The sequence below is a fragment of the Oncorhynchus mykiss genome, chromosome 7 (assembly GCF_013265735.2).
Source record: "Oncorhynchus mykiss isolate Arlee chromosome 7, USDA_OmykA_1.1, whole genome shotgun sequence".
Lineage (NCBI taxonomy): Eukaryota > Metazoa > Chordata > Actinopteri > Salmoniformes > Salmonidae > Oncorhynchus > Oncorhynchus mykiss.
The window spans coordinates 64,637,133-64,696,143 of NC_048571.1; the positions used below are offsets into that span (position 1 = coordinate 64,637,133).

Here is a 59,011-nt window from a genome sequence, read left to right on the forward strand (position 1 = left end):
CCCATTCTCTTTTTTACAATCATCTCATAATTCAAATGTTTCCATGGGACATATTTAACACAATCATTTTGTCTTGGATCACTGTGTTCTACGTTGCGACCAAACCATATACAACTAAATAATAACTAACCAACTACAGTACTTCAGATGGTAGCATTTTTCATTCCATTGGAAGTAACTGGGAGAGCCATAGGTAGCCAGCTACATGTTAACACCATGGTAACACACGTCATCTATCTGCAGGGAAGCCTTTATGGACTCCCTCTGTGTCAGTCAAACATGGGTCTTAGCAACACCATACACCTTAACTATGGCAATGCTGACCAGGATGGAGTGGCATAGAGGTGAAATCTCTACTTAATATGTTTGCTTTATGGACTCAATTTACGTCACTTCATTCAAAGAGGTTGTTGCAGCTATCTATTTGTTGTATTTATTTATTTATTTTTGAGGGCAAATCATAATCAATGAACTGTTTGTTATTGTTGATGTCGTTGACATTGTTGTTATAGACGTTTTTATTCTGATACCGATTTATTTTTGTACTATAGTCTTATTTAATTAAAGTTATTTTTTTTCCATGAGAGGTCTGTGTTTGGTGTTCTGTTTTCTGGGGTATTCTCATGTTATTACTCTGATTTGGTAAATAGTATTTCAAGTGATGTGTATATACCATTTCCACTTAAATGAAGCTTAATAAAGCTTAAACTTAAAATAGATTACGGTTTATGGCTTTATTTATCAAGATTGTAAAAGCAAAATTATGATTGTTCATTTATGGCTCTAAACAAATGCAAGAACCCAACAAATAAAAATCTGAGCTCGCTTGCCAATCTTAATTTATTAATTCAAGGCTCTTGATTGAACACCTCTTTCTAAAAGCTCGCAATATCCATGAAACATCAGAGCATGCTATGATTTTGAAACAAACAAGACTCTCTTGCTGTTTCAGTACTCTGCAAATGCAATACTCTGGATTAGAGTTAGGGTTATGCCGAATTCGGGTTGAGGCAAGAGTTCGGGTTAAACCAGGTTGTGGACATGAAGCTAGGATTGTGTTAAGGCTAGGGTTTGTGTTGAACCGGGTGTAGACATGAAGCTAGGGTTGTGTTAAGGCTAGGGTTTGTGTTGAACCGGGTGTAGACATGAAGCTAGGGTTGTGTTAAGGCTAGGGTTTGTGTTGAACCGGGTGTAGACATGAAGCTAGGGTTGTGTTAAGGCTAGGGTTTGTGTTGAACCGGGTGTAGACATGAAGCTAGGGTTGTGTTAAGGCTAGGGTTTGTGTTGAACCGGGTGTAGACATGAAGCTAGGGTTGTGTTAAGGCTAGGGTTTGTGTTGAACCGGGTGTAGACATGAAGCTAGGGTTGTGTTAAGGCTAGGGTTTGTGTTGAACCGGGTGTAGACATGAAGCTAGGGTTGTGTTAAGGCTAGGGTTTGTGTTGAACCGGGTGTAGAAATGAAGCTAGGGTTTCTTTCAGAGGGAGGATATATTACTGGAAATTTTACCAGTAAACTACCATAATTTGTATTTTTTATTGTATTTTATCAGATTACATCTAGTGGTCTTTTTGGGTACTTCAGATCACAGGTGTCTAATGTGTGGCCTTATTCCATGTAAAATATATTAAATAATCAAATAAGATGATTTTACATTATCCTAATTACAAACCATCAACTTGGTGAATACCAGTGGCGTTTTAATGAGAGTTTCAGAATTAAATGTCCTTGATATACTTTTTACACAGTTATTTATTAGGACTGTCAATATCTTTATAAATGTTTTAGCTCCAAACTAGTGGCAATTGTAAAAAAAAATCAAATTAAAAAAAGTTAATCGTTGGAATAGTTGCAGAGTTAATAGAAAAGAATGCCATTGTTGATTAGATGCTTTTTTTCATTAATTAAGCTATTTTCTCTTGAACCATATGGTCTATCCACCAGACACTCATGGACAATATGGACACATAAATTATTCAAGTATAAATTACCAAAAGGCCCGGAGTGGATACAAACGACTAATAGTTTCGCCGCCCTGGAGCCTGATCTTCCTGCACCTTTGTCGCTGCTTGTACATGTGTCTGCGGTCGCTGTGCCTACTCATACTCCTTCCCTATGATTTTGAAGTCTACGTCGGCAACCTTCCATTCCTGCTCTGGATTGAGCGGAGCTTCTCCATCTGTTGGAAACCTGCACCATCCTGTGAAGAGTGGGAGTGGGCGGATTTCCTCGTCCTTCTCTCCTGCCGTGATTTTGGGCAGCTCCATGGTAAGAAATGTGACTTCCTGGTACAAAAACAATGTCATATCCCGGAGCTGGAGTAAATTACATTACTATGCTGCTCCCGAATGTACTGCGCCAGGACATGGACATTGATTCCATCGTAGTCTGTGAGTTTTAATGACATTATGAAGGGCAGCTCTGAACAGTTGAAACTGGATTTCAAAGAGCTGATTGACTCTGCTAGACACTAATAAAATACCTGTCATATCTGGCCCTGTGTCCTCTCTGAATCATGGCATTGAATGCTTTAGCAGAATTCTTTCTCTTCACAACTGGCTACATGATTATTGCAGCTAAATGGGTGTAACATTTGTTGACAATTTCTATACCTTTTGGAAACAAAACACGTTTTATAAGGAAGATGGGATCCACTCAAATCACTTGGGTTCCGGGGCCCTTTCACAGCATTAAGGCTGTGTTGAGACAATGACTTATCAATGACCCCAGCTCAGTTAATCCCTACCATTGTGTCGCTGAGTCATCATAATGCTTTAGCAAATGTACATTATACCAAGAGCATTGGTAGACACAATGTAAGTAACCTAATGTATGTCCCTCTAACTGCCCTTAATGCCTCTGCTGATCCTACAGCTATTGTATGCAACAATCATGTGCCTATGAACCAGATTTATGCTGTTAGCACTGAGGCGGTGTGCCCTAGTAGGAAGTCAACTGTGTGCAGCTCACCCTGCACTGTGGGAAGCTGCTATAGACCACCAAGTGCTAACAGTCAGTATCTGGATAACGTGTGAAATGCTTGATAATGTATGTGATATCAACAGAGGTATGTTTTCTGGGTGATTGAAATATTGACTGCCCACTCAAGAAAAATCTTCAAACTGTAACCGGTGCCTGCAACCTGGTTCAGGTTATCAGTCAACCTACCAGGGTAGTTAAAACAGCACAGGAGTGAAATATTCAACATGTATTGATAATACCTTTACTAATGCTACAGAAATGTGCTTGAAAGCAGTATCCAGATCCATTGGATGTAGCGATCACAATATAGTAGCTATATCTAGGAAAACCAAAGTTCCAAAAGCTGGGCCTAATATAGTCTATAAGAGGTCATCCAAGTATATTCAATTTTGAATTCCGTAAAGTGAGTGTGAGGTGAAAAAAGTATTATTGTCTATCAACAATGACAAGCCACCGGGGTCTGACAACTTGGATGGAAAATTACTGAGGATAATAGCAAACGATAATTCCACTTCTATTTGCCATGTCTTCAATTGAAGCCTACTGGAAAGTATGTGCCCTCAGGCCTGGAGGGAAGCAAAAGTCATTCCACTACCTAAGAATAGTAAAGCCCCTTTAACTGGCTCAAATAACCAACCAATCAGCCTGTAGTAAAGTTTTGGAAAAAATTGTATTTGACCAGATAAAATGCTATTTTACAGTAAGCAAGTTGACAACAGTTTTTCAGCACGCTTATAGGGAAATACAATCAACAAGCACAGCACTTATACAAATGACTGATGATTAGCTGAGAGAAATTGATGATAAAAAGATTGTGGGGGCTGTTTTGTTAGATTTCAGTGTGGCTTTTGACATTATCGATCAGTCTGCTGCTGGAAAAACGAACAGTACCAGTCAAAGGTTTGGACACACCTACTCATTCAAGTTTTTTTTAGTTTTTTTTTACTATTTTCTACATTTTAGAATTATAGTGAAGACATAAACTATGAAATAACACATATGGAATCATGTAATAACCAAAAAAGTGTTTAACAAATGTATTTAGAATTCAAGGCACACTTAACCAGCATGGCTACCACAGCATTCTGCAGCGATACGCCATCCCATCTGGTTTGCGCTTAGTGGGACTATTGTTTGTTTTTCAACAGGGCAATGACCCAAAACACACCTACAGGCTGTGTGAGGGCTATTTGACCAAGAAGGAGTGATGGAGTTCTGCATCAGATAACCTGGCCTCCACAATCACTTGACCTCAACCCAATTGAGATGGTTTGAAATTAGTTGGACCGGAGAGTGAAGGAAAAGCAGCCTATAAGTGCTCAGCATATATGGTAACTCCTTCAAGACTGTTGGAAAAGTATTCCAGGTGAAACTGGTTAAGAGAATACCAAGAGTGTGCAAAGCTGTCAGCAAGGCAAAGGGTGGCTACTTTGAAGAATCTCAAATATAAAATATTTTGATTTGTTAACTTTTTTGGTTACTACATGATTCCATATGTGTTATTTCATAGTTTTGATGTCTTCACTATTATTCTACAATGTAGAAAATAATACAAATAAAGAACAACCCTGGAATGAATAGGTGTATCCAAACTTTTGGCTGGTACTGTATGTGTTATGACTGTACACCCCCTGCTATATTGTGGATAAAGAGTTACCTGTCTAACAGAACACAGAGGGTGTTCTTTAATAGAAGCCTCTCCAACATAATCCAGATAGAATCAGGAATTCCCCAGGGCAGCTGTCTAGGCCTCTTAATTTTTTCAATTTTTACTAACGACATGCCACTGGCTTTGAGTCAATTAAATCCTGTAATAAATCAGGTGGAAATTGAGCAAATTCAGGTGACTAAACTGCTTGGAATAACCCTGGATTGTAAACTGTCATGGTCAAAACATATTGATACAACAGTAGCTAAGATGGGGAGAAGTTTGTCCATAATAAAGTGCTGCTCTACCTTCTTAACAGCACTATCAACAAGGCAGGTCCTACAGGCTCTAGTTTTGTCACACCTGGACTACTGTTCAGTCATGTGGTCAGGTGCCTCAAAGAGGGACTTAGGAAAATTGCCATTGGCTCAGAACAGGGCAGGGCGGAGAGCAAACATTAATAATGTAAATATCTCCTGGCTCAAAGTGGAGGAGAGTTTGACTTCATCTCTACTTGTATTTGTGAGAGGCATTGACATGTTGAAAGCACCAAGCTGTCTGTTTAAATGACTAGCACACAGCTCAGACACCCATGCATACCCCACAAGACATGCCACCAGAGGTCTCTTCACAGTCCCCAAGTCCAGAACAGACTATGGGATGTGCACAGTACTACATAGACCCTTGGAACTCTATTCCACATCAGGTAACTGATGCAAGCAGTAGAATCAGATTTAAAAAACAGATACAAATACACTTTGTGGAACTGTGAAGCAACACAAACATAGGCACAGACACATGCATACACACACATGATAACATACGCACTATACACACACTGCCTTGACAGCAGCTAATGGGGATCCATAATAAATACAAATACAAATTGCCACCTTAGGCCTAGACAGCACAGCCATTGGTTAGGCAGCACAATAAAATAAAAAAAATTATGAGCAGAGCAGGCCGGGGCTCAGGGTTGGAAAATCCATTGCAGTGTGTAATGCAGCCTAGTTGTATTTATACCATCCCAGCAGCTGTTAGAAATATAACTTTGCTCTGTGCTTCTCCGAGCACGCTCTTTTTAGCCTATAGCCTATAGGCTATGGCTCATTTGATTGAGACCACACTAAGTACCCTATAGGCACACTTGATACTGCACACCTAGCGGAGAATCAGAGATGAGGGACATCAATTTATAGCCTAATAAGCCGTGTTTGACTTGGGCAGGAACTCTCACCGGAGCGGAGTACCGGCACCTCAAATATTCTACTGCTTGAGCTCCTGTTCCTCTTATAGAATATTAGCTCATAAGTTTTGTGGAGCTCCTGCACCTAAATATAAACAGTACCAGCACCCAAATTGAGTATTGGTACCTATTTCAGTTCAAGTCAAGCACTGTTAATAAGCAACTTATTCTAAAACACTAAGAAATATTGATAAACTGGAAAAACCACAGAACGTTGCCTGTAGTTATGGCATTGAAGGAGTACTGTTACAAGAGCATGAATGGAAAATGCTGCCTGTAGCCTTCTGCTCACGTACCCTCTCTTCTGCTGAGAGAAGACATGTCCAGATAGAGAGGTACTGCTTAGCATCAGTTTGAGCTTGTGAGAAGTTCTCACGTTCCCTGTGTGGCCTGGAGTCTTTCAAACTGCTAATAGACCACAACCGTTGGTGGCGTTGTTTAACTACAAAAACCTGGATGAGGTCCCTCTGAGCTGCCAGCGGTTGCTTATCAGAATGATGAGGTTCAGCCCCAAGCTAAATATACCCCAGGCAAAATGCTGCTCATTGCTGACACAATCTCAAGAAACCCGTCGGTCCGCCTAGAGAGCTCAGACCTGGAAGAAGAGGTCGCAGCCTTTGAAGCTTCACCAGATTGCGCAAGCAAACAGTGAAGATGAGGAAATACAGGCAGCACTGAAGTACACAAGGCACGGATGGCCGAAGCACATCAAAACAGTTCCTGAGACAATCAAGACCTACTTTAGCGAGCAAGGGTTCCCAAGTGAATCAGATGGGCTACTGCTGCACGGAGATAGAATCGTGATTCCAAAGGTCCTGAGAAGCGAGATTCTCAGCAAGATCCACGAGGGTCACCAGGGCTTCACAAAGTACAGAGAACATGCTCAACTTTGTGTGGTGGCCAGGAATCAGCATGGACATAAAGGACAAAGTGAGCCAGTGCAAGCAGTGTCAGGCTACCAAGCCAACCCAAAGAACCGTTGATGACGACCGAGTTGCCAGACAGACCTTGGAAACGCATTGCAGCCAGCCTATGTGAGGTTGACAGACAGCAGTACCTGGTTGTTGTCGATTACTTCTCAAGATTCATAGAAGTGGTACACATGCCAGATACATCAAGCAAAAGAGTGATCAGGAAGCTGAAGAGCATGTTCCTGCATTTAGGAATAACTGAGGTCTTGGCGTCCGATAACACAAGGCAGTTCACATCTTCCGAATTCCCGTTCTTCAAGGAAGAGTATGTTTTTGACCACGTGACCTCCAGCCCTCACTTCACACAAGCTTATGGAGAAGCTGAGAGAGCTGTCCAGACTGCTAAGAAAATCTTAAAGCGAGAAGATCCCATTCTCGCTCTTCTTACCTACATAGCGACACCGATTGCGGCTACAGGCTGTAGCCCAGCACAGCTACTCATGGGTTGTCAGTTACGGACAACGCGTCCAAACCTAGCGAAGAACCTATAGCCTAGGTGGCCAGACATGAAGACGGTTGCCAAGCAAGACACTGAGGCAAAAGCATCCTACAGGACCTACTAAAACAGGCGTCACGGAGCCAGACCCCTGCCACCGTTACAGCTGGGTGACTCTGTGCTCGTGAAGCTCGACCAAGACAAAGGCTGGATGACCACAGCAACAGTGAAAGGTCAAGCTGAACAGGCCAGATCATACATTGTGGATACTGAGCGTGGCGAGTTCAGGAGAAACCGGAGACACCTCCAAGCTGCTCCTGAGGACAGACACCACACAATGCAAACCCCAAAAGGTGAGTCTGATGTTATAGTGGAATGTCTGCCATCTGCTACCCCAGAGCCAGAGTTGGAAGCAAACCACACTGGTGATCCTCCAACCACACTAAAAAACCATAGGTCTACAGAGTCACCAAAAGTTACCGGGACGACCTGTGAAGAGACCCGTCAGATACCAGTCAAAAAGAAAACTAACAAGGAAAGAAAAGGAACACTGACAGTGAAATGGACAATTGAAGGTTGAATGTTGAGACTTTTAATTAGGGTTAAGTTTAGGCGTTAGGTTAAGGTTAGAGGAAGTGTTAGCTAAAAGGGTTAAGGTTAGGGGAAGGGTTAGCTAACATGCTAAGTAGTTGCAATGTAACTAAAACGTAGTAAGTAGTTGAAAAGTTGCTAATTAGTTCAATGTTAAAGTTGTCAGTGATGACATTCGAACTCGCAACCTTTGACTTTGCATTTTTTGTTATGCTTGAGCTGAAAAAGTAGTCTGAGGCTTCTTATGGAGGGTGCAATGCAAAATCGGTGGAGGCATGCAGAGGCCAAATCAAGCTCCTTACTGCATCACCTCTCAAATTTTGTAACAATGCGGAGGGCTCAGTATAGCTCCGCATTGACATGCTTGGTTGACGGTAGTTGGGGGTGGGAGGTCCAGTATAAGAGACAATTTATGTTTGATCCGAAAATGTGGTCGGCGATGCTGTATGGATGGTGTGATGCGTTCGAGGAGCCTACGGAGGCACGCAGAGGCCAAATTGAGCTCCATACAGTATCCCAGTGCTTCTCTCAAATGTTGTAACAATGTGGAGGGCAATTGGTGGTGCCAAAATGGCGGCTTGAACAGACGCTTTTTTACCGAGCTCCGTACCGAACTTCAGAAAGATTGTGAAAAAAACAAAACAAGTTTACAATCATTACTATTTTTATTTGTTCAAGATATAAGACCTTTCCTGTGACTGGAATAATAATAATTGGATCGTTTATTTCGGCATGTCCATGCAAAGTCGTGACAAAAAAAAGAAAGGAAGAAGTTAGCCGTTCTATTGCTAATCAACAAGAGAGAAACGTGCTTATAGACAACTGCCATAACTACACTTGCCCTATGGATAATATCATGCTTTCGAATGCTGTTGAAGATGACGAATTCCCCTCTTTACCGATTACTCCGTGCAAACCTCCATCCTCCAAAAAACCTAACATGAACTCTGACATCGTGGCTACCCTCTCCTTACTCATCAACTCCAGGTGTGACGCCATTGAGAAAATGGTTGGCGCGAACACCATGGTTATCGAAGGCTTGAAAAAGACTGGAGTTTGCATGTGATGAAACGAGGCTTCATCAATGGTTCAGAAATCCATATTCCTCCCTAAAATCTCACTAGAAGGAACAGGTTGATGGTTTCGGCCATGCTATTCTCATTTTCCTTATGTTGTTTACCTAACAAGCATCAGGTGACTATTTTTCAGGAATACTCAGGTATTTCAATTTATTAGTTTGTTCTTGTATGACCAGAAGACCTATTTTGTTTACAAACTTACGAAGAAGATTGAAAGATTTATTTATTTTTGATGTATACCGTAACTAAGAAACTGTTTTAAAGGGCATATAGGTCTGCTCTGACTTTACACAGTTATTGTTCTATTTAGTTATTAATACTTATTTCCAAAAAAGGTCTTAAGAATGTTTATATGTAAAACATTTTTTATTCAATTATTTTATGATCAGTTTTCATATGCACTTAAAATAGTAGGTACCCTTTTATTTAAATTATTATTTGTTATTTTATTTCTTAGAATAGTTCCTGATTACACTAAAGAGGGTTTTTAGTCTCTCTTTCTACAAGAACCCTTGGTTTGGTCTTGAACATAATTTTCAGTTGAGTTGAATTTCAAAGCCGGATAACATCTAGCTCAAAGGTTATGGAATAAGCTATTTTCACTTTAAATTGACATAAATGGTGCAGATCTCGGTTCCTTATCGTTTACGTTCACTGCTCCTACGTCTTTGACTCCTCCTACTACAGTTTATACTTTTATATAATCTTTGTTGTTTTGTCTTTGTCTATAGTATCTCTTAATGCTAGGGGGTTACGAAACAATGTGAAGCGCAAGGCCTTATTTGTATTTGCTAAACAATTTCGAACAGATTTTTGCTTTTTTCAAGAGTCTCACTCAATTTCAGCTGATGCCAACTTCTGGAGGTCAAAGTGGGGCAACAATATTTGGCTTTCCCATGGATCTGAACGCTCCGCTGGTGTCACTACAATGAAAAATACCTTTGGTGGTAATATTCTACACTCGGAATGTGACCCATTTGGTCACTTTATTTGTCTTGTGATCAGTTACAATGACATTACGCTCATTACTTTAAACTTCTACGGGTATAACACCAAACATGAGAATGATGAGTTGCTTCAATGTATAGAGAAACATATACTTCATTGGTTAAATAAATCTCCCAAATCGTTATTATTGATAGGAGGGGACTTTAACATTACTATAGATAATTCAACTGATAGATGGCCCCCAGGTAGGCCAACCAATCAGAATGTGGGTTTAATACTTTTTATGGAAAAGTTTGATCTTACTGATATATGGAGAGAGAGGTTTCCGGCCAACAGATCATTCACTTGGAGTAACAAAACAGGTTCCAGACAATCCAGAATAGATTTTTGGCTTATATCCAAATGTATTGATAGTGAGTGTGTTACTACAAATATTTGTACTGCTCCCCTCACAGACTATAGGGCTATTTACATTGATATCAAAATATTTACCCCTGATACTAACCTTGGTAGAGCATTCTACTGGAAGCTAAATAGCACATTATTAAATAATGATATAGTTCAATTTGAGGTTAAAAATCTGCTCTCACACTTTTGGGAAAGGGCTTGTGAAGAAAAAATCTTATTGCAAGAACTGGGAGCTCTTTAAATTTGAGGTGTCCAAATACCTTAGAAAATATGGTAGTAATCTCGCTAAGACCAGAAGAGCTGAGGAGGAAAAGGTGATCATTAAGATATCTTCCCTTTCTCAGAGGTCCCCAGCCGACCTCTCGGGGGAGGAGAAAATGGAACTAATTGAGTTACAAAATAAACTGGATAAGATATATATATTAAAAGCAGAAGGAGCCTTTATTAGATCTAGGAAAAAATGTATTGAGGAGGGAGAACAGAATTCATCCTATTTCTTTAAACTTGAGAAATTTCACTCTAAATATAACACTATCCACAACATTGATGGTGTTATTACAGATGACCAAAAATGAATCGCTAAATACTGTAGCAATTTTTACAGAAAATTGTATAGCTCTACATACTGTCAGGAATCCACAAATATGTTTTTTAACTCACTGAATAAGGTTCACTCTATCAGTGATGTGGAATCTAAACAGTGTGATGAACCCATCAAAGTTGAAGAGATTATAGAGACTATCAAACATCTAAAGAACAATAAATCACCAGGTGTTGATGGAATTACATCAGAATTTTACAAATTATTTTCTGAACAAGTAGATCCCTTCCTATTTGAAGTCTTTTTAGAGAGTATTAAAAACAATGTTCTCCCTCCTACAATGAGTCAGAAGTGCTGCTCATCGATAACTGGCGTCCAATTTGTCTTCTTAATAATGACTATAAGATATTAGCCTTACTACTTGCAAAAATAATTAAAGAGGTCCTGGATGCAATCATTGATGAAACACAGTCTGGCTTCATGAGGTACAGACATATTTCTAACAATGTCAGACTAGTATTAGACTAACTTGACTACTCAGACCTAATAACTGAGGATAGCTTCATATTATTTTTAGATTTTTATAAAGCATTTGACACAGTAGAGCATCAGTTTCTCTTCCACTCCCTTGAGAGACTTGGCTTTGGGGATTTTTTCTGTAAGGCTATTAAGACTCTCTATGCAAATTATAAACGCTCTATCAAATTGAAATATGGCACCTCACCTAGATTTGAGTTAAAGAGAGGAATTAGGTAAGGTTGTCCTATCTCTCCGTACCTGTTTTTATTAAATCACCCAACTTCTTGCAAATTCTTTAAACAATAGTCCCGTACAAGGTATTTCCACAGCTGGTAAAGAAATTATTATAAGCCAGCTGGCTGATGATACTACACTTTTTCTGAAAGACGCTAACCAAATTCCTATATCGATCAATGTGATACAATCCTTTTCCAAAGCGTCTGGTCTATATCTTAACATTAATAAATGTGAACTCATAGCTGTCAAAGATTGTGTGACACCTTCATATTATGGTATTCCAGTAAAATAAGAACTTACATATTTAGGCATAACCATTACAAAGGATCAGAAGTCTAGAGGCTTACTAAATTTTAACCCTCTTATTAAAAAAACCCAGAAGAAGCTAAATCAATGGCTACAGAGGGACTTATGTTTAAAAGGTAGAGTCCTAACAACCAAGGCCGAAGGTATCTCTAGACTAACACATGGCACTCTATCTTTATATCTTGACAGTAAAATAAGCAATAGATAGACCAGATGCTTTTCAACTTTCTTTGGAGAAACTGTACCCATTACATTAGGAAAACTGTTGTAATTCTGGACTTTACTACTTTAAAAAATACTTTTAAGATCAATTGGATAAAACAATTCCTAAGACCCTCTTCTATCTGGAATTTTATTCCTCATCATGTCTTCTCTACTTTTGGTGGCCTTAACTTCATGTTGTTTTGCAATTATTATATTGACAAAGTTCCAGTGAAACTTTCTGCTTTTCATCGGCAGGTTTTCTTGCCATGGTCCTTAATTTATAAACACAATTTTTATCCACACAGATATTATATATGGAATAATCAGGATATATTGTATAAAAATATTTCTTTGTTTTTAGAATATTGGTTCCGAAATAATATCCTATTGGTGAGCCAACTGGTAAATGCAAAGGGTATTTTACTCAGTTATAAGGAATTCTTATCACTTTACAAGGTCCCTGTAACACCTAAAGATTTTGCAATTGTTTTAGATGCCATTTCCTCAGGTGTTGCTATTTTATTCAGGAACGTGTCAAGACCTGACCCTCAGAGCCTACCTTCTATTGACCCTGTTGACTCATCAGTAGGAAAGATTTGTTTCTCTTTTGGTCCATTCAACAACAGAGCGATTCGAACCTCGTTTCAGCACGATGTTGTATGCAAACCTTATGTCATGCCTTATTGGAATGGATTTATTGATATTATCTGCTGGAAAAAAAGTGTGGATGTTGCCACACACAAACATACCTGTTAACAAAATTAAGGAAGTTTCCTTTAAAATTATTCATAAATATTATCCTGCCAACCACTATATAAAGAAGTTTAAGGAAAACATCAACTCAAATTGCTCCTTTTGTAATGACCACCTAGAAACAGTGTTGCATCTTTTCTGGCATTGTATGCATATAAGAAAACTGTGGCAAGACATCAGTAGGTTTATAATGGAACACATTTCTAAACATTTTACACTATTGTGGAGAGATGTACTGTTTGGATTCTTTACATACAATAGAAATAAGCTGAAATATTTTTATGTAATTAATTTCATTATTCTTTTGGCCAAATTTCATATACACAAATGTAAATTTACAAACAGAAAACCACATTTTCTTACCCTACAAAAATAAATGTAACTGTATTTTAAGACGGTTAAATGCTCTTCTAACAAAAAAGCTGTTAGAATTGTAAGTATACAGTGCCTTGCGAAAGTATTCGGCCCCCTTGAACTTTGCGACCTTTTGCCACATTTCAGGCTTCAAACATAAAGATATAAAACTGTATTTTTTTGTGAAGAATCAACAACAAGTGGGACACAATCATGAAGTGGAACGACATTTATTGGATATTTCAAACTTTTTTAACAAATCAAAAACGGAAAAATTGGGCGTGCAAAATTATTCAGCCCCTTTACTTTCAGTGCAGCAAACTCTCTCCAGAAGTTCAGTGAGGATCTCTGAATGATCCAATGTTGACCTAAATGACTAATGATGATAAATACAATCCACCTGTGTGTAATCAAGTCTCCGTATAAATGCACCTGCACTGTGATAGTCTCAGAGGTCCGTTAAAAGCGCAGACAGCATCATGAAGAACAAGGAACACACCAGGCAGGTCCGAGATACTGTTGTGAAGAAGTTTAAAGCCGGATTTGGATACAAAAAGATTTCCCAAGCTTTAAACATCCCAAGGAGCACTGTGCAAGCGATAATATTGAAATGGAAGGAGTATCAGACCACTGCAAATCTACCAAGACCTGGCCGTCCCTCTAAACTTTCAGCTCATACAAGGAGAAGACTGATCAGAGATGCAGCCAAGAGGCCCATGATCACTCTGGATGAACTGCAGAGATCTACAGCTGAGGTGGGAGACTCTGTCCATAGGACAACAATCAGTCGTATATTGCACAAATCTGGCCTTTATGGAAGAGTGGCAAGAAGAAAGCCATTTCTTAAAGATATCCATAAAAAGTGTTGTTTAAAGTTTGCCACAAGCCACCTGGGAGACACACCAAACATGTGGAAGAAGGTGCTCTGGTCAGATGAAACCAAAATTGAACTTTTTGGCAACAATGCAAAACGTTATGTTTGGCGTAAAAGCAACACAGCTGAACACACCATCCCCACTGTCAAACATGGTGGTGGCAGCATCATGGTTTGGGCCTGCTTTTCTTCAGCAGGGACAGGGAAGATGGTTAAAATTGATGGGAAGATGGATGGAGCCAAATACAGGACCATTCTGGAAGAAAACCTGATGGAGTCTGCAAAAGACCTGAGACTGGGATGGAGATTTGTCTTCCAACAAGACAATGATCCAAAACATAAAGCAAAATCTACAATGGAATGGTTCAAAAATAAACATATCCAGGTGTTAGAATGGCAAAGTCAAAGTCCAGACCTGAATCCAATCGAGAATCTGTGGAAAGAACTGAAAACTGCTGTTCACAAATGCTCTCCATCCAACCTCACTGAGCTCGAGCTGTTTTGCAAGGAGGAATGGGAAAAAATTTCAGTCTCTCGATGTGCAAAACTGATAGAGACATACCCCAAGCGACTTACAGCTGTAATCGCAGCAAAAGGTGGCGCTACAAAGTATTAACTTAAAGGGGCTGAATAATTTTGCACGCCCAATTTTTCAGTTTTTGATTTGTTAAAAAAGTTTGAAATATCCAATAAATGTCGTTCCACTTCATGATTGTGTCCCACTTGTTGTTGATTCTTCACAAAAAAATACAGTTTTATATCTTTATGTTTGAAGCCTGAAATGTGGCAAAAGGTCGCAAAGTTCAAGGGGGCCGAATACTTTCGCAAGGCACTTGTATGTATGTCCCTTAAGGTCCTTGTGTAATTGTAATGTGATATTGTACCCCCTAGCTCGATTGTCCATTGTTTGTTATCTATGTATGCTTGTGTTCCCTCATGTGCTTTATGTATTGATTTGTTGTACAAAATAACAAATATTATTTAAAGAATATGATTTTTTTAAATGTAGAGGGCAATAGCGCTGCGTTGACATGATTGGTTGACAGTAGGTGAGGGCAGGACGTCCTGTATAAACATAAACTCACTTCCTTGACAACTTCATTCACAACAGCTCTGTCTGTGGTGCTTGGCGAAGTGTCAGAAGTATGAATGCCCTGACTTCTGCATAAGCAGTGTCAAACCCAATGCAGACGAAAGATTCACCATGCAGCGCCTTTGAACACAAACTCACTTCCTTGACAACTTCCTTCGCAATAGCTCTGCTCCACTAAGCGCAAGAAGTATGAAAGCCCTGATGTCTTTGGTGGCTGTATCGCGGTAAATTATGTACGGCCACTTTTATACATTTGCTCTTAATCCTCCTGTAGGGCCCATTGCGACCAGCACTAGCAGGTCAACAATGTACGACTAAAATGAACGAGTCACTCAGAAAAATGAATCATGACTCTCGAGTCAGTAAAAAGAGTTGTTCAAAAGGAACGAATCGTTTGCGAATTGTACATCACTACACACAGCACTCTGAGATTGATTGCCCACAAGAGCGCACTCACCGCATCCAAGTTAGGAAACGCAAGCCCACCCACTGGATCCAATTTCGGCTACTGGACGCTTACTGGTGATATTACTGCTTTCACTATACTTTATCAGGCGTGAATTAAAGTCTAGCCTAACCTTACACCTGGGTAATATTTTTTGGGAGACACAGTAACCTTTTGATGGAGTTTATGGAAGATGCAATCGTTTGTTCTCCTAGCTTCTCTATGTGGATGCGTCCTCTGCTCAGGTACATATCTACTGTTTCTCTTTTGTACAGTTCAGTGTAGGTTTATTTATATTATGTATAATATTTTCAATCCCCAGTATTGATTATTTTCTCAATTATTGCCTCGGTGCCCTAAAATCTCTCAAATTAAGAATGCAGCCTTTAGGCGTGGGAAGGCTTCTCACAAATTTATTTTATTTTACTTTCTAAACTAAAATGCAGACTAAATATGTATGCAATCGTTTTAAATTTAAGCTAACCATGCACAATTACGAACATTGACAGAAGTGAATGATTTATTTAACTTGTTTTACCTTTGAAGTCTGAGACAACCTGTCATAAACACAAAATCGTGAAACCAGTCTCTGTCATTTAGACAGACGCATGAATAATTTCTGCTCCAACAGCATTAGCCTATAGTTAGACCAGTTAATCTCTTTGTTTGAAATGTGGATAATGCAATAATCATACTGTATGTGTGGCCACTTTGGATTATTCTTTATGGTAGATGACCCTACAAACAGACAGATCAATGTTGAACCATGCATATAGGATGCAATCGCACAGAAAAATAGTAATACGATTTCAAAATAGTGGAGCTGTATAGAGATATGTGTTTTACAACGTGCTGCTATAATGTTGTTCATGAGTTGCAAGCAATACCCATCAGATCATGCTGGCATAACAGATTGCATTAGCCTCTACTCGTAAACCTTTGGATGTCGTCTACCATAGCGCCATTCGTTTTGCCACTGGTGACAGTTTTAATACTCACCGCTGCATCCTGTATCAAAAGGTAGGCTGGTCCTCATTAAAGTCCCGTAGATCAACTCATTACTATCTTTCTGCTTAAAAACCCCTACTACACAAGCTTCCAATTTACCTAACTTCGTTGTTAAAGTTTTTTTAAAAACATGAGAAACCAAACCCGCTCCCAGGATTGGTTAACTCTTGAGGTTCCTTGGGTTTCCACCGAAATACGTCATTTTTGGTTTTTTTAATCCACCTCATTGCTGGAACCAATTGCAAAATACACTGCAATTGGATGCTCTGATAACACTTGGGCAATTTAAAATATTGATTGGGGAACTATTTGCCGAGGAATGTGGCTGTTTTTCTTGATTGTTTGTTGTACTGTATTTAGTTCGTTTTTATGTATGTGTGGGTCTCCGTTGCGAAAGAGACCCTGGTCTCATTGGTGACACCTTTTTTAAATAAATGTAAAATAAATAAACACCAATCCAGCCCAGATAGTCAGAGGACGAACAACAGATCAACTCCAAACATCTATGTTGATCAGAGCTGGGTGACTACTGATTGCCAAGGATTCGTAATACTAATGATTCTCTGTATGGTGGCAGTGATTGGATAGCTTTCAAACTTGAAGGTGCATGTGATGATCGCTCCCTATTTTGCTGAGACAGTGGTCATAATAATATGGTGTTAAAACGAGAAACAGTGTCAAAGCAATAGCTGTAGCATTTTTAGAGGGTTTAAACCCATGCTAATTGAAAAGGGTACTAGCAAATGGTCATGTCTTCGTATTAGAGAAGGAATAGAGGCATCAACAGAAGGAAATGGCTCCCTCTTGTGGATATTCTGCACTGCATTTATCTCCATGGACGTTGCTTGGAAACACGTGAATGCGCTTCCATGTTGTATTGCACCATAACTAGATGTTTCCTTCCATGTATTTTAAGCATGCGTGTGTGTCAGGCTGGCCTTTTCAGATGCAGTGTTACCACTGTGAAGAGACTCTGTTGGACAATGACTGTTCAGCTCCAAAGTTCATTGTCAACTGCACAGCAAACATCCAGAATGCCTGTCAGAAGGAGGTGATTGTGGGTGAAAATGGTGAGCCTGGTGAACTTTTTTTGCTGTCAAGTCTGAATCCATTCTAGCAGGGTTAATAGTAATATAAAAAAATATCTTTGTTGTTTAAAAATAACAAACAAAATTGCACCCTTTGACTTGTGTAACATTTGGCTGGTTTTGATGTTTCAGTGTTCTCTCTCTCCAGGTGTGTCCTACAGGAAGACCTGTGCCTCTTTCTCCACCTGTCTGATCGTATCAGCAGGGTATCAGTCCTTCTGCGTCCCGGGTCGGGTGGGCTCTGTCTGCATCAGCTGCTGTAACACCCCCCTCTGCAACGGACCCCGCCCCCCCAGGATTTCCCTGGCCCCCACCCATCCTCCCACTAGACCCACTACTCTCCTCATCATCACTGTTGCCATGGGAACACTTCCCTGATGTGGACACTAGTATTGGCTGGATTGGATAGAAGGTTCTCAGATGTGGAGATGCCTTGCGTTGGAGCCAACCGACACTGCCCTGAGAGATGACTGGAAAAACTAGGTCTACTGTGGACAGAGATTCTACAATCTACCAACAGGGCTGACTGACACATATGGCTCCATTGACCAAAAAGAGTGACAAACATAAGTGAAATTGGTCTACAAAGATAACATGTATAATTGTTTTAAGGTGCTCAAACCATGGATCATTAAGCAATTTGATTTTGAATTTTAGAACCACTATGTATCAAAAAATATATTCAAAAAAGAAAATATTGAATTTGGCCTTTACTACTATAGCCCATAGAAACACATTGAATAACACATTCATACATGGCAAAAAAAGACATAAGGAATATGGTTTAAGTGTCTGTCCTAATATCTCGGAGATAAGCTTAGGATTTTTTTTTTTTTTTTTACATATTTAACAGCTTTTTTGTTGCCACAAAACTACCTCCATTCATTTGTATGGGTTACCTTGAGACAAGTCCCATGACACTTGTATGGGTTACCTTGAGACAAGTCCCATGACATTTGTATGGGTTACCTTGAGACAAGTCCCATGACATTTGTATGGGTTACCTTGAGACAAGTCCCATGACATTTGTATGGGTTACCTTGAGACAAGTCCCATGACATTTGTATGGGTTACCTTGAGACAAGTCCCATGACATTTGTATGGGTTACCTTGAGACAAGTCCCATGACACTTGTATGGGTTACCTTGAGACAAGTCCCATGACACTTGTATGGGTTACCTTGAGACAAGTCCCATGACACTTGTATGGGTTACCTTGAGACAAGTCCCATGACATTTGTATGGGTTACCTTGAGACAAGTCCCATGACACTTGTATGGGTTACCTTGAGACAAGTCCCATGACATTTGTATGGGTTACCTTGAGACAAGTCCCATGACACTTGTATGGGTTACCTTGAGACAAGTCCCATGACATTTGTATGGGTTACCTTGAGACAAGTCCCATGACATTTGTATGGGTTACCTTGAGACAAGTCCCATGACACTTGTATGGGTTACCTTGAGACAAGTCCCATGACACTTGTATGGGTTACCTTGAGACAAGTCCCATGACATTTGTATGGGTTACCTTGAGACAAGTCCCATAACATTTGTATGGGTTACCTTGAGACAAGTCCCATGACATTTGTGGGGGTTGAAGAGCAAATTAGCATATTAGTTTGTTGTCCAAACAGTTTGGACGGTAGAGACAGAAGTTGCCACATCGGCGGTACTGACTTCAGGCGAGTCCCACAGGACTCTTTCCATAGTGGTCAAAATAGTTAAAGGCCAAACTGTTAGGATGCTACAGAGGTTTTTGTGAGAATACCGACTTTTGGGATGTCTCCTGGTCTGACAGTCCTGTAGCCACTTTCCACCGCATATTTGGAAGGCTGACAAAGGCTGATGTGGTGGATTGAGATGAAGCCCATGCAACAAACAAAAAAATCTTAAACTGACAGATTTTGATGGGGATGTTTTTATCATGTTAATTAGATTGATGCACAGGTGTGTCAATAGACTAAGGATTAAAAAACCCTTGGGATGTGTGTGATACTTTGCAACCCATAAAAAATCATAATGAACATAAATTACAAGTCCCATTAAACTTTATTTTAACACGTTTTTATTCTTACATTAATTTAGCAGATTTACAACAGCAATTCCTGGAAAAACAAAAGTTTTCACAGTATAAGAGAGCAGTTATTTAATTTTTGAAACCGTAAAATCCTCAGATGAGAAGTAATAGTTTGGTAAACCTGTATTGTTATTGGCACTTTAAGAAAATAAAGCCTAGCAGGGAGGATCTTTGACTGTTCAATTTCATTCAACCAATGTTGAAAACCTAAGGACTATGACACATATCAGAATGGAAACAGTTAATTTCCCTGCATCTTGATTCCCCTCAACATCAAGGAAGAAACATTCGTAACAGCTCGTCCTTTAGCCAAGGACGCAGAATTAATGGGTAGAAGAGGACTAGTTCGGACTGGTAATTGGATGCTATGCCATGTGCTTCAGTGACTGAATTGACCGGAATAGTTTGAATTTGGCAGAAATGCCATACCTTCTCAATTAAACTGTAAGTGCACCTTGTAAATCAATTTTGTTACTCCTGGACATTCCTCTAAGATGAGTGGGATTTATTTATTTCATTTCACCTCAATACATAAAATAAAATCCATAGCACATGAAACACAGGTTCTCTACTGTTCACCCGTTTCAAGCACTGAATCTTTTTTTAGTAAGGAAAAGACAGAACAAGCTTGACAAAATAAATATCTGGAAAAATATATTACACTTCCTCAACACAAGTCAATCAATATATATCACTTTCTAGACACCATAGCGGACAACACCACCAGCAATTACCATACAACTCCTATAGCAATCATTTTTTATGTTGATTGAGGTGCTTTGGGCCAGGTCTGGATATTTAACATGATTAAAATCCTCGAATGCAATCGTTTGCATCTTATAAAAAAAAACTCTGAGAACATTCCCTAAATGACAACCTACAAAATAAAAATACTGATATAAGAGCATCCTCACTTTGAGAAAGACAATGCCTTAAATGAAACCAGTAAATTACTCTGATCAGTTAACAGACATAAAATAAATGTCCTAGAAAGGGTTTGTACTGTAATAGAAGTAGCAATATTTGTTATACCGGTATGCTAATAACAATGATAAACCATGTAAATGACCACCCTACGAACTCATGTTCTTCATTCATCACAACGTTGAAATCCTGCGATGTCATCGTTATGAGACGAATATGGTGTGGGGGGTTATTTAAGTGGCAGAATTCCCAACTGAACAGATAATATTCACAGAATTATCATCCTCTTTGCAGTAAATGTATCCATTTCCATTATATTAACATTTGCTGAAGAGGTCCCACAAATGCAAACTGTTATTGTACTTATCAGTAGGTATATAAAAAGTGGCCTTTAATAATTTGAGGCATTGTTCACATGGAAAATAAAAAAAATTATAATCGTCTCCTCAACACAATGTGAAAATAACTATCAAAATAAGTCTGTGTTAATTACTTCAAAGCAACTACACGGTCCCTTCAAAATGGGACTTCTAGACCTTTACATCAAAGCTCAAAGACATCAAACCTTATGACAAAGTCAAATTCCAAATGCAACCAATCGGTTCCTAAAAATGAAGACAATATACCAAAGAACAAAATCATATCAGGGTCTAAATAATTCAGAATGATCAAGCAGTTAAGGCGAATGCACCAGACGCACTCCTGATGCAATTCCAGGTCACAGATCTTTCCTCCACTTAATTTACTTCTTCTTCTTGTTGTCCTGCTAAATAAATAACATATTTTCAATACAGTTCTACATAAAACAGACAAATTCTCACCTAACTAACCTCAAACCATGTTTAACCTGGCAGTGCAAAGTACAAGATTACTAAGGTACACTATGCTGGCTAATCATACGTAGTATTTAAGATGCTTTCTGGTCCTATGTGCATGTTATTAGATTGTTCAAAACATAGCAATGTGTATAAGAGTTAGTGGAAGTATAGTATAGTTGGTATACTATATAAAAATGCACTGTGTTAGAGCACCCTTGCCAGTATTGTACCTTCTCATTCATGGCCAGAATAACCATTAGCTTCCTGAAGATAGTCACAAAGTCCAAGAAGAGATCCACAGAGTGCCTTCAATAGGGTGAAGAGAGAAAAGAGTTAACAAATATCTTATAAAACACTTGAAAAGCTCATTGTAAAAGAGCCAAGCTATTGACACAGTCTACATAATACCAAGTCCATACCAATTGCATTGTATACCCACCCTACTCTACGTTTTACCGTGTTAGATAAGGAAAGATTGCATGGCCTGACAGACACACCCATTTGTAAATTCCAGATCACAATGGCAAAAGACTGTTTCAACAACTAGTCCCCCACCCTCTTCACCAGGTCAAGAAAGTGTGTCCCCCTTACCATATGTAGTCTTTGTCTCCCATCTCAGCCTTCTCAATGATGAGTTGAGTGTCAAACAGCACAAATCCACACATGATGGCCAGGCCAAGGTATATGTGAGCCTACACACACAAAAATGCTTGATTGGTAAAAATGACAACTAGTAAGTCATACTATAACTGTCCATAAAGAGTAGTGTTGGACAGCACTGTGTATAGTATTATTATTATTATTCAAAACAATGCAAACATGACTATAGTAGGTTGTTTTCCTCTTACCTTGAACAACATGACAGACCCCAGGAACATGTTGAGGAAAGAGACCAGGAGCAGGATGGACAATCCGGATGTCAGAGTACCTGAAAGGCAGACATGGGGTATTTTAATTTAGTAACATTTATTTTGTACAACAGTACAGTTTCACTAAAACCGGAGTGATTCGTTTCAGTCCCTTAATAAAAAATAAAACTCCAGGACACTGGTAATGACTAGACTATTTTCTCCATGTATCTGACCTAGTAGCACGTCAAGGTGTGCAAGTTTACGTTCTATAGTTTCAATTCCTTTACATTACACAATGTGGTTAGCAGCAGACAACACTTTACCCCAGAGGAAGAGGAAGCTCCTACGCTGGGCGTAAAGAGCACTCAGTGTGAAGCACACAAAGATGATGGCGGTCCCCAGGAAGGCTGTAACTATGATGCTGGTTGGAGAAGGAGAGTAGATATGAGAAACATTTAGAAAAAAACCTTCAGTCAAAAGGAAACTAGCTACATACAGATCATTATTGTCATTTTACCTAGGGTTAATAGAGATGATGTAATCCATGGTTGGGCCCAAACCAACACCTGGAATGGAGAAGAAAACAAAACAAAATGTCAGCACATGACCACTACAATAGCTAAAAATACATAGGCTGCGTTTAGATTCAAATTCAATCAAATTTATTTTATATAGCCCTTCGTACATCAGCTGATATCTCAAAGTGCTGTACAGAAACCCAGCCTAAAACCCCAAACAGCAAGCAATGCAGGTGAAGAAGCACGGTGGCTAGGAAAAACTCCCTAGAAAGGCCAAAACCTAGGAAGAAACCTAGAGAGGAACCAGGCTATGTGGGGTGGCCAGTCCTCTTCTGGCTGTGCCGGGTGGAGATTATAACAAAACATGGTCAAGATGTTCAAATGTTCATAAATGACCAGCATGGTCGAATAATAATAAGGCAGAATAGTTGAAACTGGAGCAGCAGCACAGCCAGGTGGACTGGGGACAGCAAGGAGTCATCATGTCAGGTATTCCTGGGGCATGGTCCTAGGGCTCAGGTCCTCCGAGAGAGAGAAAGAAAGAGAGAATTAGAGAGAGCATATGTGGGATGGCCAGTCCTCTTCTGGCTGTGCCGGGTGGAGATTATAACAGAACATGGCCAAGATGTTCAAATGTTCATAAATGATCAGCATGGTCGAATAATAATAAGGCAGAACAGTTGAAACTGGAGCGCTAGATACAGCGCTAGATTCTCTACCCTTCTTTGGAAGTGTGCACTCGTACCCTCCCCCTCAAGGATTTATTAGGACTGGTGTAAGGAAAATAATGGACTGGTGTAAGGAATATGGTGGCAACTCCCTCCAGCCATGTTTGCACCAATCCAAAGCTTTTAAAATGCATGAGGGTGAGTGAAAAAGTACACACACACACACACAGTGTAGGCCCTTTTCTGACAGCGCTATGAGGCAGATGTCAAGTAACCTTGGTAACCAGATGTCAAGTAACCTTGGTAACCAGATGTCAAGTAACCTCGGTAACCAGATGTCAAGTAACCTTGGTTAACCCAGAACTAAAGTCTTGTGTAATTGCTCAGCTGCTCAATTAAGTTCTGGGTCCATAGGTGTTAAGAGAAGGGATCAAGAGATGCTAAAACAGAGCGGAACTGGAACGAGGAGCTCCACCCCCTCTTTGCAAGTTACGGGGCTGATTGTCCCCTCCCCTTCCAAAAAATGCTAACACCTGCGAAATCGTTATTGTCCAAATAACCAGTGACGGAAAACGCAAACAACGAAACTACTGCTGCTCGTTATCCTACGCGTCCCATTCCTTCCCGACAGACTCTACGTTACCAGTTATATTTACGTAGATCTGTCCACAACAGATTACCTGTGAAGAAGGCAAAGCCAGAGAGGATAGCCAGTCTCTTCTTCTCCGTCTGAGGGCAGTGGGGGGTCATCGTCAGCCAGACCATCATGGCCAGGGAGCCCATTATTGTCAACAGCCCACCCTAATGGACATAAAACACACAGCAACCGTTATTATAATGTAATAAGATAAATGGTGATTGTCAATTACGAAACATTACCACACAATCATATGTTATATGGCCCTCTTTTGTGAAATCTACCCCAAACTCCACACTTAAGTGTTCTTAATACTTACAACACTAATAGAGTGCTTCAGTTTGGTTGTACTTGTTCCTATGACTACCATTATCTCCATTTACCTGGAATAGTCTGGTGATGACGTGGACGTAGGCTCCAGCTGCAGCCACAAACATGCACAGGGCCAGGCTGGAGTAGACATTCTTCAGGTGCAGCTGAGTGGAGCGGGAGCTGAGACAGAAGGGAGAGTTGTACTGTATGAGGAACACACAGACACGTACGTGTGTGCGCGCACACACACACACACACACACACAGTTGAAGTCGGAAGTTTACATACACCTTAGCCTTAAACTCAGTTTTTCACAATTCCTGACATTTAATCCTAGTAACAATTCCCTGTCTTAGGTCAGTTAGGCTCACCACTTTATTTTAAGAATGTAAAATGTCCAAAGTATAGTAGAGAGAATTATTTATTTCAGCTTTTATTTCTTTCATCACATTCCCAGTGAGTCATAAGTTTACATACACTCAATTAGTATTTGGTAGCATTGCCTTTAAATTGTTTAACTTGGGTCAAATGTTTCAGGTAGCCTTCCACAAGCTTCCCAAAATAAGTTGGGTGAATTTTGGCCCATTCCTCCTGACAGAGCTGGTGTAACTGAGTCAGGTTTGTAGGCCTCCTTGCTCACACACGCTTTTTCAGTTCTGCCCACCAATTTTCTACAGGATTGAGGTCAGGGCTTTGTGATGGCCACTCCAATACCTTGACTTTGTTGTCCTTAAGCCATTTTGCCACAACTTTGGAAGTATGCTTGGGGTCATATGTCAATATTTCTCAATGGGCAGTTGCAATCCATAGTCTGGCTTTTATTTTTTAATGGCGGTTTTGGAGCAGTGGCTTCTTCCTTGCTGGGCAGAATTTCAGGTTATGTCGATATTAGACTTGTTTTACTGTGGATGTAGATACTTTTGTACGCGTTTCCTCCAGCATCTTCCCAAGGTCCTTTGCTTATGTTCTGGGATTGATTTGCACTTTTCGCACCAAAGTACATTAATCTCTAGGAGACAGAACGTCTCCTTCCTGAGCGGTACGACGGCTGCGTGGTCCCATGGTGTTTATACTTACATACTATTGTTTGTACAGATGAATGTGGTACCTGCAGGAGTTTGGAAATTGCTCCCAAGGATGAACCAGACTTGTGGAGGTCTACAATGGTTTTTTTCTGAAGTCTTGGCTGATTTCTTTTGATTTTCCCATGATGTCAAGCAAAGAGGCACTGAGTTTGAAGGTAGGCCTTGAAATACATCCACAGGTACAACTCCAATTGACTCAAATGATTTGTTAAAAAAGTTTGAAATATCCAATAAATGTCGTTCCCTTCATGATTGTGTCCCACTTGTTGTTGATTCTTCACAAAAAAATACAGTTATATATCTTTATGTTTGAAGCCTGAAATGTGGCAAAAGGTCGCAAAGTTCAAGGGAGCCGAATACTTTTGCAAGGCACTGTACATGCACATACACACACATCTCTCTTAATCTTCTCTATGTATTTCATGTCTCAGGCAGAGTTGCAAAGAAAAAGCCATATCCCAGACTGGCCAATAAAAAGAAAAGATTAAGATGGTCGAACAGACACTTGACATAGGAACTCTGTCTAGAAGGCCAGCATCCCGGAGTCGCCTCTTCACTGTTGACGTTGAGACTGATGTTTTGCGGGTACTATTTAATGAAACTGCCTGTTCAGGACTTGAGGTGTCTGTTTCTCAAACTAGACAGTCTAATGTACTTGTCCTCTAGCTCAGTTGTGCACTGGGGACTCCCACTCCTCTTTCTATTCTGGTTAGAGCCAGTTTGCGCTGTTCTGTGAAGGGAGTAGTACACAGCGTTGTACGAGATCTTCAGTTTCTTGGCAATTTCTGGCATGGAATAGCCTTCATTTCTCAGAACAAGAATAGACTGACAAGTTTCAGAAGGAAGTTTTGTTTCTGGCCATTTTGAGACTAATTGAACCCACAATTGTTGATTCTCCAGATACTCAACTAGTCTAAAGAAGGACAGTTTTATTGCTTCTTTAAATCAGGACAACAGTTTTCAGCTGTGCTAACATAATTGCAAAGGGTGTTTTAATGATCAATTAGCCCTTTAAAATGATAAACTTGGAATATCTAACACAACACGTCATTGGGACACGAGTGAAGGTTTCTAATAATGGGCCTCTGTATTCCATTTAAAAAACTGCCATTTCCAGCTACAATAGTAATTTACAACATTAACAATGTCTACACTGCATTTCTGATCAATTTGATGTTATTTTAATGTACAAAATGAGGGTTTCTTTCAAAAACAAGGACATTTCTAAATGACCCCAAACGTTTTAACGGTAGTGCACATCACATGCAACACCCACAAAGCCTAACATCAACAGAGAATTGATCTATCACTACACCCAACCCACCCAGAATCAGGTATGCTTGTAGCCTGAGTGGAGCAGGAGGTGAGATCAAGCGGAGAGTTTTTATTGTATGAGGAACAGGTTTAGCTCTACAGAAAATGTATTTTAACATAAAATGTCCAACTCATCAGTTAGGACTAATCTAGTCATATTGTAATTTAGTAACACATCAATGCCTGCAACAGTAGCAAAGCCTGTTAGTGACCAGTACAGACTGCTTCTGTTCAATGACTGACTCATGATGACAACACTAATGATGCCAGTAAGTCTCCTTAATGTTGTCAGATAGTGTGTGGAAATAGTAAACCAAGCAAGTTACTTACATTTGGGAAAATTTAAAAAGGGAATCAAAATGTATATTCCGATCAAACATGTTCATCTTGTCTGGACTTGGTTGGACCCTGTTCCTGGAGTAAAATTTCCTGAAACAAAACAAATATGTGATGGACATTAGGCATTACTGTTGATTAGTACAGTAATGGATTGAAATAAAAACAGCCTTCTAAATTAAATCAAATTTGAACTAGCTATATGTCCTGGAATGAAAGTGAAAAAAAAGATATCTGGCTGAATCACCCGAGACAAATGTACTTTTTTCACTTCATTCTTTATATTATGGATCAAATACTTGGACAGATCAACGGACAGCTAACGTTAACTGTGTGGGTCTGAAATTGAATGAATGTAGCCTCCTCTTATGCAAAGCAATCATTCGTGTAATGATTAGTCTGGCATTACGAAGGTCTGGGATGGGGTTTAGCTTTTTACTGACTTGGTTGTAAGGGATTATGGTAAGAGCTTCCTGAGTTCAATTCTTATATAGCACTCAGTCTCACCATGACCATCTCTGGCTACGTCTCAGATTTACTTAGTTATCGGTAAGCAACTGTTGTTAGCTAATACACCTTGGCCAAAATCCCAGCAGAGTAACAAACTTTTACGGGTAATTAGGCCTACAGTAAACAAATAGTCAACACTTTTGTCAAACGTAATGAAACCTTGTCGTAATCGCACAAGAGTCGACAATTGACCTCAGGCCACAGACGCACTAATTCAAAATGACAGTTGCCATGTTCATTGTCTAGTCTGAACTAGGAAACTCGGAATTGTACGACTTGCCAAATGGTTAAACGCGTCACGATTATAACGACAACCAGTAAGCAAGTCGTACATTTCCGAGTTCCGACTAGTACATGAACGCGGCAAGTGCTTTTAGTGGTGGAAGAGGATAGAGCAACTAGGAAGCTAACTAACTCACTTCAGATTACATTGTTAATGTATCTAGCTATTTAATGTAATCGTAAACTAAGATATCTAGCGCTTAGATGCTCCCAAACAGATGGCTAGTTGAAGGGGGCGCTGTCATGATAGCCAGACATCTAATTCCAGCACGCTATCCTAGACAACTTGGCTAACGAAGGCCCTTACTCAATCATGCGTAACTCAAACAAACTTAGCTTGTTCGCCGTTTCGTGTAAGGTTATCTAAAACTAGACAACTTCACTCCGATTAATTACAGTTGCCTATTGTAATATAGATAACCACAACCATTTACATAAAAACCAGGTAACAGGATAACGTTAGATAATTTTTATGGATAAATAAAATGTGAGTAGAAAGTCAACTATTTAACGTTAGCTAGCTAACATTGGCCGTGTTCGAGAGCATCAAAAACGTAATGTAGCATGGGTGAATTGACTGACTGATCTAGACATTTTAATGGACAGTTATTTAGATCAGTCAGTCGGTAGCCGCCTACACTGTTGGCTGCAATGTCGAACAGGCCACTAACTAGCTAGTTTATGTTAGCATCGACATTGGCTAACAACGCTTTTCATTGTCAGACGTCAAAACGAACATAAGGGCAGGTGTCGTTTACAACTTTCTGGATAGCTGCATTTTATATATAATACAAATTACCTGATGGTGATATTTGGACAACGATCAGCAACAGATAGATGTTTAAATAGCTAACGAAAGGCAAGCTGTTTCCACAGATGAGCCAGATATTTCACTGTTAGTACAAGTGTGAAGCATCCGGTTGGCGTTTTCCGCTCACTACCAAATATGGCGATGAGAGGAAGCCCAGTGGGAGAAGATGGAGTGAGATGGATTTTGGCCGGAATTATGCAAATGTTCTCATCGATGAAACATTTTATCTCAATACAGTTTACTGTTGCCAAAACTAGAATCTATTACGAACAGAGTGGACTGAGTTTTGTAGATTTTAACCTTTGCAAAAGTTTATTTAAAATTTGCGTTGTTTAGATTTCTATCAAATACATGCGTGCTTGGCTCTGCCCACTATGACTTATTTGTTCCCATTTGAAACGAAATGCTGTGGTCTATCTTGAGTAGAATAATCTTGCAGCTTCTTTACGTACTTTAGCCAGAGCTACTCCTTTCTTTAATATCATTTCAATTTAAGGGCTTTATTGGCATGGGAAACATATGTTAACATTGCCAAAGCAAGTGAAATAGATAATAAACAAAAGTGAAAAGAAAACAATAAAAATGAACAGTAATGTCAATTTTTATTGTTTTTTTTTCACTCACAGAATACCCAAAATAATAAAGACATTACAAATGTCACATTATGTCTATATACAGTGTTGTAACGATGTGCAAATAGTACAATATGGAAAATAAATAAACATAAATATGGGATGTATCTACAAAGGTGTTTGTTCTTCACTGGTTGCCCTTGTGGCAACAGGTCACAAATCTTGCTGCTGTGATGGCACACTGGGGTATTTCACCCAGTAGATATAAGAGTCAAATTTGGGTTTGTTTTTGAATTCTTTGTGGATCTGTGTAATCTGAGGGAAATATGTGTCTCTACATTTGGTAGGAAGTGCAGCTCAGTTTCCAACTCATTTTGTGAGCAGTGTGCACATAGCCTGTCTTCTCTTGAGAGCCAGGTTTCTCAATAGCAAGGCTATGCTCACTGAGTCTATACATAGTCAAAGCTTTCCTTAAGTTTGGGTCAGTCACAGTGGTCAGGTATTCTGCCACTTTGTACTCTCTGTTTAGGGCCAAATAGCATTCTAGTTTGCTCAGTTGATTTGTTAATTCTTTCCAATGTGTCAAGTAATTATCTTTTAGTTTTCTCTTGATTTGGTTGGATCTAATTGTGTGGCTGTCTTGGGGCTCTATGGGGTCTGTTTGTGTTTGTGAACAGAGCCCCAGGACCAGCTTGCTTGCTTAGGGGACTCTTCTACAGGTTCATCTCTCTGTAGGTGATGGCTTTGTTATGGAAGGTTTGGGAATCTCTTCCTTTTAGGTGGTTGTAGAATTTAACGGCTCTTTTCAGGATTTTGATAATTAGCGGGTATCGGTCTAATTCTGCTCTACATGCATTTTTTGGTGTTTAACGTTGTACACAGAAGATATTTTTTGCAGAATTCTGCATGCAGCGTCTCAATTTGGTGTTTGTCTCATTTTGTGAACTCTTGGTTGGTGAGCGGGATCCCAGAACTCACAACCATGAAGGACAATGAATTATAGAACTGATTCAAGTATTTTTTAGCCAGATCCTAATTGGAATGTCGAATTTTATGTTCCTTTTGATGGCATAGAAGGCCCTTCTTGCCTTGTCTCAGCTCGTTCACAGCTTTGTGGAAGTTACCTGTGGCGCTGATTTTTAGGCCGAGGTATGTATAGTTGTTTGTGTTATCTAGGGCAACGGTGTCGAGGTGGAATTTGTATTTGTGGTCCTGGCAACTGGACCTTTTTTGGAAGACCCTTATTTTAGTCTTACTGAGATTTACTGTCAGGGCCCAGATCTGACAGAATCTGTGCAGAAGACCTAGGTGCTGCAGTAGGCCCTCCTTGGTTGGGGACAGAAGCACCAGATCATCAGCAAACAGTAGACATTTGACTTCAGATTCTAGTAGGGTGAGGCCGGGTGCTGCAGACTTTTCTAATGCCCTCGCCAATTCGTTGATATATATGTTGAAGAGGGTGAAGCTTAAGCTGCATCCCTGTCTCACCCCACAGCCCTGTTGTTGAAGGAATTCTAAATTCCTCTGTTTTATTTCCCAATCAAAATCAAACACTCTGTCAATGCATTCGAAGGGTTTGTAAGACCCTATATTTTATAAGAATGGACAGAGCCCCGGTCTTAAAAGTCAGGTAACAGCGTTTAATTCAAGAGAGTACTAAGTTCATACACATTTTGCCACAAGTTATAAACTGAAAATGACGTCAGCGTTTTCTAAATGTTCCGTCTCTTCTTGACACTGGTAGAAAGGCCCTATAGCTCTCAAGCCTTCCCTCCTCGCCTAGAGCCAAGGTCAGCCAGTGTAGATTAGCATTCTAGACAGTCTGGAGATAGTCCGTCCCTGCCATCTGGAGATAGTTCATTCATTTGTACAAAGGAACAGACCGTCATTGTACTAAACTCCTGGCTACATTATATTCAATACTGAGAGCAACAGAGAAAATTCATACATGTACAGTAACATAAGTCTTTTAATTCATCCTGATTGAAATGTATACATAATTAGTCATTATAGATAAAAAAAAATCCCTTAACACCTGTGGAAAGAAATGTGTGTTTTTTCTTTTCATTTTTACTGTACACTTGTTTGTGTACATGGATTTTATAATGTCGTATGTTTTTCCCCCAACACCACTTTCCATCAATTTGTATAGCAGACCCTTTGTCAATTAGCGTGTGCAGGGTGAATACGTGGTCTGTCGTACGGTAATTTGGTAAAAAAAAACTATTTGACATTTGCTCAGTACATTGTTTTCGCTGAAGAATTGTACGAGTCTGCTTTTAATGATAATGCAGAGGATTTTTCCGAGGTTGCTGTTGACGCATATCCCATGGTAGTTATTGGGGTCAAATTTGTCTCCACTTTTGTGAATTGGGGTGATCAGTCCTTGGTTCCAAATATTGGGGAAGATGCCAGAGCTAATGATGATGTTAAAGAGTTTAAGTATAGCCAAATGGAATTTGTGGTTTGTATATTTTATAAATTCATTGAGGATACCATCAACACCACAGGCCGTTTTGGGTTGGAGGGTTTGCATTTTGTGGGTTCTGGTAGTCTTTAATAGTTGATTCTAAGATTTGTATTTGATCATGTATATGTTTTTGCTGTTTGTTCTTTGTTATTGGGCCACAAAGATTGGAGAAGTGGTTTACCCATACATCTCAGTTTTAGATAGATAACTCTTTGTGTTGTTGTTTGTTTAGTGTTTTCCAATTTTCCCAGAAGTGGTTAGAGTCTATGGAGTCTTCGATTACATTGAGTTGATTTCTGACAATGCTGTTCCTTCTTTTTCTATAGTGTATTTCTGTATCTCTGCCTTAGATTCTGTTGTTGTTTCAATGTGTACGTAACTATAGGGTACGTGGTGACATCATAGGAATAGACACACCCCGAATATAGTGCAACGACATGGTACAAAAGTTGCATGCATTGCATTGAACACATCTGCAAAAAATGTCTGCTAATAAAAATAGTTTGCCATAAAATATATATTCAGGACTCAAAACAATTCATTCACAATTATGCATGTTTGATTTTGACATTATTAACATCAATTTATTGAAGATGGATTAGGAGAAAGATAATTACACCAAGAAATCAAGACCCTGAAAGCCTCTTGTGAACTACACGCATGAAACACACATAACAATGATAGACATATCCCCTTTTTTATTTGTATATTGAGTCCTACCATATTACAATCAACTAAACTACAGGATATATGGTAGTTGTGCGTGGTCCGAAGAGGCATTATTGAGAATACACACATTGATGTTTTTATTCGATTGATTGTATTTAACATGGATGTTTGATTGAGAGGTAGACATGTACAATCAAAATGTTTTTTTAAGTGCACAAAACATTAAATATCTCAGTTAATGTCTTCTGACGTCCATTGCATTTATGACAGTCTTTGAAATTAGAACAAAATAATAAGACACAAATTAAAAGTAATGTTGGAACAAGGTACAATTAGTATGCTTTGCAAATTTAAACATCTGGAAATTGATGCAAAATTATGAGAGTTTCAGTCCCCTTAAAATAAGCCTTTGCCTTTTTTAATGCTCAGCTGCTTCCATAGAGGCAGGCTGGCAAACAGGTTTTTAGACATTCCAAATATGGCACTGAAGTCTGAGTCTGAGAGATGTTTCTGGAAGACAGAGGAGGGAGAGAGAGAAGGAGACCATTTACATGTTTCAAGGCAACATTCAAGTGTAAAGAATACATTTGTCAAGACACTTAAAACAAGTTGTACTACAGCGTAACTCATATTGAGGAGAGAATATACTTTTCACACTTTAAAAACTACCAATGAATACAGCATCTGAGTGTATCAGTGTGGCAGTACTTTGAACACTAGTCACTTCATTATAGCAGCTCAGTACACCTACCTCCTTTTGGGTGGGTTCGACACCCTTAGGCAGCTCATTGGCTAGTTTGTTGATCAGGTCCTTAGGTGGGTAAGACTGGAAGTTCTTCTTGGTCTCAACACCATTCTGCTCCTGAGAGGCAAAGATTAGATTCAGGAGTTTGTCTGCCAGTTTTTTTTTACACAACGGCTGCCGAGGCATAATGGATGTGTAATAATTTTTGTTCAGAAAAACTAAACGATCAGTTGTATCACAACCAAAGTGGGTTGTAAATCTGTTGTAATGGCTTGAGTGTGTACAGGGCCAATACAATTGAGGTATCCCTTCGTCTGTTGGGTTGAGTTCACAGCAAGGTTAGGTCAATTGATTGATGGATTCAGCTCATAATTTTCTCAATCTCCCTCTTTACACCAAGTTTTGGTGAATGCATAGATAAATAAAATTGTGCTTACATTTGTGATCCTTACGAGGAATGTCACCTCCCCCAACTCTTTCTTCAGCTCTTCGTAAGTTTTCCCTCCCTAACACAACAAATGTGTGTACAGCATTATTGATGGAATCTATATACTTTTTACTTTTTACTTTTTGACACACACACACAGACACACAGAGAGTTCAACTGGAAGAGAAGGAGATCACTTGCACTCACGCTCCATTTGGAGGGGTCCCAGGCGGTGAACCAGCCGGTGAAGGTGGGGGGTTCGTACCCCTGCTTGATGAGGAGGACGGGGGTGTCAGGGTCCCGGGACCCTGGGTGAGTTCGCAGGTACTCCTGACTGGTGACCACAGCCTCCTTCCTCTCCAACTCATTGGCCTCATTCCCTACCCAGAGGAAAACCTGGATGCAACATGATCAGATATCTGATGACAGTTCACAAATGTAATATAAAATATACAAAATAAAGTAAGCTTCATGTGACAATGCTTTGATTGCAGACCTATTACCTTTTTGTTAGTATAATGTTTTATAATTGTGTGATTTACTTTATACCAATTTGGTTAACATTGCAAGTTGTGTTTTAACAATACACACTGTACCTGGTCCCACGTGTCTAGCAGCATGACATCATCCTCGCTGAGGTCATCCTGTGTGAACTGGGTCACCTCGGTAACGATGAAACGGCCAGTCTTATTGGAGCATTCAAAGAGACGCTGCTGATGATCCAGAGCAGCCTGCTGTAGTCTTTCAGAGACAAGAAACACACACACACAAATGTAAATACACCAAACTGTTTACTTGAAATCCAACATATCTAGCACAGTGACTCACATCAATCAATTGTACATGGTTTAGGATTGCAATCACTTCACTAACGTAATACAGCTGCTCCAATTGACATTATATGAGAGAATATTTGGTTGAAATACAGATAATGGCAAGGTAACATACTGCCATACTTTATGACCGTTTATTACCTCTTGTCGTTGGCATAAGGGGCCTTCCCTCCAAGTAAATCCCAGAATTCAACAGGCTCCTGACCCTCCGCCACGATCTCCTCAGCAGTTGAGTGCTGTCCAATTACAGAACTGACCTCCTTAGCCATGGCTCTCTCATCCCCACTTGATCCCTGGCCAATCAGAGAGAGACTATTAGACAGAATGTTGTACCATCTCTGTGTCCCAAATGGCACCCTATTCCCTATACCCCACAAACTCAACTCTGGACCACGAAGCATGTTCCACTTCATTTTATTAATTGTTCCCCTTCAGTCAGAGACTGATTTAGACCTGTCACACCAGGTGTGTGCAATTAATTATCTGGTAGAACAGAAAACCAGCAGATTCCACACCTGGATATATCTATTTATCCTCCTTACAGTACCTTGCCACACCACAGGTGAATCCCGGACTGGCTCCTCAGCAGAAAGACATCGTTTGAGTTGAGCGAGGCTGCCAGGGCCGGCACCTCGATGGCTTTGGTGTTGGAGGCGTCAGAACCGCGGACCTGGAACAATCTGATGGGGGGCTCTGGGTCAGATGTCCCTTTTCTGGAGGTACCACCCTGAGGAACAGAAGATGAGGAGAGCAGGTCAGGTTTGATTTAAATATGTTGTAATAAATTACTTCATGGTTTGAAATCCTAAATCAACCTATAATCACGGATAAACAAAAGACAATCCATGGATATCAGAAAATGAAAACCAGTTTCACAATTCTTAAATTGTATCATTGTACCATTAAATCAAAAAATAAAACTGTCTCACCTCAAATATAACCATTTTACCCTTGAACATGGCCATGAAGTGTCTGGGTTCCTTGCCCATGGTGATCCTTACTTGTACAGGCTGGTCACCATACTTTTGATCCAGGGCCACGGCCTGGAAGGCAGATGCCGCTATCTCATCCTGAGAGGCATGACGCCCCTGAAAGAAAATATGAACTATAATGTGATGTATTTAGGTCTAAAGTCATGCAATTTTATTGCCATGTTATTCCAAATAAATGGATGAACCGTCATGCATTCTACAATGGCAGTGAGCTCCTTTACCTGCCACATGTAAAGGAGGTAGTTGAGTTTGTTGTGGACCTCATAAGTGTAGAGGACCAAGTAGCAGTCTCCTCCATAGAAGAAGCCATGCCACTGGGATTCCACTGGGACCAGCTCCAGGTCCTCGATACGCCACACCTGCATGTGTCACAGAGAGTGTATGAAATGTCCACAAGGAACAAACAGTGAGTCAAATGACCGAGAGATATCTTGGAACAAATGACAAATCAGAGTTAATGTTTTTGTGAGTTTACCTGCACTTGGCCAGTGCCATCATCCACCATGCGCTCCTGTGCTGCTACATCTGGCATCACATGCATCCGTGTGGCATCAAACTTCTCCTGAGTGACGTTGGCTAACATATGTATACAGTATTAGTCAAAAGTTTGGACACACCTACTCATTCTTTATTTTGATTATTTTCTACATTGTAGAATAATAGTGAATACATCAAAACTATGAAATAACACATATATAACACTTATATAAAACTATGATATAACACTTATAATAACACACAAACAAAAAAAGTGTTTAAATACACCTTAGCCAAATACATTTAAACTCAGTTTTTCACAATTCCTGACATTTCATCATAGTAAAAATTCCCTGTCTTAGGTCAGTTAGGATCCCCACTTTATTTTAAGAACGTAAAATGTCCGAATTATAGTAGAGAGAATAATTTATTTAAGCTTTTATTTCTTTCATCACATTCCCAGTGGGTCAGAAGTTTACATACACTCAATTAGTATTTGGTAGCATTGACTTTAAATTGTTTGACTTGGGCCAAATGTTTCGGGTAGCCTTCCACAAGCTCCCCAAAATAAGTTGGGTGAATTTTGGCCCATTCCTCCTGACAGAGCTGGTGTAACTGAGTCAGGTTTGTAGGCCTCTTTGCTCGAACACGCTTTTTCCAGTTCTACCCACAAATTTTCTATAGGATTGAGGTCAGGGCTTTGTGATGACCACTCCAATACCTTGACTTTGTTGTCTTTAAGCCATTTTTCCACAACTTTGGAAGTATGCTTGGGGTCATTGTCCATTTGGAAGACCAGTTTGTGACCAAGCTTTAACTTCCTGACTGTTGTCTTGAGATGTTGCTTTACTATATCAACAATTTTCCTTTCCTCATGATGCCCTCTATTTTGTGAAGTGCACCAGTCCCTCCTGCAGCAAAGCACCCCCACAACAGGATGCTGCCACCCCCGCGCTTCACGGTTGGGATGGTGTTCTTCCTCTTGCAAGCCTCCCCCTTTATCCTCCAAACATAGCGATGGTCAATATGGCCGAACAGTTCTATTTTTGTTTCATCAGTCCAGAGGACATTTCTCCAAAAAGTACGATCTTTGTCCCCATGTGCAGTAGTCTGGCTTTTATATGGCGGTTTTGGAGCAATGGCTTCTTTCTTGCTGAGCGGCCTTTCAGGTTATGTCGATATAGGACTCATTTTACTGTGGATGTAGATACTTTTGTACCTGTTTCCTCCAGCATCTTCACAAGGTCCTTTGCCGTTGTTCTGAGATTGATTTGCACTTTTCGCACCAAAGTACGTTCATCTCTAGGAGACAGAACGCGTCTCCTTCCTGAGAGGTATGACGGCTGCGTGGCCCCATGGTGTTTATACTTGCGTACTATTGTTTGTACAGATGAACATGGTACCTTCAGGCGTTTGGAAATGCTCCCAATGATGAACCAAACTTGTGGAGGTCTACAATTTACAATAATTTTTCATGCTGTCAACTTAGTGTATGTAAACTTCTGACCCACTGGAATTGTGATAGAGTGAGTTATAAGTGAAATAGTCTGTCTGTAAACAATTGTTGGAAAAATTACTTGTGTCATGCACAAAGAAGATGTCCTAACCGACTTGCCAAAACTATAGTTTGTTAACAAGAAATTTGTGGAGTGGTTGAAAAACGAGTTTTAATGACTCCACAAAATATAGACAAACACAAAGTGAGCAATTAGATACTAAAGATAGTATTTTCCAAGCACTCATGTCAAACATACATCCAAAAGGGGGAAAGGTAGTCACTTAAAGACAATAACTTTTATCCCATTTCTAGCTATTGATTTGGATCTGGTACCTAACATAGAAATACATACCCACTCTCCCCACACTGTGTGTTTTGCCCAGGCCTACAGTTTGATCCTTCACACTCCAGCTCTGGAACAGCTGCTTAAAGAGGGCAGACTCTGCCCCGTCATTCACTGTCTCCACATTGGTGGTGGTGGGGTAGTTCTTCAGCTTAATGAACTCCTGTTCACAGAGGAAGGAGACAGATTCAGTGCATTCCTATCAGATACTGCAACTGGTTACTTGGCACACAAAACTCAAGCTGCCACTATAGCTGATTTTTTGTTACAAAAGAGGAAACAAAAAGAAGATACCATACAGTATGTACAGTATGTGTGATCTCTTATACCCACCAAAGCTCTGGACATGGCAGCCTGTCTCTCTGCCTTGTTGGCTCGCTTCCCCTTCCACACAAAGATCTTCACCCCTCCCTGGTCTAGGAAATAACAGTCCTGGAGAAAGATTAAGTCACATGAGCAAATGTCTATAACTGGGAGCCCACAACTCTTCATAATGCTTATATCAAATGATGTCCGACTTGTACAATTTTCTGCTCTGCAGACTTACGTCATGATTCAACATGTCCTGAACCAGTGGCCTAGTGGCAACTTCTATGACTTTCATCTGGCCCTCAGCATCAGACACACTGTTGGGGACAGGACATACTTACTAATGACTAAGCATGCTATCATGTCAACTCCTTGTATCTTATTGTCATGCCAAACATGGCTTGGACTAGGCTAACTATGATTCAGAATGAGTTTTAAACTTTTTGGAGTTAACTTTTTTTGGAATAAATGCCTGACACAATCCAAACAGGCAAAAATACAGGACATCTGGACATGGGCCCTTAGCCACTCACTGGTACAGAGTAAGCTGTGCTTTCTGTTGTTGGTCAGCTAATTCATCAGGCGTTCCACTTGGCAGCTTGGAGGTCCGTTGCCCCAGGATGCTAGTCAGGATGTCCATCAGTTTAGAGGAATTTGCTTCTGCTTCCCCCTCTATCACCCCTATCTCCGTCCGACCCCCTCGCTCCCTGTCCCGAATGTCTTTAGCCAGCAGCATGCCCTAAGAGTCACAGAATGTAAAGTTAAAGATGTAGTTCCATGAAAAGAGTGTATGTTGCGTCCCTTTGATATTTTCAGTAGAAATTGTTCACCAATATTACATTTTAAAAGTCTGTTAAATTAAATGAAGTGCCCTTTAATATATACCACCTGGAGAATTCGATAAATCTGATTTTTTTATATGAATTATGGCTTATAAAGTGCAAAACTTCTGCATTTGTACATGTCCCTCTATCAACCCTGTGTCACTTTTAGGAAGATTTCAACCCACTTCAACCCATCAAACATTTTCCCAAGTTTCATCATCATTGTTAAGCCCTAGTTATTAACTTGATTTGCCAAATTAATTTCTAAAGATGATTTATTTAATGTGATTAGTGGTTCAATTTACGTTTCTCCCTCTTTTAAGGTCAACTCTGTTACAATAACTGCATTTTTATTGAGTTTTGGATCATTTTTTCCAAAAGAAACATTGAACATCTAATAGTCAAATCATAGTGTAAACGCAAGTGAGCTGGTTCTACTCTTTTTGGCCATTTTCTGGTGTTTTGTGATGGGACAACTAAACAGGTCGAGCGTAACACCTGTCAACCCTGTTACCCATAAGATAGACAGGCGAGATAAACGTTTTTTTGTGAAGCTTGCATTCAACTGCCGCTCTCTGTTGCACACAACAAGCTTCCATTCCCCCTGTCACAATGGGATTTATGGCGGATTTAAGATGAAATCATCAACCCTGTTACGGTCAACCCTGTTATTTTATTTGGCACTTAATAGGCACTTATTATAGTATTTTTTATTTATTTAACCTTTCAAGATGGAAAGATTTGTTTTGAATAAAGTTGAACTGTCACGACTTCCGCCGAAGTCGGTCCCTCTCCTTGTTCGGGTGGTGTTCGGCGGTCGAGTCACCGACCTTTAGCCATCATTGATCCATTTTTCATTTTCCATTGGTTTTGTCTTGTCTTCCTACACACCTGATTCCAATCCCATTTATTACATGTTGTGTATTTAACCCTCTGTTTCCCCTCATGTCCTTGTCAGAGATTGTTTGTTGTATGTAGGTGTGTTATTTGTTCTGGTGTGAGACGGGTTTTGCATCCTATTATGTTATTTTTGTATACTTTGGTTTTCTGAGGTTTTTGGAATGTTTATTAAACAGCTCTGTTTTTACCAAGTTCATTCTCCTGCGCCTGACTTCCCTGCCACCAGCACACACCGCATTACATGAACATGTGCTCTTTATGACAGAATGTTAAAATGAGGTGAAATCAAATATTTTCAAAAGGCACAGAATTGGTGGAATAACCCAGAGGTGCGTGATTGATTTACTGTGAATCTAATCTAAAGTGTTGCTTCTAATGTGTTTCTACTAGGGGTCTCTTCAGACAATCTTTAGGGGAGTGAAGTGGATTTCACTTCAACCACTCTTGGTTTATTGAGCTACCAATGTGGAATTAGCTTCATCGTGTCACTGATAGGAGGTAGGTGTAATAAGATTACATTGACTTCACTGTTGATGCACTCCTTGAGAATAGCAATTGCACAGATCGTTACCGTACCTTGAGCCTCTCCTGTCTGTTGCTCTCTGGTCCATTCCACTGAATGATGGTTTTACCAGAGTCCAACAGAAAGACATCCCCAAGATTGAAGCTTTTCCAGCTCATCTCTACCTACAGTATAGGCAGAATTGTGCCAGATACATTACAAGTTCATTTTCAAGCATTTTCAGCAGCACTTCCTGTTGTGTTACACATAATGAAATCCCCCTGTATCTGTTTCTCACCTCCATGGCGCTGACCCTTTTCTTCCCTTTCACATGCAGCAGTCTCTGGATGTCATAACTGTTGGTTTCTATGTGTTTCATTCCTGATGCCACCCCACCCTTCTTATAGCTGTAGGAGACAGAGAGGTAAGTAGGCTATAAAATAAATTTATCTTGGTTTTATTACAGTGTAATGTCTGTATTGCGTGCACAATATACATTGTGTTTTTAGTGACGTTGAAATAAGAGCTTTTGCTCAATAATCAAATCTGTATGGGTGGGTACACTAATCACCATTGATAACTATGCTGCTTTGCCCAACCTACACCCACAGAAGAATTACCCACAGTGCCTCAGAATAAGATCAGAATGGGAATACTGAACAGAGTATAACGATGAGATTGTTTGATTTCTCCCTGTCTCTGTGTATATATTTATATATATTTTATGTACAGTGCCTTGCAAAAGTATTCATCCCCCTTGGCATTTTTCCTATTTTGTTGCATTACAACCTGTAATTTAAATTGATATTTATTTGGATTTCATGTAATGGACATACACAAAATAGTCCAAATTGGTGAAGTGAAATTTAAAAAATTACTTGTTTCAAACAATAATAAAAAATAAAAAACAGAAAAGTGGTGCGTGCATATGTATTCACACACTTTTCTATGAAGCCCCTAAATAAGATCTGGTGCAACAAATTACCTTCAGAAGTCACATAATTTGTTAAATAAAGTCCACCTGTGTGCAATCTAAGTGTCACATGATCTGTCACATGATCTCAGTATATATACACCTGTTCTGAAAGGCCCCAGAGTTTGCAACACCACTAAGCAAGGGGCACCACCAAGCAAGCGGCCACATGAAGACCAAGGAGCTCTCCAAACAAGTCAGGGACCATTTTGTGGAGTACAGATCAGGGTTGGGTTATAAAAAAAAATTCAGAAACTTTGAACATCCCACGAGCACCATTAAATCCATTATTAAAAATGGAAAGAATATGGCACCACAACAAACCTGCCAACAGAGGGCCGCCCACCAAAGCTCATGGACCAGGCAAGGAGGGCATTAATCAGAGAGGCAACAAAGAGACCAAAGATAACCCTGAAAGAGCTGCAAAGCTTCACAGTGGAGATTGGAGTATCTGTCCATAGGACCACTTTAAGCCATACACTCCACAGAGCTGGGCTTTATGGAAGAGTGGCCAGTAAAAAGGCCATTGCTTAAAGAAAAAAATAAGCAAACATGTTTGGTGTTCGCCAAAAGGCATGTGGGAGACTCCCCAAACATATGGAAGAAGGTACTCTGGTCAGATGAGACTAAAATTGAGCTTTTTGGCCATCAACGAAAATGCTATGTCTGGCGCAAACCCTACACCTCTCATCACCCCGAGAACACCATCCCCAGCATCATGCTGTGGGGATGTTTTTCATCGGCAGGGACTGGGAAATTGGTCAGAATTGAAGGAATAATGGATGGAGCTAAATACAGGGAAATTCTTGAGGGAAACCTGTTTCAGTCTTTCAGAGATTTGAGACTGGGACGGAGGTTCACCTTCCGGCAGGACAATAACCCTAAGCATACTGCTAAAGCAACACTTGAGTGGTTTAAGGGGAAACATTTAAATGACTTGGAATGGCCTAGTCAAAGCCCAGACCTCAATCCAACTGAGAATCTGTGGTATGACTAAAAGATTGCTATAAACCAACGGAACCCATCCAACTTGAAGGAGCTGGAGCAGTTTGCCTTGAAGAATGGTGTCACGCCCTGACCTTAGTTCCTTTTTGATGTCTCCATTTTGGTTTGGTCGGGGAGTGAGTTGGGGTGGGCATTCTATGTTGTTTTTCTATGTTTTCTGTGTTTGGCCTGGTATGGTTCCCAATCAGAGGCAGCTGTCTATTGTTGTCTCTGATTGAGAACCAAACTTAGGTAGCTCTTGCCCACATGGGTTTTGTGGGTAGTTGTTTCCTGTTTTGTGTTGTGTCACCTTTCAGGACTGTTTCGATTTTCGTTGTTTCACTTGGTTATTTTGTATTTCGTGTTCAGTTATTAAATTAACATGGACACTTACCACGCTGCATTTTGGTCCGATCTTTCCTGTTCCTCAGATTAAGAAGATTGTTACAAATGGGCAAATATCCCAGTGGATAGATGTGCCAAGCTTATAGAGACATACCCCAATAGGTGTGCACCATCAAGTTTTCAGTTTTTTTGTCTTATTTGTCATTTGTTTCAAAATAGGAAAAATTCAAAGGGCGGTGAATACTTTCACAAGCCACTGTATATACTTACATGACCCCTTGTTTGAAGTATCCCCGGAAGGCATCCGACTCATGGTTCTGGGCCTCGCGGTGCTGGATGGGCCCTGATCCCAGGAACTCATCCAGCTGGATGGTGTAAACTGCGGCCGCACCCTGTTCATCCTGACTGGACTGGGAGCCGATCCAGTAGTGGATGTCATAGGAGAGAGAGCTACCCACTTTCTGGGTCTGAGATAGACAGGGGGAGATAAAGAGAGAGAGATCAATATGCCCCCCTTAACACAACAACAACAAAACAACCAACATAAACAGGTCACAACTTCTGCAGCTCTGTTTCACGCTGGGTCTGTACATAGTCAATGATAGGCTTCGAGGGAACTACATCTGTAGGTACACCTATAGCTCATCTCTTGGCAGTAATACTGCAGACCACTTTATCACTGACCTTAACCCAGAGTTTCTCAGAGTGTTCACAGTTAGCCCACTGACACCCCTATCAGATCACAGCAAAATCACAATCTAGAGAGCAATACTCAACCATGAGGCATCGAAGCCGAAAAAACTGCATGCTATTGAGAAATGCTATCGATGGAAGGAGGGTAGTGTAGATACCTACCAAAAAACAATTGGCCAAAAACAAAGCCAATCACCCCTAGAGAACTTCCTGGACAAAATGTTTCCCTGCAATAGTGAAGGTGTAAACTTAGAAGTAGGAAGCCTGACAATATATTTGACCTATCAGCTAACATATCACATTTTAATTCAGGCAGAAAACCTAAGAAAACTAACAGCAATGAGAAATGGTTTAATGAAGAGCTATCTATTCAAAATTGAGATGTATGGATACCACTTCTCCAACCTCTTCAGCAATATAACAACAGTTCTAACATTTAAAAAAAAAACAGTTTTCACTTTGTCATTATGGGGTATTGTATGTAGATTATGTAGAGATGTTGTTCTACATGTTGTATGTAGATGAGAGAAAAGTCAAATTTAATCAATTCTAGAATAAGGCAAAGAATAAGAGCGTAAATCAGCTATTAAAGACTACCAGAACCCACTGGATTCTCCAATTACATTGGATGAGCTACAGGACAAATACAAACCCTCCAACCTGAAAAGGCCTGTGTTGTTAATGGTATACTAAACAAAATGATAAAATATACAGACCACAAATTCAAATGGGCTATTCTTAAACTCTCCAACATTATTCTTAGGTCTGGCGTATTCCCCAATATTTGGAACCAAAGTCTGATCAACACAAGCCACAAAAGTGGAGACAAATTTCACCCCAATAATTACTGTGGAATCTGTGTCAACAGCAATCACAGAAAAATCCTCTGCAGTATCAACAACAGCAGACACCAACATTTCCTCAGTGAAAACAATGTCCTGATCAAATGTCAAATTGGCTTCTTACCAAAAAAAACATACGACAGACCACATACGGAAAGTATTCAGACTCCTTGACTTTCACATTTTGTTACCTTACAAATCTACGTACAATACCCCATAATGACAAAGTGAAAACAGGTTTTTTTTAATGTTAGAAATGTTAAAAAACAGAAATATCTTAACATAAGTATTCAGACCCTTTGCTATGAGACTCGAAATTCAGCTTAGGTGCATCCTGTTTCCATTGATCATCTATGAGATGTTTCTACAACTTGATTGGAGTCCACCTGTGGTAAATTCAATTGATTGGAAATGATTTGGAAAGGCACACACCTGTCTATATAAGGTTCCACAGTTGACAGTGCATGTCAGAGCAAAAACCAAGCCATGAGGTCGAAGGAATTGAATTTACCACAGGCGGACTACAATCAAGTTGTAGAAACATCTCAATGATGATCAATGGAAACAAGATGCACCTGAGCTCAATTTCGAGTCTCATAACAAAGGGTCTGAATACTTACGTTATTTACATATCTGTTGTTTTTGTAAATAAATGTGCAAACATTTCTAAAAAAAACGATTTTTCATTTTCATTAGGCGGCATGTGAAAGTTGAGCTCCTGGCCTAAATACATTGTGTAACGGGTGTCGTCGTCGGAAGAGGAGGAATCGGACCAAAGCGCAGCGTAGTGAGTGTTCATTACTTTTATTGAACTGAACACATAAACAGAAATAACAAAGTGAATACACGAAACAGTCCTGTCAGGTGAAGACCACTAAACAGAAGAAGAAAAAAACTACCCACAAAATAGGTGGGAAAAAGCTACCTAAGTATGTTTCCCAATCAGAGACAATGATGGTCAGCTGTCCCTGATTGAGAACCATACCCGGCCAAAACAAAGAAATACAAAACATAGAAAAAAGAACACAGAATGCCCACCCCAAATCACACCCTGACCAAACCAAAATAGAGACATATAAAAAGCTCTCTAAGGTCAGGGCGTGACACATTGCTTGACTTCGGCCAGAGCAGTACAGAGCGCCATACCGGCACTTTAAAGTTTAGGGGAACTGCATACCACCTCCTCTATAAAACAAAGTAGTCTATCGCTGGGCCCAGATTCACACATAGGCAAAAAAATTATTGATCGAAGTGGAATGAAGGCGAGATCTGCATTGAATAGCAATGGAGAGTGGGCATTCATTTCCTTATTCCGTTTTGTTCAAGTTTATTGGCTGCTAGTCTGTGAATCTGTGCGTAACAGCAAACTGTTTGAAAGTGCGCAGATTGAAAATGTGCCAGCCTGAATGCTGTTCCAAGTTGTCAAATTAGGGATTGTAAAGTCATGAAAAGTCATGGAAATTAGTTGAATAATTTTTTATTATGTAATTCATAAAGGCACATTTTTAAATGGGAATGACCCTTCAATGCCTGTCTGTGTGTGCTGTTTGTGTGCCAGTGCGAGTGGGCCGTTGCCTGAGAAAGAGCGCGACATTTCAGCAGAAGGTATAAAATAATTACAGACAAGACTAACTAGATAACTTGTAGAAATTAGGTTTTGAATTGGCTATCTTGCTATAGCTAACTAAGCATTAATGTCGTTGTCACATTTCCACCACCACTGTAGAGCCTAAATAAATCTGCAATGTTGGAAAGTTGGGATTCCCCTCTACTAGACAGTAGCCCTAATTGCGACAATGTTAAAAAATATTCGAAGAATAGTCTAATTGACAAATAACATGCTGTGCACAGATCTGCCCCAAAACATGAATATTATAGCCTTATATATAAATATGTCTAGTTAGATACCTGGCTTTGAAGTAGCTTACTTTATCCATTTGATCCCTGATTCATTGAATGAGGGAATCATTTTATAAAAACAAAAGCATTTTGTTGTAATGTTGCAATATTTTATATCAAGGGTGGTAACCATCCTCCAGGATAGCTACTGAGTGTGCAGGCTTTTGTTCAAGCCCTGTTCTAACCACATAGTAGTCAAAACAGGAGCTGCTCAACAGGGTAGACTTGGGTGTTTCAGGGCTGGATCAATAGCCAAGCCTCCTCACCCAGGAGCTCTCCAGATTGAGGGTTGACCACATGTGACAACTGGAGTTTTACTTAGTTGAAGGTTAAGTGCCTTGATCAAGGGCACAATGGCAGGAGATGGTAAGTCTACATGGGATCAGACACAGCAGCCTTCCAGTGTCAATAATGCTTACTTTTCATGTACGCTATAATAATAGTCATGAAAACGTGGTTAAAAATCTTGGAGAAGTAATGGAAAATTTGTATAAACCATTAACAGTGAATAATCAGGTCTCAGTAGCATAATGTAATTTGTGAATTTCGGTGAGCATAGTCTAATGAACCAACTTGGAAAAAGACAGCTCCTGCACTTCTTTCATCCCAAGTCAAGCATTACTTAAACATCAACACCACAGGTAACTTCCACAAGGCTGTGAACGATCTAAGAGACTTTCTACGCCATCAAAAGGAACATAAAATTCGACATCCCAATTAGAGTCTGGATAAAAATACTTGAATCAGTTATAGAACCCATTGTCCTCTGGTTGTGAGGTCTAGGAGTCCACTCACCAACCAAGAATTCACAAAATTTGAAAAAACACCCAATTTAGACGCTGCATGCAGAATTCTGCAAAAATATATTTAGTGTACAACGCAAAACTCTGAATAATGCATGCAGAGCAGAATTAGGACTATATCCGGTAGTTATCCAAATCCAGAATAGAGGTGTTATATTGTACAACCACCTAAAACAAACCGATGCCCAAACATTCCACCACAAAGCCCTCACATACAGAGAGATGAACCTAGAGAAGAGTCCCCTCAGCCAGCTGGTTCTGGGGCTCTGTTCACAAACACAAACAGACCCCACAGAGCTCCAGGACAGCAACACAATCAGACCCAACCAAATTATGAGAAAGCAAAAAGAGAACTATTTGACAAACTGGAAATGAATTAACCAAAAAACAGCAAATTGAAATGCTCTCTGGCCCTAAACAGAGAGTAGACAGTGGCAGAACACCTGACCTCTGTGAATGACCCAAAATTAAAGAACATCCTTGACTATGTACAGGCTCAGTGAGCATAGCCTTGCTATTGCGAGAGTCCGCCATTGCTCTCGAGAGAAAACAGGCTATGTGCACACTGGCTGCAAAATGTGGTGGAAACTGAGCTGAACTTCCTGCCAAATGCATGACCCCATTAGAGATACATATTTCTCACAGATCCCACAGACCCACAAAGAATTTGAAAACAAATAAAACATTAATAAACTCCCATATTTGTTTGGCAAAATACCACAACGTGCAATTGCAGCAGCAAGATGTATGGCCCGTTGCCATGAGAAAAGGGCAACTAGTGGAGCAGAAACAACACTGTAAACACCACCAACACTTATCTGTTTATTTATCTTCCCTACTATTCCTACTACAACTATTTGCACATTGCTAAAACACTGTACATAGTTGATAATATGACTGCACATGGCTAAAACACTGTACATTGTTGATAATATTACACTTAAAATGTCTTTAACATTTTGAAACCTTTGTGAGTGCAATGTTTACTGTTAATTTCTAATAATTGTTTGTTGATGTTTTGTGTCTTCTCCCTTTAGTTTATTGTTTACTTCCCTTGCTTTGTCAATGTAAACATGTTTCCCATGTAAATAAAGCCCCATTGAATTGAGAGAGCGAGAGAAATAGATCCAGTGCCTTTAGAAAGTATTTACACCACTTGACTTTTTCCACATTTTGTTGTGTTACAGCCTGAATTTATAAAATGCATTAAATTGAGATTTTGTGTCACTGGCCTACACACAATACCCTATAATGTTAAAGTTGAATTATGTTTTTACTAAAATGTCTTCAACCCCTTTGTTATTGCAAGTCACATAATAAGTTGCATGGACTTACTCTATGTGCAATAATGGTGTTTAACATGATTTGTACCCCACACATACGGGTCATGTAAGGTCCCTCAGTCGAGCAGTGAATTTCAAACACAGATTCAACCACAAAGACCAGGGAGGTTTTCCAATGTCTCGCAAAGAAGGGCACCTATTGGTAGATGGGTAAAAATACAAAAAACAAACATTGAATATCCCTTTGAGCATGGTGAAGTTATTAATGACACTTTGGATGGTGTATCAATACATCTAGTCACTAAAAATATACAGGCGTCCTTCCTAACTTAGTTTCCGGAGAGGAAGGAAACCACTCAGGGATTTCACCACTAGCCAATTGTGAGAGTTACAGAGTTTAATGACTGTGATAGGAGAAAACTGAGGATGGATCAACAACATTGTAGTTATTCCACAACACTAACCTAAATGACAGAGTGAAGTAGGCCTGTACAGAATAAAAAAATATTCCAAAACATGCATCCTGTTTGCAATAAGGCACGAAAGGCCCCAAAAAATTTGGCAAAGAAATTAACTTTATATCCTGAATACAAAGTGTTATGTTTGGGGCAAATCCAACATATGACTGAGTACCACTCTTCATATTTTCAAGCATGGTGCTGGCTGCATCATGTTATGGGTATGCTGTCATCTGCAAGGACTAGGAAGTTTTTTTAGGATAAAAATAAACAGAATAGAACTAAGCACAGGCAAAATCCTAGACTAACCCAGAAAGACTCACAGATTCTAACATGTATTGACTCAGGGGGTTGAATAGTTATGTAATCAAGATAATGTATATTAGTATTTTATTTTTCACTTAAAAAAATTTGACCAATATTAGAATTTTTATGTAGATCATTGACAAAAAAATGACCATTAAATCCATTTTAATCCCACCTTGTAACACAACAACATGTGGAAAAAGTCATGGGTGTGAATCATTTCTGAAGGCACTGTAGATAGATTAACAGAGCGACAGATAGGGAGAGGGTGGAGATAGAAAGAGATAAAAAGCATGGAGGGAGATTGAAAGAAGAGGAGGTAGAGGCGGACAGACAAACAAACAAACCGACAGAGATAGAAATAGGAACCATCACAAAGAGCATTTTGTGACTCACAGGCCTTCAAACCAGGACCAATGGTATATAGCCGTTAGCAAGCAAATACTGTCACCACTATGATAATCATGCAAAACAGACTCCAAAGCAAACACACTGATTCCCTCCAGGGCATTAATTAACATGCAGTGCCTAGTGAAAGTCTACACACCCTATGTACAGTCTTCACATTTTGCTGCCTTAAAATTCAATCTAAATATTGAGTAAATGTGTGTGCGGGGTTCCCTACAGATCAACACAACATTTTCAAAGTTTAAAGGAAGTTATAGAAAATGTAAAAAATAAACAAATATATCTGGATTGCGTATGTTTTCACAACCCAGAGTTAAGAAATCCCATAGGGCGGCGCACAATTGGCCCAGCATTGTCTGGGTTTGGACTGGGTAGGCCGTCATTGTAAATAAGAATGCGTTCTTAACTGACTTGCAATATTCAAACCTTGTTTCAGATTTTTCAAGCAGATTTAAGTCAGGACTGAGACTGGACCATTCAGGAACACTCAACACCACTTTGAAAGACATTCTGGTGTGTCTTTGGCATTAACATTGGTGTAATTGTCTTGCTGTAAAATAAAACTCTATCCCAGGGTATTCAGAAGGCTGAGGCTGGTTTTCCTCTAACTTTTTACCTGGGCTTTGCTCTTTTCATATTTATTTTGATCCTGACAAACTCCTCAGTTCCTGCCGATGACAAGCATACATATAACATGATGCTGCCACTACAATACTTGAAAATAGAGAGGGTTTCCCTCTGTAATGTATTAGATTTGACCCAAACCTGTAGTTTTTTATTTAATGTATTCACTGTGTTGTCTTGCAGTATTGCTTAACATCCTTATTGCAAACAGAATGGATGATTTGGAGTGAATGTTTTACTTTATCACACAGGCTAGTATGGAGTGAATGCAATGTTGTGGATCCCTTTGTATTTTCAAGAATTGTGGTGACAGCATCATGTTATGGGTATGCTTGTCACTGGCAGGGACTGGGGAGTTTGCCAGGGTCAAAATAAATATGAACGGAGCAAATCCCAGGTAAAAAGTTGAGAGGAAAACCTACCGTAGTCTTCTGAAAACCTAACCTTGGGATAGGGTTTTATATTTCCGCAGGAAAATTACACAAAAGTTTATGTAAAGACATCAGAATGACATACCAAGAGGAGTTGAGTGTTCTTGAATGGTCCAGTCTCAGTCCCGATTTAAATCTATTTAAAAAATCTGAGACAAGGATTAAATATTGCTTTCCATCAATGATTCCCAAGCAAATTTACTGAGCTTGACCAGTTTTGACAAAAATGATGGATATATGTTGCGCTAAGAGTTGTGCAAAGTTGGTAGAATCGTATTGAAAACTATTCACAGCTGTAATGGCTGCCAAAGGTGCTTTCACCAAGTATTAACTCTAGCGTGTGAAGACATGCGCATTCAAGAAATCTTAGGTTTTTTTGTGTTAATTTGGAAATTATTCTATAGCTTTCTTTCACTTTGAAAATTTGGAGTAGGCCTCCCCCGAGTGGCGCAGCGATCTAAGGCAATGCATTGCAGTGCTAAAGGCGTCACTACAGATCTGGGTTCAATCCCGGGCTGTGTTGCAGCCAGCCGTGACCGGGAGACCCATGAGGCAGGGCACAATTGGCCCAGCGTTGTCCAGGTTAGGGGAGGGTTTGGCCGGCCGGGATGTATTTGTCCCATCGCGCTCTAGCGACTCCTGTGGTGGTCCGGGCACTTGCACGCTGACACGGTTGCCAGTTGTACAGTGTTTTCTCCGACACGTTGTTGCGGCTGGCTTCCGGCTTAAGTGAGCAGTGTTTCAAAAAGCAGGGCGGCTTGGCAGGGTCGTGTTTCTGAGGATGCGTGGCTCTCGACCTTCGCCTCTCCCGAGTTGGGAGTTGAAGTGATGAGACAAGAATGGAACTACCAATTGGATATCACAAAAAAGGGGTAAAAAGTACCACAAAAAAAATGTGGAGAAGTTGTAGAGGGGAAAAAACTATTGAATCCCATTTAGATTACATTTTAAGACAGACAAATGTGAAGAGGGGTGTGTAGACTTTCACTAGGCACTGAAAATCATAACTCCCTCATTCAACAAATTAATGTGCTGACATGACATCCCTGATGAGTATCATGGCCCCGAGACTCACAGAGAGTAGGATGTAGCAGTCACCCTCGTAGAAGTTTCCATGTGATTTTTCAGGGACCTGCACCAGCTCCATTTTCTGTGAGGACAAAGAAATGCAGACATCTGTCTTTTTCACAACTGACTTTGTGAAATCCACACCCTGATCATTTTCAAAGAATACACTGACTGACAGCTGCCTTACCTCGATTCGCCAGATTATAATCCCAGGATTGTGGGATACTGCTCTGAATGTGTACTCCATGTTTCTCAGATACAGGCAATCTCAATCTATGAGGGAAAGTTCCTTGGACCTGATTTTTGGACCCTGGAAGAAGGAGTATTTCTGTAACCACTGAACCAAATTGCATTATCTGACACAGGAGGTTATTGAGATGGATATTAAAAATGACTTCAATATCAATTTCAGGATTTATGGAGTTTTACTGCAGAACGAATGTATTTGCATCAAAAAATGGGTGTTGTCGGAAGAAGAGGGAGAAGCATTCAAAAGCACTGCGTTGCCATTGAACTCCATTACTATACATTAGATTCAGATTTAGATGTCACAAAGTCCACAACATACTGTATCTTACTGTTCTGATGGTCAAAGCTGTGTACGCCTATATCGATCCAGCCATAAAACATCCTGATTATCTTCTCTCAATACACACCATGAAACTCAGAAATCACAGAGGGCAGATATGATCAAGTCAAACAGTACCTGGAGTTGCTGTTGCAGAGGTAGAAGACAAGGGTGTCCAGCTAGAAAGTTACTTGCTTGATTGTAGGAGTAAGTGTCTCTGTGTGTGTCTGGATGGTTCTTCTGTTGACTCAAGGTTGGACACAGCAGTACATCCCCAGGAGAGTACCAGAGGATTTAGGATTGTCACTGGCTCATCAAAGCATCCTTCTTCTCCTCTTCCTCCTCCTGGCCCTTGGACCCTGGGAGATTTGCCTGAGTTTGCATGTTCCAGGACCTCTCCTATCGCTCCATCCAATCGCTGATTCGAGAAAAGGAAAGATACACAAATCAGCAGGGAAATGAGAGAGCAGACACGACTCATATTCAAAAGACCACGGGCTTAAAGGACACATTAGTGATAGTGGAGGTGGGAGGGAAGGGGGGGAGAGGAGGTGGAGAAAGAGAGGGAGGGAGGGGGAGTAATAAATAACCCTCCCTTTCCCAGGAAATGCATCTGACAGTATGAGGAAGGAAGCCACAGAGCTATAGATGTTTTGATAAATGATGCACTGCACAATGGACTATTGATGCTGTAATGCAGCTGTTGCCTATAATGACTAGGCATTAGAAGGTCCTTCCCAGTAGAAGGTATACTGTAGGAGAGGTCCTAAGAGTCATACCTAGTAGAGGCCTATACTGTAGGAGAGGTCCTAAGAGTCATACCTAGTAGAGGCCTATACTGTAGGAGCGGTCCTAAGAGCCATCTCCAGTAGAGGCCTATACTGTGGGAGAGGTTCTAAGAGCCATCCCCAGTACTGGCCTATACTGTAGGAGAGGTCCTGAGAGCCATCTCCTGTAGAGGCCTATAATGTAGGAGAGGTCCTAAGAGCCATCTCCAGTAGAGGCCTATACTGTAGGAGAGGTCCTAAGAGCCATCCCCAGTACTGGCCTATACTGTAGGAGAGGTCCTAAGAGCCATCTCCAGTATCTCCGGTCCTGAGAGCCATCTCCTGTAGAGGCCTATACTGTAGGAGAGGTCCTAAGAGCCATCTCCAGTAGAGGCCTATACTGTAGGAGAGGTTCTAAGAGCCATCCCCAGTACTGGCCTATACTGTAGGAGAGGTCCTGAGAGCCATCTCCTGTAGAGGCCTATAATGTAGGAGAGGTCCTAAGAGCCATCTCCAGTAGAGGCCTATACTGTAGGAGAGGTCCTAAGAGCCATCCCCAGTACTGGCCTATACTGTAGGAGAGGTCCTAAGAGCCATCTCCAGTAGAGGCCTATACTGTGGGAGAGGTCCTGAGAGCCATCTCCAGTAGAGGCCAATACTGTGGAGAGGTCCTGAGAGCCATCTCCAGTAGAGGCCAATACTGTGGAGAGGTCCTAAGAGCCATCTCCAGTAGAGGCCAATACTGTGGAGAGGTCCTGAGAGCCATCTCCAGTAGAGAACAATACTGTGGAGAGAATCTCACATGATGACACAGAGCTATGTGACACTCACTTTACACTGATTATGTTTCAAATGGCGTTATTGATTTTTAGAATGCTCTCACTGGATGTCCTTAAAGCCAAATCTAGCTGCACTCTAGAAGTACAGGTAACTGCCAAAATAAAGGAAAAATCAAAATAATAAAGTGTGCACTGAGTGCACAAAACATTAGGAACACCTTAATATTGAGTTGCACCCCCTTTTGCCATCACAACGGACTCGATTCGTCAGGACATGGACTCTACAAGGTGTCAAAAGCGTTTCACAGGGATGCTGGCCCACGTTGACTCCAATGCTTCCCACAGTTATGTCAAGATGGCTGGATGTCCTTTGACCATTCTTGATACACAGAACAAACTTTTGTTTTGCCCATTCACCTTCTGAATGGCACATATACACAATCCATGTCTCAGTTGTCTCAAAGCTTAACAAGGCTCCCTTCATCTACACTGATTGAAGTGGATTTAACAAGTGACATAAAGAAGGGATCACAGCTTTCACCTGGAGTCACCTGTTCAGTCTATATCATGGAAAGAGCTGTTTTGTACACTCAGGGTATTTTAATAGGGTGTTGGGGCACCACGAGCCAGAACACCTTCAATGCACCGTGGTATAGATTCTAGACGTGTCTGGAACTCTGTCGAAGGGATGATGCACCATTCTTCCATGAGAAATTCCCTAATTTGGTGACTTGTTGATTGTGGTGGAAAACACTCTCAGGCTCCACTCCAGAATCTCCCATGCGTGTTCAATTGGGTTGAGATCTGATGACTGAGACGGCCATGGCATATGGTTCACATCGTTTTCATGATCATCAAACCATTCAGTGACCGCTCATGCCCTGTGGTTGGGGCATTGTGATCCAATGGGGGCATAGCCATGGTAGCCAACATAGTGGCCTGTATAGCATTTTTATACAAGACCCTAAGCATGATGGGATGTTAATTGCTTAATTAACTCAGGAACCACACCTGTGTGGAATTCCCTACTTTCAATATACTTTATATCACTCATTTACTCAAGTGTTTCCATTATTTTGGCAGTTACAGTGCCTTGCGAAAGTATTCGGCCCCCTTGAACTTTGCGACCTTTTGCCACATTTCAGGCGTCAAACATAAAGATATAAAACTGTATTTTTTTGTGACGAATCAACAACAAGTGGGACACAATCATGAAGTGGAATTACATTTATTGGATATTTCAAACTTTTTTAACAAATCAAAAACTGAAAAATTGGGCGTGCAAAATTATTCAGCCCCCTTAAGTTAATACTTTATAGCGCCACCTTTTGCTGCGATTACAGCTGTAAGTCGCTTGGGGTATGTCTCTATCAGTTTTGTACATCGAGAAACTGAAATGTTTTCCCATTCCTCCTTGCAAAACAGCTCGAGCTCAGTGAGGTTGGATGGAGAGCATTTGTGAACAGCAGTTTTCAGTTCTTTCCACAGATTCTCGATTGGATTCAGGTCTGGACTTTGACTTGGCCATTCTAACACCTGGATATGTTTATTTTTGAACCATTCCATTGTAGATTTTGCTTTATGTTTTGGATCATTGTCTTGTTGGAAGACAAATCTCCGTCCCAGTCTCAGGTCTTTTGCAGACTCCATCTGGTTTTCTTCCAGAATGGTCCTGTATTTGGCTCCATCCATCTTCCCATCGATTTTAACCATCTTCCCTGTCCCTGCTGAAGAAAAGCAGGCCCAAACCATGATGTTGCCACCACCATGTTTGACAGTGGGGATGGTGTGTTCAGGGTGATGAGATGTGTTGCTTTTACGCCAAACATAACGTTTTGCATTGTTGCCAAAAAGTTCAATTTTGGTTTCATCTGACCAGAGCACCTTCTTCCACATGTTTGGTGTGTCTCCCAGGTGGCTTGTGGCAAACTTTTAACAACACTTTTTATGGATATCTTTAAGAAATGGCTTTCTTCTTGCCACTCTTCCATAAAGGCCAGATTTGTGCAATATACGACTGATTGTTGTCCTATGGACAGAGTCTCCCACCTCAGCTGTAGATCTCTGCAGTTCATCCAGAGTGATCATGGGCCTCTTGGCTTCATCTCTGATCAGTCTTCTCCTTGTATGAGCTGAAAGTTTAGAGGGACGGCCAGGTCTTGGTAGATTTGCAGTGGTCTGATACTCCTTCCATTTCAATATTATCGCTTGCACAGTGCTCCTTGGGATGTTTAAAGCTTTTGGAAATCTTTTTGTATCCAAATCCGTCTTTAAACTTCTTCACAACAGTATCTCGGACCTGCCTGGTGTGTTCCTTGTTCTTCATGATGCTCTCTGCGCTTTTAACAGACCTCTGAGACTATCACAGTGCAGGTGCATTTATACGGAGACTTGATTACACACAGGTGGATTGTATTTATCATCATTAGTCATTTAGGTCAACATTGGATCATTCAGAGATCCTCACTGAACTTATGGAGAGAGTTTGCTGCACTGAAAGTAAAGGGGCTGAATAATTTTGCACGCCCAATTTTTCAGTTTTTGATTTGTTAAACAAGTTTGAAATATCCAATAAATGTCGTTCCACTTCATGATTGTGTCCCACTTGTTGTTGATTCTTCACAAAAAAATACAGTTTTTTATCTTTATGTTTGAAGCCTGAAATGTGGCAAAAGGTCGCAAAGTTCAAGGGGGCCGAATACTTTCGCAAGGCACTGTAACTGTAGCTTTCCATGAAATCTGATGGTTCATGCCAGACATACATAGCCCCACAACATTTAAAACAACAACAAAATATATTTTGATGACATTGAATAAATGTGGAAAACTGATTGGATTTGAAAAAAGTAAAAGGCTCCCTTTTACTTCCAGAATGTCTTATTTTATTCACCCAACTTTTAACCTAAATCCAATGACATGGTGAATTTTTTTGTTGGTTTCACGTTAGTTGACAACTCAACCAAATGTAAATCAAAACTAGACGTTTAACTGACGTCTGTGCCCAGTGGGGAGGCAGTCTGGAAGGTTTGTTCAAGAACTCAAAAGTGTATTTCTCGACCTAGTTGGAAACATAATGCAAATACCAGAGAGCCCTTAACAGCCTGAGAAGTTTGACAGGCAAATTACTTGTGTTGAAGTGTTGTGTTTGTGGTTGTGTTAAGGCCATCACAAACATGTAAACTCAGCAAAAAAAGAAACGTCCTCTCACTGTCAACTGGGTTTATTTTCAGCAAACCTAACATGTGTAAATATTTGTATTAACATTCAACAACTGAGACATAAACTGAACAAGTTCCACAGACATGTGACTAACAGAAATGGAATAATGTGTCCCTGAACAAGGGGGGGGGGGGGGGTAAAATCAAAGTAACAGTCAGTATCTGGTGTGGCCACCAGCTGCATTAAGTACTGCAGTGCATCTCCTCCTCATGGACTGCACCATATTTGACGGTTCTTGCTGTGAGATGTTACCCCACTCTTCCACCAAGGCACCTGCAAGTTCCTGGACATTTCTGGGGGGAATGGCCCTAGCCCTCACCCTCCGATCCAACAGGTCCCAGACGTGCTCAATGGGATTGAGATCCGGGCTCTTCGCTGGCCATGGCAGAACACTGATAATCCTGTCTTGCAGGAAATCACGCACAGAACAAGCAGTATGGCTGGTGGCATTGTCATGCTGGAGGGTCATGTCAGGATGAGCCTGCAGGAAGGGTACCACATGAGGGAGGATGATGTCTTCCCTGTAACGCACAGCGTTGAGATTGCCTGCAATGACAACAAGCTCAGTCCGATGATGCTGTGACACACCGCCCCAGACCATGACGGACCCTCCACCTCCAAATCGATCCTGCTCCAGAGTACAGGCCTCGGTGTAACGCTCATTCCTTTGACAATAAACGCAAATCCAACCATCACCCCTGGTGAGACAAAATCACGACTTGTCAGTGAAGAGCACTTTTTGCCAGTCTTGTCTGGTCCAGCGACGGTGGGTTTGTGGCATAGGCGACGTTATTGCCGGTGATGCCTGGTGAGGACCTGCATTTACAACAGGCCTACAAGCCCTCAGTCCAGCCTCTCTCAGTCTATTGCAAACAGTCTGAGCACTGATGGAGGGATTGTGCATTCCTGGTGTAACTCAGGCAGTTGTTGTTGCCATTCTGTACCTGTCCCGCAGGTGTGATGTTCGGATGTACCGGTCCTGTGCAGGTGTTGTTACACATGGTCTGCCACTGCGAGGACGATCAGCTGTCCGTCCTGTCTCCCTGTAACGCTGTCTTAGGCGTCTCACAGTACGAAAATGGCAATTTATTGCCCTGGCAACATCTGCAGTCCTCATGACTCCTTGCAGCATGCCTAAGGCACATTCTCACAGATGAGCAGGCACCCTGGGCATCCTTCTTTTGGTGTTTTTCAGAGTCAGTAGAAAGGCCTCTTTAGTGTCCTAAGTTTTCATAACTGTGACCTTAATTGCCTACCGTCTGTAAACTGTTATTGTCTTAATGACCGTTCCACAGGTGCATGTTCATTAATTGTTTATGGTTCATTGAACAAGCATGAGAAACAGTGTTTAAACCCTTTACAATGAAGATCTGTGAAGTTATTTGGATTTTTAACTAATTATCTTTGAAAGACAGGGTCGTGTAAAAGGAACGTTTCTGTTTTTGCTGAGTTTATTTTGTACAGAGCTTCATAATGTTGAATCTGGTCACAGTTTGTGACTATTATACTACCTCACCCTTGATGAAAACAAGGGTTTGTTGCAAATTGCTTAAACAGAAACTGAGCCTAAAACCCAAGAGAGCAAGCAATACATGTCCTCAAAGATGAAGGCAGGCGAGATCAGGTCTGACCATTCTAGCCAATGAGAGGACATATATGTGCTTCAACAACAGGGCATAGAGATAGATAAGAGGACTCATCTTTGTATCTGTGCCATTATAGTGTCTGTGACAGCCTCAATGGCGCTGCCCGTGCTATCTTTTTCATTGGCTGATTGACTTCGAAATCTTTGGAATACCCACCCAGTTGACTACTTTAAAATGGCAAAGTCCATGCTAAATGGGTTATATCATGAGTCCTCTAACTTCATGATAAAGGGCACAACTGCAGAAATGCCACGTACGTCCACTTATATCATTGCATTTGTAACAACCTAACCATTCATTACGAAACTTATATTAAATCAAATAAGCCTCATGTAACAAATTAGCAATTATATTTTTTGTTTACCAAATTTGACATTCATTGACCTCCATACAAAAATTCCTCACTTCGTAGGCTTATTTAAGTGGACAGAGTTTGGGAGGACTAAAACCTCTCGCGTCACCACTCCCTCTCTGCTATTGC

The 59,011-nt window shown here is 40.4% G+C and overlaps 4 protein-coding genes across 10 annotated transcripts in view; 2 read left to right on the top strand and 2 right to left on the bottom strand.

Moving 5' to 3' along the window:
- Positions 1–719, top strand: part of LOC110528236 (nck-associated protein 5-like) — a 103,745-nt gene extending 103,026 nt beyond the window's left edge. For all 6 annotated transcript variants that reach the window (XM_021610118.2, XM_021610122.2, XM_021610121.2 and 3 more), the window contains one exon: positions 1–719. This exon is cut by the window's left edge and continues 2,628 nt beyond it. The gene's annotated coding sequence lies outside the window, so the exon portion shown is untranslated.
- A 14,902-nt stretch (positions 720–15,621) lies between these two features.
- On the top strand, positions 15,622–18,618 carry LOC110528238 (ly6/PLAUR domain-containing protein 1). Its single transcript, XM_021610126.2, has 3 exons — positions 15,622–15,878; positions 17,574–17,711; positions 17,878–18,618. The coding sequence occupies exons 1-3, from the start codon at positions 15,827–15,829 to the stop codon at positions 18,105–18,107; spliced, it is 420 nt and encodes a 139-aa protein (XP_021465801.1). The 5' UTR covers positions 15,622–15,826; the 3' UTR covers positions 18,108–18,618.
- A 1,160-nt stretch (positions 18,619–19,778) lies between these two features.
- Positions 19,779–29,012, bottom strand: LOC110528237 (probable Bax inhibitor 1). 2 transcript variants are annotated; one of them, XM_021610124.2, is made up of 10 exons: positions 28,862–29,012; positions 27,265–27,363; positions 24,607–24,715; positions 24,267–24,387; positions 22,918–22,966; positions 22,724–22,821; positions 22,398–22,477; positions 22,141–22,241; positions 21,780–21,855; positions 19,779–21,497 (listed from the first exon to the last, which is right to left on the bottom strand). In XM_021610124.2, the coding sequence occupies exons 2-10, from the start codon at positions 27,318–27,320 to the stop codon at positions 21,474–21,476; spliced, it is 714 nt and encodes a 237-aa protein (XP_021465799.1). In that variant the 5' UTR covers positions 27,321–27,363; positions 28,862–29,012; the 3' UTR covers positions 19,779–21,473. The 2 variants fall into 2 exon arrangements, with proteins under 2 accessions (XP_021465799.1, XP_021465800.1); XM_021610125.2 differs by having other exon boundaries at positions 19,779–21,494; positions 28,862–28,949.
- A 3,586-nt stretch (positions 29,013–32,598) lies between these two features.
- Positions 32,599–52,502, bottom strand: LOC110528239 (advillin-like). The gene is made up of 20 exons (XM_021610127.2): positions 52,258–52,502; positions 51,739–51,861; positions 51,559–51,633; positions 43,007–43,203; positions 40,733–40,841; positions 40,509–40,619; positions 38,742–38,947; positions 38,447–38,525; positions 38,233–38,331; positions 37,909–38,062; positions 36,057–36,157; positions 35,803–35,940; positions 35,519–35,677; positions 35,137–35,316; positions 34,731–34,882; positions 34,353–34,497; positions 33,964–34,152; positions 33,767–33,835; positions 33,336–33,446; positions 32,599–33,094 (listed from the first exon to the last, which is right to left on the bottom strand). The coding sequence occupies exons 2-20, from the start codon at positions 51,796–51,798 to the stop codon at positions 32,981–32,983; spliced, it is 2,448 nt and encodes an 815-aa protein (XP_021465802.2). The 5' UTR covers positions 51,799–51,861; positions 52,258–52,502; the 3' UTR covers positions 32,599–32,980.
- Between the last annotated feature and the right edge of the window lie 6,509 nt (positions 52,503–59,011).

Bases quoted from the DNA above. Each gene is read 5' to 3' on its own strand.
- LOC110528239 (XM_021610127.2), bottom strand. From the start codon at position 51,798: ATGGAGTACACATTCAGAGCAGTATCCCACAATCCTGGGATTATAATC. The intron at 40,842-43,006 runs GTAAGTATATAC...TGTCTCCTACAG, and splicing joins TACTTCAAACAAGGGGTCAT to CTATAAGAAGGGTGGGGTGG. The intron at 38,948-40,508 runs GTACGGTAACGA...TGTGACTCTTAG, and splicing joins ACAGACAGGAGAGGCTCAAG to GGCATGCTGCTGGCTAAAGA.
- LOC110528238 (XM_021610126.2), top strand. From the start codon at position 15,827: ATGCAATCGTTTGTTCTCCTAGCTTCTCTATGTGGATGCGTCCTCTGC. The intron at 15,879-17,573 runs GTACATATCTAC...CGTGTGTGTCAG, and splicing joins TGGATGCGTCCTCTGCTCAG to GCTGGCCTTTTCAGATGCAG. The intron at 17,712-17,877 runs GTGAGCCTGGTG...CTCTCTCTCCAG, and splicing joins GGTGATTGTGGGTGAAAATG to GTGTGTCCTACAGGAAGACC.
- LOC110528237 (XM_021610124.2), bottom strand. From the start codon at position 27,320: ATGAACATGTTTGATCGGAATATACATTTTGATTCCCTTTTTAAATTT. The intron at 22,967-24,266 runs GTAATCTGTTGT...TCTCCATTCCAG, and splicing joins TGGCTTTGCCTTCTTCACAG to GTGTTGGTTTGGGCCCAACC. The intron at 22,242-22,397 runs GTAAGAGGAAAA...TTGTGTGTGTAG, and splicing joins GGTCTGTCATGTTGTTCAAG to GCTCACATATACCTTGGCCT.